Below are 72,089 nucleotides of genomic sequence, written 5' to 3'. Positions count from 1 at the left end.
ACTTGTTGCGGCAGTAGACGAAGAGCTTGTTGAACCAGTTGTTGTGGAACTCGAGGACGTGTTGTCAGCACTTGATGTTGATGTACTAGATGACGCGCTTGTGGCACCGGTAGTAGCGCTATTAGCAGATGTAGTGGCAGCGTTTGATATTGCGGTGCTGGACGTTGAGCTTGTGGCTCCAGTCATGGCGGTATTTGTAGACGATGTACCAGTACTTGTTGCGTCAGTAGAAGAAGAGCTTGTTGAACCAGTTGCTGTGGTACTCGAGGACGTGTTATCAGCGCTTGATGTTGCTGTACTAGATGACGAGCTTGTGGCACTAGCAGTGGCGCTATTAGCAGATGTAGTGGCAGCGCTTGATATTGCGGTGCTGGAAGTTGAGCTTGTGGCTCCAGTCATGGCGGTATTTGTAGAAGAGGTACCACTACTTGAAGTTGCGGCAGTAGACGAAGAGCTTGTTGAACCAGTTGTGGTGCTACTCGTGGACGCGTTGTCAACGCTTGATGTTGCTGTACTAGATGACGAGGTTGTGGCACCGGCATTAGCGCTATTAGCAGATGTAGTGGCAGCGCTTGATGTTGCGGTGCTAGAAGTTGAGCTTGAGGCTCCAGTTATGGCTGTATTTGTAGACGATGTACCAGCATTTGAAGTTGCAGCAGTAGACGAAGTGCTTGTCGCACCAGTTGTGGTGGTACTCGTGGACGTGTTGTCAGCACTTGATGTTGCTGTACTAGATGACGAGTTTGTGGCACCGGCTGTAGCGCTATTAGCAGATGTAGTGGCAGCGCTTGATATTGCGGTGCTGGAAGTTGAGCTTGTGGCTCCAGTTATGGCGGTATTTGTAGATGAGGTACCAGTACTTGTTGCGGCAGTTGACGAAGTGCTTGTTGAACTAGTTGTGGTGGTACTCGTGGACGTGTTGTCAGCACTTGATGTTGCTATACTAGATGACGAGCTTGTGGCACCGGCAGTGGCGCTATTAGCAGATGTAGTTTGATATTGCGGTGCTGGAAGTTGAGCTTGTGGCTCCAGTCATGGTGGTATTTTTAGATGTGGTACCAGTACTTGTTGCTGCAGTAGACGAAGAGCTTGTGACACCTGTTGTCGCAGTATTATTAGTTGAACTGTCTGTGTTTGATGTTGCGGTGCTATACAATGATCCTGTTGTGCCAGACGATGAGGAGGTGTTGCCAAACGTGGCGCTGTTCGATGGATTATAGAGTATCGTATTTGTGGAATTGTATGGCGTTGATAATGTTTCATTGGTCATTGTAAATGATGCTGAAGTTAAATTAGTATTGGAACAGGTACAGTCTTTATCTTGTTCTAGAGCCTTTTGAAATAATCCTGTTATCGTTTCCAGTGCCACATCAAATTGAATTCCATTGTTACACGAATTAATGAGGATTTCTTTAATCGATATTCGCAATTTATCATTGATGGGATATGCCAAACCTGAAACACAAATGAAGCACATTAGCTCTAAGTCATATTAGGGAACTAAACCTTTTATAATGTACCTAGTTATTATGTTGATTCTTTCTACAGGATTTATCTGATATGTTATATCTTAAATGAGAAAATTATACACTTATTTAACAGTGCTTCATTTTAACTGAAACAAAAAGTATTATTGCGCAGTCGGAAAAAGTTTGATTTTATTGCTAGTTATAGGAATATTGAAACTAAAATATTAGTTTCTACCAGATTTTCTTGCTGTGTAATTTATACAACAATAATAATTTAACGACTCTAATGGATATCAGATTAATAAATTCATAAATATTTAGGTATCTCGTAATCAGGAAACCTTACAAGAAAAGTGTTATTATAAGCATATATGGTTCCCTAAAATGTAATTAGTCAAATAATATTACTTATTTATGTATTGATTACAATATTGTTTTGCTCACCAATTATAATGAATGTTCAGTGAAACTCCTGTGAGTCAACACAGGATAGTTTGCCGGGTCAATTTGAAATCTTTTTGCTCCACCAAACCAATGGAGGACTATTAATCAGATTAGTCTGGTTGAAGTTGCACTGGATGATGAAAATATAGATTTTAATGACGAACAAGAATGATTGGAAAATAAACACCCGAGATGACACCATGCAGCACAGAGGCGAGCTTCACTTTGAGGTAGTGTTTTTTCCGCTACAGGAATTAAAACCAGTTGTATTTGTTTTTATCGATTTATAGGTAGTTCCTTTACTCTTTTCATGATTCAAAACTCAACTCAAAACTAACTTTTCATAACAGGTGACACACAAAATATCCAATAGGCATAAATACATTTGGATTCTCGACGGAGTCACTGCAGTTCACTGAGCTAAAAACTATTTTAAGTTGCTTATTACAATTCAAGATATCACGCAAAAATCCAATAATATCAGATGTCTTTTAACATCATCACTGATCTTCTTCCGCCTACATATGAATTTAGTATGTCCCATGTTCACCTAATCATGAAGGACAGCTAAATACATCTTTTTCAGCGAAGCACAGTTTGTCTTCAAAATGTATTCCCGAGCTAAATGCTAAATGCAAATGGCAATAAAAATGTATTTAAAATTTAACCTCTTCAGAAATCTTAGTCCTCTGTTTTAAATTTAACTCATATTTAAAGGTTTACAACTTTTTCTTACATATTCGGTAAGGAATTTGTATTATTATTTACTTCAGTAAAAAGCTTTTTAAGAGACCAACATTTACTATCAATACGATCAAAATTTTTTTATTTTCACCATAGTGATTACCAGATCTTAGTAATACTTACTCTCAATTTTGGCTTAACTTCTTTCGAGTTATAAAGTCGTTCATGGTGGAAAAGTTTTTTATAAATATTTCTAAAATATTCCTTATGGAATTGAAATTCCTGAAGTCACTTAAATTCCGAAAAAATTCTGGACACTCATATTCTCAAAAATTTGCACTGTACAAAGTACCAATGATTGTCATTCAGTCGTAAATCAAAGGTGAATTTCCACAATTTAATTTGCTACTGAATAATCTTAACACTGGAGCTTTTGCCCTGAGGAGCACTTTTAATTTTGTCTAAGGAATCTGTCCCAGTAGGTTATAGTGGCATATTCGAATCAAATCCAAAGCTACAGCATAGTATTCTTAATTTTCTGCAGTGTCTACTTTTTCAATAGGACATTCTGCATCAATAAGAGGATATTAAGTCAGTGATGTTGGGGGCTGGACCAGCGAGAAGACTGCAGAGAGTTCCTCCGCTCAAGGAGCACTCTTGCCATAGTAAGCCTCCAGATTTATCTCGTAGTAATTTTTCTAATTAAATATAGATATATTTTTTCTGTTCTTTGCCACAACTATAACACTAGAAACTGACCCAAAGACGAAAATATAAAAGATGATTTTAAAAATATTGGCTTGTTTAAAATTTTAGTGAACATTTTGAAATAAAACTTTGGTTTACGTTACTTTAAGAAAGTCGTATTAGCAATGATAATAACTTTTTCTTCGAAATCGCTGGAAAATTTTCGGCCGAAAGGACAGTTACTTGCCACTACTAGTCTCATCAATGTGCTGGGAGGTATATTTTAATTTTGCTAAACTTCAACCATATTTAAGCAAAATTTATGTGTTATAGTTTTCTTATTTGTAGACAAACTTTCAATGTTGATATCAAATTCGTAATTAATTAATAGAGTAGTTTACACTACAAGATTTTTGCCTTTGGCTTTCTAAGATTGGTAACTAATTAAATTCTTATGTGTGTTGTCAGTCTTAAAATCAAATTATAATAATCCTAGCGAGTATTTTTGCTCAACACTGCGAAGATCTTTTAAATATTATTTTAGTTATTAAAGTAAAATATTCATGACATATTTTCAAAAAGTTGTAGTTGAGAAATATGGACAAAATCTAGTAAATTTTTAAAAATTAACGCCGCATCCAAAAGTGTATCAAAATGAAAAGTGTTTTTCTTACTTGAAAATTAAACGTGACATTTAGAAGGTAGCACCCTTAACGAAAAGGAAAACATTAAAACTTTGAATAAGCCTACAATTTTGGGCTGAGTTTTGACCCAGTGACAGTCTATAATCGAACGGGCATCTTTAGATTGTTCGTACACCGTTATACCCGTGGGAGTCACCACTATATAACAATTCAGAAGCAAACTTGATTATACCTTTAAACCAGTATATCATATAGAACAGTAAAACAATATCAGCATTTCTACAATTAATTTGTTTTTGATCAAATATCCAATACGTGATTGATTTTTTTGCTAAAATCTTTAGATCAATACAATTATTATTCATCCAAAAGAAGCTTCTTAAGTTATTTAAGAATTTATGGATTTAAAGAACCATGTCAATTGTTAACAAACAGAGGCCTGCAATAAGGCTTAAAGCTTCAGAACACTAACCTGATACGCTACGGCGGAATAAGTAAGCTATTATGACATATCATAACATCTGTCTGATAGCGTACCTGTTTGAAGGAGAGTAACAAGAACCAGAGACAGGATCATCCTCCAGCTCGCACGCCATCCTGACATCCTGACCCTGTCTTTCGACAGGACACTAGCCAACCTTTGGGGTAAAAGCGAATGGCCAATAAACACTTTATAGGAAATTCAAAAGTCTCATCGTCAGATATCAAACAAAATAACCCATTTAGAACCGCCGCAGGCAGAGCTTCCATCTCGTCTGGTATCAAATATGTTAATGAGAGAGAAAGGAATTAATTAGTTGACTGGTATAAAGAAACTCAACCCTAAAATTACGATTATTTCTGGTTATATTTTAAACTTTAGTTTTAAATTGTAGTAATGTCATCTCATTTTTAGTAGATTTTATCATCTCGGCCATTCGCAACCATGCATCTTCACTTTTGCATTTAAAAATGACGGCTAGGTATGAAATATATCTTTTCTTCCGTCTTATCCGGTAGAAGTATTTTAAATGCAAAATTTTTAAAAACTAAATTAAATTATTCAATATAATCAGATATATAATTGGAACGAGAGAAATTTACAATTATCACAATATGACAGTCCAGTCGTTACTATATATCTTCTTAAATATTATAGAAATGGTTTATTATTTCATATTTGACTATTGTTCATACCTATGTCATATCTTTAAGAGGGTTTTTATCATCAATGGGTGGGAATTATAAGATTGTTTGTAAATAATGAATACAATACATATAATTTATTTATAGTAACAGGATTTTGGACATTTGCTATGGTTACAAAAGGTGTAATACAACATTTCGAGGATTTGAAACTATTCTATTCGTCAGGTGGGGGAGGTATTAGTACATACAAAAATAGAGAACAGAAAGAAGAAAAGAAGGCAAAGAAAAGGGTTCAAACATACCCAAAAGCTGCTTGGAGTCTAGTACTGGCGTTTGTCACTGCAGAGAATGCAAGTCCCGAGCACAAGTCACGAGTACAAATCACACATCACACCGGCACGGGTCAAAATAGGATACTAACACAAAAATCGATTTCGGCTCATTCTTTGGCATCGCATCGTGTCATCTGAAACAGTGGGTCAGGAAGACGATGGTCAGGAGGAGGAAGGGGTAAAGGCAAGCCGCTTCCGGCCCTATGTGTGGGTTCTAGACCGTAGTATCATGGTATGTATACGCATTTTGTTGGTTGAGGTTTCTATTGGTGTAATATTATTAGGTTTCCTAGTTAGTTCTTTTTTAAATATTAGTACCCAAAGTGGTCTAACACTAACTGTAGGTTGACCCAGCGGTCTGCTAATTTTATATATCAGGCCTCAATAAATTTTCGTTTAAAACATTCTCCTCGAGGTGTATTATGTTGGCTTCATCCTTTATCATTTGATGAGCTTCAGACCAACAATGTTGAGCAATTTTACATTTTCTACTAGTCCAATTTCGTATTTTCTTTACATTCTTTAATTTCTCACATGGTTTTTTTGTCTCGGCTATGTATTCCCTAATTACAAGAAAACTTTATACTGCAAACACAAATTTTTTAGTCCTGTGTGCCATTTATTGGTTTGGTTTTTATGATATTTTGTCCTAGAGTATTTTGTATTCTAAAAGCGGTTCTGATATTATATTTCCCGGCACATAAGGGATCGACATGTACGTACATTTTTCTTTGCTTTCATTCTTTAACTTTTGGATTTTTCTTATGTTTCTTTTGTAAATGCTCTGCAATACCAACGCCTGGACTATACTTCAAGCAGCTTTTAGGTTTGTTTGAACCCATTTCTTTCCCATCTTCTCTTCTCTCTGTTCTCTATTTTTGTATGTACTAATACCTCCCCCACCTGACGAAGAGGATGGATTCCAATCCTCGAAACGTAGTGTTTACCTTTTGTAACCATAACGATAGCAAATATCCGAAATCCTGTTATCCTGTCAACCCTTGCATCGTCAATAGCAAACTTTAAACAAAGAATTATTTGTAGGGTTATGATTATAAGAACTGTTACAGTCACTTACAAAAGGTCACAGGGGATGATGAAGCACTTGAAAATGCTCCACCGAAATACCCCCAGGGGTCAATCCCGATTCGTTAAGAGGCAACTATTAACCTCATCCTCAAGGTAATATTTATGAAGGGTTAAATCCGGTAGTAGCTCCGGGTTGAATTGAACGTTCACTGAATGAACTACCCTTATAAGAGAGTTCAGTTACACGAGACGGTGCTCCAGCTTCCGCCAGTTATTCCCGGTAGCAGTTCCAGTCTGTGCTGAACTTCCACTGAATGAACCCCGCAATATATTCCAGGTCTAAAGAAGATGTTCCAGATTGTTTTCCGTTGCTGTTCCTATACTCGACATACTGGTAGTTGCCCCTGAAAAATAAAGTAAGCATTATACTTTACAGAACAGTAAAATAATTTTCGTCTATTCAATGTTTTTGTAAAACACACAAACTTTTTCTTAGTACAGCTTGTTTTTGACAACATCTCCAGTAGGTGCTTAACGGTTTCTTTTACTTACAAACATATTAAGAGCAATATAATATTACTGTAAAAGACTATGAGTTAAATTTTTAGCATAATTATTCTTTACGCAAAGGCAATTTTTACGTTATTCAAGAATTTGTGGATTTATAGATCCATGTTAATTTTTAACAAACAGGGGCTTGAAGTAAGGTTTAAAGGTCCTAAAAAATAATTCTGGTATGCTACGGTGGAATAAATAAGATTTTATGACACACTATAACATCTGTCTGATAGCGTACCTGTTTGAAGGAGAGTAACAAGAACCAGAGACAGCATCATCCTCCAGCTCACGCGCCATCCTGACATCCTGACCCTGTCTTTCGACAGGACACTAGCCAGCCTTAACGTAAAAGCGAATGGCCAATAAACACTTTATAGGAAATTCAAAAGTCTCATCGTCAGATATCAAACAAAATAACCCATTTAGAACCGCCGCAGGCAGGGCTTCCGTCCTGCCCGGTATCAAATATGTTAATGAGAGAGAAAGGAATTAATTAGTTGACTGGTAAATATAATAAAAGTAAGGACATACTCACTTTTACAACGATAATAAACTTATCAGAAGTATATACACAGTTATTTGTTCTATATAAAACATTCTAAATTAAACCTTTCTAATTTCTGGTTTAATTCGCAATTTTGAAACTACATTACTTAAAGTTATATATATTATACTTACATGTGGTTGAACATATTCTATCATATTTGGCAACGTGTTGGTGGTAATACAGCATTCCTTCTTATTGCTGTGTACATCAAAACTTCAGTCCAGGAATTCGAAACATTTTGATAATTTGTTTATACTCATTAACCAAAGCCATATTTCAGAAAACATGTTACTTATAACACTTCATTCACAGTTATCTATTTAGTTAGTAAACTTTAATTAGTTATTATCGTTCGCCACGTCACGCTGAATGGGACGAAGGATAATAACTAATTATGATTCAATGTTTGTTTTGTATCGAGACTTTTTCTGATTTTTTGTTTTAAGTACTCTCTACATACAGGGGAGTATAGAGAGAATCTCAAACTCGGAACATATAGTTCCCAATACCAATCAGAGAATATCTTATTTGATATTAAAAAGGAATATACAATTAAACCTTTTCTACGAAGTCTTACTACTAAAACGTCTTACTATATTAAGTGTATGTCTCTTTTTATGATTTTTATAAACCATTTTCAAATTTTAAAACATGGTTGCCCCAATACGTTTTCACTTGATTTGAGTTGAAACATTATATTATTAGGAATTATTTTGAAGTCCGCTCATATAAAATATTATGAGCAATCTACACAGATGAATTTGCAGAAATGCGATTTTCTTAAAAATTACTGTAATTTGGGATGTTTAGCTTCGATATGACGTCCCTGTTGGTGGTGTACTTATGTGGCAAAACTGTTTGATTCGAAAATCGCTAGGACATGTATAATGTAGTTATTTGTTCAACTAAGTGAAATTATATTACCCATGAAATGCAATATATTAGATGGTAAGTGAATACTTTGTTTTCCACAATTGTTTCAATGTTTGTATTCATCTAATATGTTATTAGTAATAAAAAAATTATTGCAATTATTCAGAAAATGTTTTAAATAATTTTAGAAAGATATTCATAAAACTGTTTTTAATTTATTAAAAACCAGTGGTCATAAAGTAGCAACCCAGGAGGGTTCACCGTGCTTTTTATTTGTAGCTGTTTTTTACTTCCTTATAACTTTTGTAACTGGAAAATATTAGAAATTAGTAAATATGTTTTCAGATTTCAACGAAACTTTTAATTGTCTTATATAGTGAAAGAGTATAACGATAAAATTAGCCAAGAAATATAGAATTAACTTTGGTACCCAAAATACTGATAATTGTTTTAGTCGCCAAATTTTTTATGAATAAATTTTAATCTCTCAATAAATAAAACTACATTGAATTGACACATATATGTATGTAAATACCAAGGCGCCAGTAAATGGTAATTGTAAATAATTCTAAGTTACTGATATCTAAGTCAAATGACGAATATCATATTTTTGACGACCTAAAGTGTCGTGGTTAACTGCAGAATACAGCTCATCCAAATTCTCATTTTTGTATGCAAAAGTTTTAAGAAGTAAACTAAATTATTGAATAATTACAGATACTATTAGAACGAATGTAATTTATCATTCGTTGCAATATGACAGTTCAGTCATTAAATTATATGGAACTATATGGAAATAAATACCTACATAGATATTATATACCCATTTTATTATTTCATTTGAAAATGGTTCATATTTATTTCATACCTGCCAGTATTAAAAAAAATTATTAATGGGTGGGAATTATTGGAATTTTGGGGAAATAATGACTAAAACGGATATATTTCATTTTGTGTTATGATTATAGGAAATTTCATGTACTTCCTAAATATTTGGCGGATGATGATGTACTTGATGATGTTTCCCCGAGTATCCCCCAGGGGTTAAATCCGGTTCGTTAAGAAGCCATGATTAACCTAATTTATTTTAAGTGTTGTGATTATACAAAATTTTGCAGTCACCCAGAAAAGGTTTCGGCGGATGATGATGCACTTAGTAGATGCTTCACTGTCATACCACCAGGTTGACCTTGTTACTCAGATAATATTTCTGAAAGGTTAGATTCGGTAGTACCTCCAACATGTATTGAACGTGCCCTTAATGAACCATCCCTATAAAAGAGTCCAGTTTCAGAAGACTATAATTCAGCTCCCGCCAAGTTATTCCCGGTAGTACCTCCAACTTGTATTGAACGTGCCCTTAATGAACCATCCTATAAAAGAGTCCAGTTTCAGAAGACTATAATTCAGCTCCCGCCAAGTTATTCCCGGTAGTACCTCCAACATGTATTGAACGTGCCCTTAATGAACCATCCCTATAAAAGAGTCCAGTTTCAGAAGACTATAATTCAGCTCCCGCCAAGTTATTCCCGGTAGTAGCTCCAGTTTGCTCTGAACTTCCACTGCATTATCCACCCCCTCAATAGAGTCCAGATCCTGAAGACCAATTCCACCAAGTCATTCGCAGTAGTAGTTCTAGCCTGTGCTGAACTTCCACTATATGAACCACCCTACAAGAGAGTCCAGATTCTAGACGACGCTCCATTTTAGTTCCTGCTGCTGTTCCTATACTCGATAAACCGGTAGCTGCCTCTGAAGCAGCACTAGGATCGGTTTAATTGAGTAGACCCCACTGGAAATAGATGAAACAATATTCGTCAGTAAAATATTAGCCTATTTTGACTATAATTATCAGTCACTTTAAATTTCGAAAGAAAATATTATTCAAATATATAAAAAGTGTTCAAAACTAATTAAAATGTAAACTAGTTTGCATCATTTGATAAGCGTAATGATTGTGCCACAGATTATGGACTTGTATATTCCATAAACATACATCCGCACCATTCTTGTTCATGATTCAGATTCATGTTTTATAACTATGTACAATTGTCTCCTTCTTAATAGACCACCGCTTTATCCGGTTCTCTTTTTCCAGAGCCTGACGTCCTTCTAAGCGATTACTTTTGAGTAAGATTAGTTAAACATGCCGTAACTGGCCGGAAATGAACGACGGCGAAGTTTGAACTAAATTCGCATGGACCTGTTGCAACGTGAATGCTTTTGATTTATTCCTGTACTGTCTTTAATTCTTTAGTGGTTTATCCGGCAAAGTGTTATCCAGTCGAGCATCTAGTCTCGAGGTAGTCGGATAAGAGGGAGAGTATTGTATCGGATTGTATACACGGACAAAAAAGAGATTTCATCTTTCTTTTGACAGCTCTATGGACTGGTTTCCTACAGTCTTCGCGTATTCACGTGAGTGAACTTGTCAAGATTCTAACTCGCTGTATATTTTTGTAATATGTAAAATGTCGCAAAATACTTCAGAAAGATTTCATATTTTTAACACTTCTGTAATACATAATTTATTAAAATTGTATTTATTTTTGAGGAGAAATCAGGAAGGAAGTGTAAGAAAAATAGAAATACATTTATTTCCAGCAACATAAGAAATATATGAAAGTTATTTACACAAGTGTTTAGATAAGATCCTCTTATGAGTGCCTAATGAGTTTTGTCATACATGATTTTATTCCAAGTGTAATTATTTCTAGGTGAGTACTACAAAATTTAACAAAAGAAGTTATATATGTAAAATATTATACTGTATATATCTATAACGCTAAAGTATATTTTAGCTGTGTTTCTCACAGTTTCTAAACAGGGTGCTTGTGAAATTTAAATTAATTTATTATTTCATAATTGTTAGCCCCCTTCTAATAGCGCCATACTAAATCTTATAATTCCCAAATTTGTAATCAATAATTTTAGCACCGTAACAGGCATATTTTAACACTTAAATTATATTCGGATTTCAAAAATATTTGTAATAAGTTACTTAAAAATCTTTAGGTAAACATTACAAAGTTAATGCAAGTAGTAATTTGTTTACTCTGATCCTGATTTGAAATGAGTCCATAGCAGCTTTTTAAAAGGTCAATAATATAGGATATATGTAAAGATAATACTCATATACCTCGTGTACTTTTTGGGGTGCAACTTCGGTATGTTTTTCTGAATTCCCATCATTCACATCATTCGTCGTATTATTGATTAATGGATTTTCCGGTTTAACTTTATTGAGACCTCCATAAGAAAATCCATTCCCAGAAGCCCATGCTCCAGCTCCCGCCGAGTTATACCCAGTAGTAGCTCCAGCTTGTGCTGAACTTCCACTGTATGAACCACCCCCATAGGAGAGTCCAGTTCCAGAAGACGATGCTCCAGATCCCGCCGAGTTATACCCATTAGTAGCTCCAGCTTGTGCTGAACTTCCACTGTATGAACCACCCCCATAGGAGAGTCCAGCTCCAGAAGACGATGCTCCAGATCCCGCCGAGTTATACCCATTAGTAGCTCCAGCTTGTGCTGAACTTGCACTGTATGAACCACCCCCATAGGAGAGTCCAGTTCCAGAAGACGATGCTCCAGCTCCTGCCAAGTTATTCCCGGTAGTAGCTCCCGATTGTGCTGAACTTACGCTGTATGAACCACCTCCATGTGAGAATCCAGCTCCAGAAGAAGACGCTCCAGCTCCTGCCAAGTTAAAGCTATTCCCGGTATTTCCTCCGGAAACACCACCAGCTCCAGATGAAGCCCCTGCACTCGCCGAGCTGGCACTTTCTGAAGGGAAGACGATTTCTGAGGTTTGTACTCCTGCTGCTGGTCCTATACTCGATTCACCTGTGGTGGTCCCCGAAGCAGCATTCGAGACTTGGTTGTGTGCTGCATTGAGTCCACTGGAACTAGATGAATCCACATTTCCTACTGAAATAATATTGTGAGTGTAAAATAATTGTATATTTCATAACAATTAAAGATTCAAAAATTAATTATAATTCAAAAATTAAAAGTACTTAAAAGACAAAAAAAAACAAACCAGAATTAGCATTAGTTTGGTAAGCTTCACGTTTGAGCTACATGTTATATACTTACTGTACTCCATAGTCATAATACACATCTTTCTCACCTCTGTTTTAATTTAATGTTTTGGTTTTTTTTTTGTTGGATTGTGTACAGTTTAGCACGGCGTATTAAAGAGGTTTAATATTTATCTTAATAATTCTACTGAATGGTTTTCTGCGTCTTCATTTAATTGAACTGTCCCATGCATGGTTTGGTTTGTACCTGCGGTGTCACTTACATCTGGACAACCTTATGGAAGTCTAGGAGAGCTACGTTACTAACTTAAAATTTCTAGATATTGGGGTAAAAGTGTTGATCGATAGGTCTGTTTACTGCAGAGGATGTATATTAGACTGGGTGGAGCTCCCTTTGTATTAAAGGCTATTGCTAACCTACACAGGACGGAGTATTGTCCTCTGCCTTCCTTGATTGGAAAGGAGCTAGCCTCTCTTTCTTAAATTATTTGGCCCGATATCACTTCTCATGGGATATCGACGTTTGTCAAACATGCAAATGTCACAAAATAATTTGGAAAAAATCCAAATTAACATTAAGACATATTTCGTTTCAATCTGACCTATTTTCTCCAAGATACGTATTGCAAGAATATATGTTTTACACATTATGTATCTATTTTAAGTATAATGATTCTGAGGTGGAATGCTTGCATATTTATTACAAGGAAAATTGTATGTAAAATATTGTGTATTTTTCTAATACTAAAATTTATTTTACCAGTGGTTGTCACAGTTACTGAGAGTGATTATCACAGTTACTGAGATGTTGAGCAAATATGAAGCAATTGATTCGTGATTTTCAGACCCCTCTCAATAGCCTACAGTTTTATACGTTTCTGCAAAAATGTAATGTTTAATAAAATTTTCCTGTTTATTTGTGTTATTTTATCTTTAGTAACAAATTAAATGCATCAAATGTAAAATGTGTAGATTTGCACTGCCTCTATTCGGAACAAAGATAGTTATTGCAATAACAAACGGTCCATCCGGCTCAGTCTGAAAATTAGGTAGATTTGATGACAACTGAAATATTACTAATTTATTGCCAAAGGATTTACATGTACTCAGTATCTTAAAATTTGAGCAGGATACCAAAAGTTTGTTTATTATAAAATGTTTAATAAATCTCTTATGAATTCTAGAAGACTTGTTTTTTTCTCTAAATTCATAAATAACGTAGTTTTGAATTTAAAAAATCTTTAAACGGCCAAATTTTTATAACGGAATGGCGTTAAAAGCTGGCTTATGAATTTTTTAGGCACACGTACAAGGTCAATTCTTTTACCGAGTTTGAACTTGTCTCAGCATGAGTCAGTTCTTGGTGATAGGAAAGTTTTAATGGGGTTTATATAAATTTCATAAAATAAACTGATTTTAAATATTCGACTACGTCATAATTATATTTTTGTAATATCTTTTAAGATGTAAAGAATTAAATTTAGGATCTACTACTAGACAACTCATGCGTTCAAAAACTATGGAGAACAGCAAGTCGAGGAATCCTGCTATGAGGACAGTGAGAATAAAAGGATACTGAGAATTACTTTTAGATTGAGGAAAGCTGGGATGAGCTAAAATCTGAAACCATAAGTTTGCAGGGATATTTTTCTATCTGTATCTAAAGAAGGTGTAAATTATAACAAAATGATTTTACGTTACCAGAACCCGTAGATGTAGTCGGCGCTCCAGTAGTAGTTTCTATTGAAGATCCTACCCATGATCCTGTTGAAGACCCTGATGAAGTGTTTGTTACAGGGTTATTTGAAGACGTTCCCATCAAGTGTCCTGTGCTGCCTCCAGAAATAGTTGTGGATACCCCTCCATCTCCAGTTATGGGTGATGAAACCATGTTGCTTCCTGAAATGGCATTTGATGCAGAGCCTCCTCCTAATGATGCCCCTGTCTGGCTTCCTGATTCAGCTGTAGGTCTATTGCTGTATAATCCTCCTGACAGCCACCAGGGTGCACTCACTGAACCATTAGTACTATTAGTGTCTAAAGTTCCAGGATTGACAACGTTACCTCCTCCGATAAGAGTAGGCATATTGTTGGAACCAGTATTTGAGTCTGTTGAGTGTATTGATCCAGGAATATTGTTCGTTGTGCCTGCTGAACTGCCACTAGAGGATGCATAGTTTGTTCCCAACACTCCTGTATTAATATTTGAAACTCCAACAGTACCTGAAGCCGACCCTGCACTAGCACCTATTCCAGAACCAGACCCTGATCCCGAAGTTGTTCCAGATGAGCCAGTTCCAAATACACCTGATGCCCACCATGGAGCTCCACCTCCTGTCAGATTACTTGCTTGGCTCCCTACATTTGTAAAGGTGCTAGTTGCTGATCCAGAAGTAGTTCCCGAACCTAATTGCGATCCAGAGCCATGTATTCCTGTGTTAGTTGGGATAGTGGTAACTGATGTACTTCCGATTTGATTATTAGAACCTGATGTTAGACCAGACACTATTCCGGATCCAGGAAATACATTCACTGCTCCAACTTGAGATCCAATTCCTGCACCCATACCAGACATACTACCTGCATTTGCGCTACTTGAAATTCCACCCATTTCTCCAGGGCTTGTACCTGCTGTAAAGGGTTTGCCATTAACGTAGACTGTTCCTACCGATGAACTCGTTCCTATGTTGTTCCCTCCGTTAGCCGATGTCATTGGTTTATTGTAGCCACTATAATAGTTTCCAGATCCTGAGGTCACTGCTGATGATCCTGTATTGGCCGAAGTAGGCTTATAGTGTCCAGTGTAATAGTTTCCTGAAGTCGAAGAAGATGATCCTGCACTTCCTGAAACTGTCGGTCGTGGGCGATTATAGTAATTTCCCAATGTAGTAGATGCTCCTATATTATTCCCCACACCGGTCGATATTACTGGTTTATTGTAGGCACTGTAATAGTTTCCTGATCCTGAGGACCCTGCTGAAGCACCTGCATTGGATGAAGTAGGCTTGAAATATCCATTGTAATAATTTCCCGAACTTGAAGAGGCCGTTGACCCTGTACTACCTGAAGCTATAGGCTTATAATTTCCGGTGTTATAGCTTGTTGCGCCTGACCATGATGAAGCTCCTGACGCATTAGGTCTATAATTACCGTAATAACTTCCCGAATTGGATGATGAAGCAGAGCCCACATTCGTTCCTGAGTTCGCTGACGAAGAAGATCCTGCTGATGCTGAAAATCCCCCTGCAGATGCAGAAGCTTGCGCATTTGCAGTACTACTTGATCCTAAGGTGGAAGGTTTGCCTGATCCAGACGACCAGCTAGTAGACCAGCTTGATGCTCCTGCGTAACCTTTGGCTGGATTAACAGCGGAGGTTCCTGGCGCTGACGGGGCTGAGACAACTTGGGAATTTTCATATCCTTGAGGCTTTTGTGGTGACCATTCACCAGCACTGGGATCTAAAAATAAATATTTTAGTAGTTCTAAGATTATTGAAAGATATTTTAATTTTGAAAATAATTTCTTATTTCACCATTATTGTATTTGTATTATTTACTTTTCCAGAACTGTAATCATGAGATACTATGAAATGGAATGATTTTGCCTTTAGCAAAGCAAGACTTACATATACATTATATATAATTTTATATATTCGGGTTTAGAATCTTTTACGGTACTGTATAAATCTGACAGAACAGGTCAAAATTAAATGCCACCAATTTTCATAGCATTTACCACAAGTATCTGCAAGTATAACTAATATATTAGCATAAGACATATGTGTAATTAGTAACATATCTAGACCATTATTTTATTATTAAATAAATTATTCTTGTCAAAATAAAATATATATAACTTCAAATACGATTTTACTAGTATTACACCAGTATTTCTGTTATAAAAGTGGAAATATAAATATATTTTGCGTATGAATTACGATGTTGTAAAAGGTATGAACTACAATAATACTTTTATAAAATGTTAAATCTGATTATTACTTTGTATTAAACATGAATCCACTATAGGGCCATAACAAATTTAAAGAATGCTTCCAAAACGTTGAATATCATTATGGTATAAATATAAGGGCATTACTATACGGACCGAAAACCCGTGACAGTAAGACGGCTGGCACAAAAGCTTGGTTGTCAGGCCACCTTACGATCCATATTATACGATGGGCGATTACAAATGCTTAACAAGAGGAGAGGTATAATTTTACGCCAAGCGTAAACGCCGACGCGCGCCAGTCTTGGCGGTTATTGGATTAAACTATGGACCAAAAGTAACATACCGAAGGTTATGTCTGGTTATGTTTTAGTTTATTTATAGCATATTGAATTGAAAAAGTGGAGTAACGTCTAGATCAATGCGATGCCAAATGTAAGAAATAGAGTAACAAAAAAAAAACGTAAACCTTTGTGCTGATGTTATGCAGATCAAAATTTCACATATCAATTCAGACACAGCAAATGCAATGCAGCAAAACAAAATATTTCTTCCTTGTCCACTTTTATAAAAACGAATAAGTGCTCCATCTGTGAAAAAATCGCTCGAATAGTTTTGACACACATGAATTTGCGCAATATAGGAGATACAATCTGCTCTAATATATTGTCACGTTAGATTCAGCCAGACAGAATCTACTTTATCGGTCGTGCTTTTGGTCCTTATAGTATTTACTAGAGGTCCTAATGTGTGTAAACCTAATTTTTATCTTTATTCAGGTAAAATTTATTACTCTACGTTTGTGTGATGCACATTGTTATACATTTATGATGTGACACTGTATATTCGAATTTTAAATTAAAATAATCGTGTTAATATGATCGTATTACGAAATTTTAAAATACTGGTAAAGATTCTATGCATTATACTAACAATGGCTGTATTGTGTTTAATTAACAGTACGCGCTTTCTTAAAAATATATGTTAAACTCAGCTATGCATAATTTTGTTATTAAGATGGAAACAATGAAATTTAAAAAAAATCATAAATTTATAGTAAAAGTAAAAATGTAAATATTATTAGTATAACTAATTTTCCAGAGTTAGTAATTATAATAGCTTTAACATTAAACCTTTCCAAAAATTTGTTAAAAATGATACTTACAAGCCAACAAAGCTTGAACAGCTAGGAACAGAAGTAGAAGGATCATCTTCCTGTTAGAAAAATGACTGAACGTGGCGTGATATCATTCAGCCAGAACCTTGTTAAGATTAGCGAAAGAATTGATTGTAGCGTATCTTGCTTGGTTCATCGCCCTTCCTGACGGCAAGGTCATTCCAGACTCTTAGGCAGTTCCAAGACTTAATTATGGTCCTAGAATCTATGTCTACAATAAAAGTGTTTTTTTATTTCCTTTGTTTGCAAAGTTTTTTTCCTAAATTTTTGCTTTCAAGAGAAAGTCATTTTAAAATGATGATCGTGTGGGTTGTGCCTTCTTAAAGTTGTGATTATTACGGTCTTAATGATAATAGTTTGGTAAACGTGTAATTAGTTAACGTAATATTGATAATTTTGGCAGAAGTAAGCATGATAATATCGGTATGTATGAAATTACTAGTAATTATAAAACTACCAGTAAGAATTAGATTACCAATAAGTATGATAATAACAATATAGGATATACTATCATCAAAAGGTTTACTTATGCAATGATATCTGAGTAATTCGAAGACCAGGCTGTACTTTAGATTCGATTGGCTATATCCGTGGCATATATCTTGTTCCTGGTTATTGGGTAGGTAGTTAGTTACCATTCGTATCCCATTTTGGGATATAAAGAGACAACATTGAACACCCTCATTAACTCATGCATGCACAAGAGTTCAATATGTTTTTAAATGTATACAAAATAGCATTTGTAAATTAATTGCTTTAAATAAACTTTTTAAATACTACGTCATTAAAATCCAAAAACAAGAAGGTTTGTATAATTTATTACATGAAAAGCACGCTGCTATAACATATTATAGAACATCCGATACTTAGAGCTATATTTTTACTGATAAAACGGGACAATGCAGAAGGCCTACTTTATATAAAAGCAACAAATTCAAGTTGAAAAAGCATGACGACGAAGTTCTTTCTTATCTCTACAACAACCAACTCCAAAAACTTCCAAACAAACCATGCAGGATTTTAAAACATCAAATTAACATTTTTTTAATAAAATACAATACCATTTACAATCCTAATAATATTACAAATGCGAAATTGCCTTTGTTTGTTTGTTTTGCTTTCACGCGTAAACTATTCAATCGATGGGACATAAATTGTATATAGACATTCTTACGACCCCTGGAATGAATAAAGATCTATTCTTATTTCGAAAATCCCTCCGGACCACACCCTTCTCGTCTGTAAGGCTGCAAAAAATCCCATCTTGGTCTCTAAATTTGTGAAATATTAATTAAAGAGCATGTCCAATGTAATCTACTATGCTATGTAAAGATGGCTTATTATTTTCAATTTTTTTACAATTGTAGTGAGTATCTAACGAAAAACAAATATTTTTATCACCGTTTGAGATATAAGTATTAGATAAGTACTCGCAATACAAAAATGATATCTTACAAAATGCCGTAAAACATAAGATGGTCAGAATTGTACACCGAAGACTCTCTTCGCTGAACTGTGCTTTTGAACTAATGTACCAATCCAGCTCTAAATGTTTTCAAACTATTAACAATATTTTTCAGTTTATTCAGAAACAATCGCTTAGTGTCATTGTTAATGTACTTTAACATATATATTTATCAAATATTAAGTATTAGATCTAAAAGACAATGTTACTATATAACTTTTATTATAAATTTAAAAACTGATTTAAATAATCTTAGTTCACTTTTAATAGAAGTAAGCTTCTCTGATCTGTGGTATATATTTTCTTCATCGGGAAACAAGGCAAAAACAAGTATGAAACAAAACATACTAAAAACAAATTAAATTACAATGGCTATAAGTATAAACCTTTTCACGTATTTTCTTCATCGAGGCAACAAGGTAAACTCAACATTGGCGTTGTAAATACAATTCACTCGAACCAGAAGTGCTTAAACAGGTGCTAAACCTACATAATTGCTTGCGATGTAGTAGTTAACTGCTAGTTGTTAAATAAAAGCTTTCATTAAAAATGTTTACGTGCTCAGAAAATATCAAATTGGGTTCTATAAACTCCCTGAGATTCTGTACTTTCTCTTAGCCTTCTGTTACAAATAAAAAAGTTAACTTGTAAGCACAACTTCTACATTATTACACTAGACCATGTTGATTTCCAGCCCACTTATGGGAAAATTAATGGATTATTGTAGATAAAAGTAGTAGTCTTCAATTCTGGTGATCGGTAGGGATCTTAAAAAACCTGGACGTTTCAGTTCAGAGTAAACCACATGTCTTTGAAGAATAACAGACTGAAATATTCTTCGAAACTATTTTTCTAAAGCCTCAAAACTCTACTTTTGAAGCACTTCCCAATTATTGAAAAGACTCAGAATATCAGGTTTTATACCATCAAACTGATGCAAAAAATTATTTCCTAAAACGCAGGAATTAATCAATTGAATGTCAGAAATAATTCATAACTACATGTGTATAACAATGTGATGGGTTGTATATCGTGTTTACCTTTATGGGTATGGAAAACTCTCACAATCACTCTCTGTTGGAGTAACTTCCACTAAAAATAAGTTATATCCCTCATAAAAGAGGAGAAAGGCGCAGTATGATACATAATGTCTCCTTTTCTCGACTTTTGAATGAATGAGTAGAAACGTTTGCATTCAGTATAGTTCTAAAATTATACTGTTTTTTTGGGCAAGGTAAATTCCCCCTTTCTCAAAATGAACGTTCAAAGGAAAATTGGAATTTTTAAGACGTTTTAGCTTACTCCTCGAATGGTACGTTGTTGACTCCCATATCTTAGCTCTCTTTTAAGGTTTCAGAAATTAAAAAGAATGATTAAAATTAGAGTGAATGTTATTTCACATGTAGGGTGACTTTCGGGCAAATTACGTAAGATTTTTTATAAAAATTTAAAGATTTTGTATTTATTTTAACCATATAAAAATAAATAATGCACATAATGTCAGATATTAATAAGATGTTTGAAAATATTCATTAATGAAAGAATTCAAAGGTTAAAAAAGAATTTTTGCACGAGAAATAATAAACCCATTCTTCAGGAAAGCATTATTATCGGCATACAAACACCAAGTGAAGTAAATTTTTGTATATGTATTAATTGAAACGATAATTTCTAGACATTATGGATTAAGTTTACCTTGTATGTCAGTAAACAATAAACATTCTTTTCGTGCATTTACTAAATGGTGACATTATGTAGCAATAATTAAGGTCTTTGGATCCAAACAAATACAGTAGAAGCAAGAGGTTGTCCACGTAAAAGCAATCAGTGATTAAGGAAATGGAATGCCTCCTTTCGTGCGAACTTGAGAGACAAACATGATAGGTTGATGATGTTTTTAACCATCATTAGCAGAGGTTGCGGTATAAATGTATCTGTCTCTCCCGGTCACTTTGGCAAACATGAGTATTCTGGGAGTGTTGGTACTACTGGTCGCTGCGGCTGCAGCTACCTCTGGTAAGTTTTCAGTCTACGTTTCCAGAAAAAAAAATACTTTTAACAGTTAATTTAATCTTCTTCAAATGAAATATTTAGTCATTGTTAGTTCAAAACAAGTAATTGGTGTTTTGGTATCTATGGTGCCACATTATGAAAAAAAGTCATAATTATTGATAAAAACTGAATTTGGAAAACATGGATAAAACATTACAATACATTCAATTTGAAGTATTGAAGGAACAATAATTGCGTAAACATTGAATAGTTCACTTTTAAATGACATGTAGTCGATTTAGTTAAAGATTCTACATATTTTTGTTAGAAAAACAAAATTTACGTGAAAATTAATCACGTAAATTAGGTAATTTTCAATATATTTTAAATTTATTACTTATGAAAGTGAGGTATCATTGAAATTAAAATCAAAGCATCATTTTTAGAACCCATTTATTCACACTAGACTGACTCTAACGTTTTTATTTACTTTTAAAGAGAATACAGGCATAATTCTGTAATTTTTTATCTTTATGATAACAGAGAGATTTCACTGAGAAAAAAAAAAAAAAAAAAAAAAAAAAAACAGTGAAGGAGTTATTTTATTATTATTAGAATATTATTATCACATTTAGTACTGCCAAAATTTATATAAAATACTACATACACTACTTAGTAGTTTAATCTTGAACAGTATGCTAAATATATGAAACAAAATTGTTAACGTATTACTAAGTTAATGAAATCCGCTCTTCTGATGTTCTCCGGCAGATGTCCCTAAGGATGACGATATCCTGTATCGGTGTGTCCTTAACGTGGACCGCACCTTGTACCTGAAGGAGAGGAAATATCCCTTCTACATCTGTGACTCCGATGGAGGGGAACACTTCCTGTTCGCCGCCGAGAACTTTTCTGACGCCTATATCGAGACCCGCGTGGACCGAAAGACCGTCCAGCATCTCAACCAACTGGCCAGTAACCTGCTGCGGCCCAAGCGGCAGTTCGGGTTCGGTGGTTCATCCTCAGGAGCTCAGGCCTCGTCCACTTCCTTCGGGGGAGGTTTCGGAGGAGGCTTCCCAGGAGGCTTCGGCGGAGGCTATCCTGGAAACAATTTTGGAGCCGGCTTCAGCGGCAGCTACTCCCAGGCTAACAGCTTCGCCAATGGTGGTGGTGTCGGATATGGAAAATAATGATTTTTAACTTCCCATCAAAATAATATTATTTTATGTTGATTACAGAACCTGTGATACATACCGTTAAAACATTCCATGAAAATAAAACTATCTTCTGTTTTCCAATGTTTTCCAATGCTGTATTTTGTGCGACACAGTAGCCTATCAGTTAAGCTAGATTTAATAAGATAAAAGAGAGTCAGTAAGAAAGCCATCAGACACTTTAAAATGGTTGAAATGGAACATAGAACTCTTATAAATATTCAAATCGATCTGTTGGAGCCTGATAAATAACATTTTAAAATGGACAAATGGCTGTCTAAGTCAACACTTACGATCAAATCAATATATTCTTTCATCCTATATCTTCTTCAACAACTATTTAATTTCGTCTCTTTAATTCTAAAACATCTGCTGATTATTAGAGAATCTAACTAAGTAACATGATAAACTGCACTTCTTACTTCTTCTTCTTCTTTTTTCATACTAAGTGTTTCGACAAACTAATAAACTTGGTAGTATACTATGTGTCGCGTAGCGGCCTTCGCTAAAGTTACATGCAAAAGTCTATAGCTCAATTGATTTTAGAGGTGTCCTGTGGAGGCAATCATACTGAAAAGAGATTTTTACATCATCCCGATAGACAAATGAAAAATTGTGTCTGCCTGCTGAATGATAGGTTTCAATGACGCTCAGCCTTTCTCGAGGTATTTTGCGTTTATTTATTCTAATATTTTCTCGTTGCCAACAAGGTTACCTACAAGACCAACGTAACAATAATTGCTAACACTCAGCCAAGTTCCATGGAGTGACATGCACAATCAAAGCCAATGTTGCCTGTATAGAAATGAAGCTTTATGCAAACTTTCAAGTCTAAAGGTTAGTTCGGTTTTGAGATATCTTGAAGACAGATAGAGAGATGGACAGACAGACAAACATGAAATAGCCCAGCCCCTCAAATGATAAGCTTTGCTAAAGCTCATAAAAACCATTATGCTTTGTAATGCATAATGGCTATGGATTGAACAATCTCTTTGCAGCACCTAGAAAAAATCTTTTAATTTAAATCTAGTCAGACAAAATCATGGTCAAATCCTTGCTTTTCTATGAAATCATTTATTTAAAGTTTTTATTCGAGGGTTCTATTCAATCTCTTGCAGATATGAATGTCCACAAGAACGATCACCGTGTGTAATTGAGCGAGCCTTACTATAACTTCCAATGATTTGTAAACATTTCAATTTCCAGGTCACCATATTGCACACATCGAAGGATAATGGATGTAAGTTACCTACAGGAATGCATTTAGAATTTAAAATGGTTTGCTTTCCTTGAGTGAATTTCTTTCTTCTATATCTTGTTCTGTATCAATGTAAATAATCCTATACAATGGTCTTATAAATGTACGAGGATTAATTAATTGAGGATAGAAAAGTTTCCTTAAGATAATTATAATGTCACAATGGTTTTAATTAGCTTAGTTTCACGTTTCTAATTGAAGGCATTCAGTGTTGAAAACTGTATTTAATTCATTGTAGACAATGTATAAATAAATATTACCAGGAAAACCGAGCCTTTATGATGATTAAAACTAATAATCTTTGGTATAAACACTCAAAGACTTGCAGTACCAGGTTATGCAACATTATTGATGAAGGTAAGACGTTTTTTCATCAAATTTTTTATGTCGGTGATTGTGTAAAAGCACGAAGATAAAGAAAAAAATAGGAGTTTCGAAATATAATGTAGAAAGAAGGAGTTGAGAACTACTATATTGCAATGGACAGCAGAAAGGTATATAAACGTGGCAATCTAATATTTTCCATGAAAATCGAAGAGAAATTATTTATTTTTTCATACCAACGCTTTGTAATTCCATTAGTTAAGTTCATTGCTAGCTAACTAGAAATAAAGATTATAATGATAGACAAGAAACGTGTATGCTTTAATGGAACAACCAGAAACCATAAAAATCAGTAACAGCGCCGACTTGAGTTTTTCAAAGTGCAGAGATGGGTTTCTTTTTAGAATTTTTTAAATTCAGAAGGGAGTAAGACGAAAAGGCAGGATTCAGTTGGTACGAGAAATATGGCTAAACCTCTTGTTTGAAATCAGTTTAATGTAACAAATATGAAAGGAAAGCTCATCACTTGACCTGGTGTTTTAAAAGTTTAAAGATTTAGAGATTCATAGCCCAAAATACTGCTGTTTCAGAGATTATTGAACGATGCACAAGTGCTCTTACATGTAAAAACTTAAGATATCACAAATCAGTAACACATTACCAGGAAAATATAATACTTAGAGAAAACCACATGTGAACAACTGAGCTCTCTGATAACTGGGACTTCTAGAATTCAAAGTGCTTTGACGTCGTGAAAACTAAAAAAAGGGGGCTCAAGGACCTCAACGACTTACCTACTATTATTGGGCACTTATTAGTGAAAAAACTACTTAAGTTGAGCCCCCATTGACTGAGAGGAGAAGGATCAGCTCCGCGTACGGCCCTGAGAGCTTCCGATAGGAACGAAGTAACTTGTTACTGACAAGATTAGTTCTATACCATACAGTGCTAGATTTCTCATTCAACATTACCTAGCAGTTACCCATGGCTTCGCATGCAATTTCATTTTGAGAAACAGGGACACCATGAGCATATTTTTTTAAACAGCACTCCAAACAAGCAGATTTAAGATTAAGTCTGTTGAAGAGATTCCAATCTCTTGGTCCATTTTAGATTTAAGTTTTAAAGATCCCTCAATATTTCATGGTATTTTATTGAATATCTGAAACGATATCAGTAACAATTGAACTATTTTTAACAAGTATGGAGAAATCCCAAGTCTAATGGAAACTAAAGTAGAAGTCCTTTGCGTTTCAGTTAAGACACTTACGATGTAATAAATTACTGTGGAATTTTACCGTAGTTGATTAAAATCCCAAAACAAAAACACCCTTACAAATAAAAGCTTCTGCGCGTAACATGGCATTTGTAAAGTGTAATTGACTGACGAACAGCAACGATAATTTACTACCACCTGTTTAAATGTGTATAAATTATGCTTATTATTCTTGGCCTTGACACCTGATTAAAATACATTTATTGTCTGCTGACCAAGCCAAGTCCGCAAATATAGTGGATAATGCAGTGTTTAGGTATTTTTCAAGACTAGTGCGGTGTAGCCCGAAGGGATATTCGAAATAGGAATAGGCCTATATGTTCGTCAAGTACCCTAATAATGTCCATGTACAATCTCGATACAATTGGTCCATTAATATTAACGTGATTGAGTAACAGACATACAGACAACATCATATTTTGACATAATAGTGTAGATGTAAAGTAGCAGTTGAAGGAATCAATTAGTTTTCTTAAGGATTTATTATTTATCACTAGTATGTTCAAATATACTAGTGTCCTTATCCTGTAATTAGTGTAATATTTATTCCTATAAATAATTCCTAACATAACAAATTATAAATTTTTCAGAAAGTATATTAATTTATTATATCAGGTCACTTATTATTATTACACTTCCGTGCAGTTTTGTTTGATTATACTTGCAGTATCCATTTAATGCAATAATTAAAATTATTTACCCTCTGGTTATTCCACTAATACGTGGTAGCTGAGTGGTTAGTTTCTAATACCTCAGGGAATCAAGTTTGAAATTTAGTTCGATAATGCATTTCTGGACGTAAATAAAAACACTTATCTGCGTCTGGTCTTTAGTTTTAAGTGATGTTTTAAGCGGTTTTTGGGTTCCATCGTTGTTTCACTATAAAAAAGCTCTGATGAAGTTATATTTTAATTCTGACGTGCCAGTATCCACACGATATCGTTACAATTATCCAGATCGTTCATGTCTAGACTAATACTAATCATGAATATAAATCATTTATGTTATTTTTCATAATCATAAAAATACTGTATATATAGTTTTTGGAAATATATTCACAAACTAAATTAAGTTTAATTTATCATCGTTTCGGTTAGTGTTAAGACCTTGAATAGCAGGATGCTAATTGGCTGACTGTCAAAACGTTAAACATACATTTTAGTGACAATATTTTTGTCCGTAAACTTTGTAAAGTTATTCAAATAAAAAAGATATCTAAGATTAATTCTAAATGATCTTATTAATTGTCAAAGAAAGCTAAGACAACCATATAGTTGCCATAATGTACAATCCAGAATAAAACCCCATAGAATTAATGTGGGTAAATATGACAGTTTCTTATTTATATCTAAAATACGCAATAGGCATTAAAATGTAATCACTTTGAAATCATGACGAAGAATATAAAACAAAGGCCTGTGAATCACAGCACTGTGAAATCATTAAAGATTTTTTAGAGTATTCAGAAAGATTGTATTTGGAGAATCGTTTTCGTGTGTTTTTTTATTTGGGAACCAATTATAGGGCAGTATTTATTCATAAACGGAAATATGAAATTACTATAACTTATTTTAAAATAATAGTTGTAGTTAGTTATAGTAAGTGTAGACTAAAACGTTGGCAGGTAGTAGTAATATTATTGTTTCATAAGGGAATCAATCACTTGCATGAAATTGCAAGTTATCGTAATAAAAGATCACGTAATAAAGTATTATAGAATCATTTTCTTACTATACTAACAAAATCTCCTTTAAACATCTAAGTGTACAATTATTTACTTCAATATCGTGTTGCAATAAATGTTAAAGCGCTGTATGTCTTCATAAATTTGACCGGTGAAAACAGCTTTATAGCATATTACATGATATATTAGTACACCAAGGCCACGCGAACAAAGCCCTGTCCTCGACTGTACAAAGGCTCTGTGTCAGAATGGTAAAAATTGGTTTATAAAATCTGTATTTTAAAAACTTCAAGCGTTGGTTATCAGGTTAGTTTATTAGTGAAACTGTCAGAATAGCACATACAAAATAATATAAAAATAAATAAGTCAAATTAAATATCTCGAAAATTCGTCTCTTATAAATAGGTTTCCGTCAAAGCCAAAACTTTATTTACAGAATCGTTCAAATTAAAATGAAATTTCAACTCGGGAAATAGGTAATATTGTATCACTTATCTTCAAAATGAACACGACTGGCTTAGAGGCAAACAATTGATTGCATTAAATTGTGAACCGTGATCTGGTTCAACAACCCTAAAAAAATGAAGAGCATTGTACCAAAATCTTTGAAACTGATCTTTTGTTATGAGAGTAGATATTTTTGGTTTCGGAATCATATATAGACAATTAAGAAAATTTAAAAAGACCCTAACGATATAAATATAAGATATAATGAACTTTGGAACCAAAATAATAGTTTATAATCTATCAATTTATAAAAGTGTCACTGCTCATTACCATGGAGTTGAATTGGTTTTAGAAGCATGATTGGCATCTTAAAATTCTCATGAGGATGAGCCCATTCTTGTTATTTGTATGATATACCATGCTCTAAAAATCTCCGTAAAAATCGTTTGAATTGAGACAGGTATTTTAGATGTTGATGATTTTTTATAATATATTGCAATTTTGTCTATTTAATTTGAATTAAGATTGGTTGCAAGCACACATTGAGTTACGTAAGTACAACTCGGATCAGCTTGGATTTATACCCTCCAAATGGGTATTGCTACAGAAATATTTAGGAAGCTCTGAGGATGAGGAATGGGAGGCTCATGTCTGTATACAATGTTTTGATCACTATACAATGTTTTGATTATCGCGATTTCGTCGACTTTAGAAATTTCATACAAGTTACAAGTAGTTCTCCACTAGATAGAAAGATATCTGGCTATTATACGAGTTCATGACGGAGAATTTCAATCACCTTTTACAACTATTTATCCACGAATAAATGCTCTCTATCTCAGTAAATAACTACCGAAATTTCCACTCCATTTCTATATTCGACGAATAGGTGCAAACTAATGGTGAATATGGCCATTGAAATGTCGACGATCTTGAAATTAGGGTACTTATTAAGCAATTTATAGGGTATAGGGTAAGCAATTTATTTCAAGCAAACTTTCATTAAAATGTAAATATGCACTTGGTTGTGACTATGGAAAAAACAATGTGAAATACGAGAAATTAAAAAACGAAATTACAAAAAAAATCGAAAGCTAACAGGCCCTCTCACTTTATGGTCAACAGCATAACAACTAAAGAATCATAGAAATGATTATAAATAATAATAAAGAGATGGTTGCAAACTTGACTCTAAATTTCAGGAGACACTGCACCAAACGGAAGGTGAATTGGAACTTAGCTCAACATTCAAATTTGTCTGTTGATGTCACGGGACAGAGAAACAAGTATAAACAATAAAGTAGATAAATTACAATACAGTTACTAAAAACACTACTTTATTCTTTGTTATAAACTCACTGAAACATTTTATACTTTTGTAATATCAATATTGCTAACATATTGCCAAACATTTATAATACATAATTTGTGTACTGCTGCATAATTAACTATTCGTGTTTTGATCAATGTTTTTTTTCTTCTGAACTCATTCTTTTGTTATTAAATTATAAAAACCTGAGGAGTAACTGATAAACACTCGGTATTTCACAAAATCACTCAAAGGAAAATAGTGTAATGTATAAGCCATATAATATTTTAAAATATATCAACTATGTGGTGTTATTTGGGTGTTGGTACAATATACTAGACCTCATCTTCGGTATCTTCTCGGAATAACTTTTTAACATCTTCTGGGATGTCGTCTGCTGTGCTAAGATATTATTATAACATGGTCGTTAACTAATAGCTTATATCCTGCGGCCATAGCTGTGACAGTTGGTGTCGTGGTCATCATGCTGACGTGGGAACTTCTGCTGGTGGTTGCTGTGGTAACCGTTGCCTCGGGCCAACCTGCTATTGGTACGTCTTTGGTTACATTACTGTCACTAGTGTCAGTGATTTAGGACGGTAATCCTGTGATATTGTACACACAAAGATATTATTAAATGATGCAATTTTACGGCTAAATTTACACTTCAACATTGGAACTGTCAGGGTTTTAAGCAAATAACTGCTCTTATTTTATTAATGAAAAATACAAAGAATATATATTAAGTCTTAAGATCCAGCAATTTTCAAGAATAGGTATACTAGCATAATCTTAAAATAACTAAGTATTCATTTAGACTATTCAGAATGACGGCACAAGGTTTGCTTAAATTTCTAACTATCCAGATTTTGGATAGTGAGAAGATTAAAATCCTAAACTGTAGTCTTATAATAACTGCATTAATAATTCCCAAAATCATCAAACACCAAAACTACCAGGGTTTCAATCTTATGAATTATTATAATTTTAAGTTCTAGAGGATCAAAATGTGTTCTCCTGCACCCCGCATCAAGATCTGGCAGTCTTGTCGATCAAGAATCTGCCACTGTTCCTCTGCAAGTCTGGCCTGGGGTCCTTTGTTCTGGCAGCACCCTTGGCGTTCCCTCAGGACGTCTCTCCCATCAGGGTCGTCGTGGACCCTGAGTTGTTCAACAGACTGAGTACGGCCTACGTTAACAGACCGCAAGTGTCGCCTAGCAGCACGAGTAATTGAGTATAATTTATTTTTATTATGGTTACTTTTGAGGTTTTTAAATATGACTTGTGTCAGGTGTTATATGACAACATTGGGCTTTATAGTAGCCTACAAGGATAATGTTCAAATTCGAATCCTTTTTACCTTTTTGGCATAGAATTGTGAAAAACGGTTCTTTATAAAGATATTATTAATTCAAACGCTTTTCGCGTAAAGAGTAAATGTTTATTAACAATGTAGCCCCAAAAAGAGTTTCAAACAATAAGAATAATGCACATTTTAACACGCTAGTAGTTTTTAATTTTACTATTTACATTTCAGATTCTAAGAATTCATCCTCAGGTAGGTACAGTGCCTGATTGAGGAAGCCGTTTTTGTATTGATCTGAGACTTTTTTCTGAATGAATTCACTCTGAATGAGTCCACACAACTATGTACGTGCAAGCAGGTTATGTTCATAGCAATGTATCTTGTAAATATTATCATTGATAGCCAGCTGTTTAGCAGTTGTGCCAATCAAAACCAAACGTTCAGGTTTACCAAAATATCAACAGATTGTGAAGAATAATAAGACTTTTTGTTCGCATACATGACAGCAAAAATGTTTTGTCAAAAGACACTTTGGAATTGGAGTGGCCTGCAGGTAAGTTAGAATAAACGTCATTTTGTTTTTGAAGATTAAATACGACGCCACATTGGATCGGGTTTGTAGTAAAAGAGGCATTTTGGAACTGAAGTACCTTTAAATTACATTTTAACACAAAACGAACGTTTATGAACTAAAAATATGTCGTTTCAAATAGAGAAATTTGCTAGGAGACACTGAGAATAAAATAATCTCAGTTTATAAAAAAGTGGATAAAGGAAACTTTGGTTCTAGGCGCCTCAATTAGAAATGCTCACATTGTTTAACTCTTAAATTTTAATATTTTTGTGGCTCATATGCCTAACATTATAATAAAAAGCCTACTCTTGAGACTGACGTGGATGTCGAAGACCACTTGGAATCAGAAGAATACAATTGTATAAAAATCCTGGTTTACATTCTTGTCGACCTTCTTGCCTAATATCACGTATTGTTTTCTTTGGAAACCCATTGCCTCATAGCTTTAAGATGAATTTCAACTCGCCTTACGTAGTTACCTGTTTACTTCCAATACATCCTTGTTTTCTTCTGACTGTCCCTCCACCTGAGCCTCTGACTAAGCACTCATCACATCTATCCTCCGGCTAATCTTACCTTTCATCGGACTCATTAACGGTACATCACTAGTTTCTTGCCCATTTTCCCGTTGGTGATCCAACTGTCACCATGCTGTCTGTCCTCGTTTCGCTGACTGTTTGTGTAACCCTCATTCAAACCCAGGATGCAGGTTCGTTTTAACAAATTAATTTTAATAATTTTACTTTTATGGGCGCGTTATTACAAAAGTTTGATTGCTTCAGTTGGCTGTTTGTTGAGTTAAAAGTTTTGTTGATAGTTTGATGTTTTATTGCTTGTTGTTAAATCTAAATTTAGTATTTAAAAAAGATGAAGAATTAAAGTTCAATGTAATTCTGTAAAATTTGCCTAAAATATGAGGCATTTTTGACATTATTTTGGTTTTTACACCTTATATTTTTAAAATTTCACCAGATACCTAAAAAATCGTAATTAATTTACATTTATAGGTTATGTTATTGCTAATATGTGTTTATTTCATTTCAGGAATGAATACAGTTTCAAAAATAAATTACTGCATATAAAAATTGTATTCTTTCTAGGTTTAAGGCTTACTATAACTTTTCTTTAACTGTACAGTCTTAAAAACAGCTGTTTAATGATAGAACTATGAATGATGACATGCAAGATAACAAATTAACAAGCAATGTTAAAAAAATCTACTTTGTATTCAACTAATATAGTAAAGTAATATTAATATTTTATTTTGTATAATTTCGTAACATTTATAGTTAATTTTAACGCGTGATGATTATCACAACATATGATGGCAAAATAGAAAAAGATTCTATTCCTTCAATTTAAAATTTCTTTTTAAAATTGCTAGTCAAGAGCTATTATATGAATTGTATAGACGTAAAGTAAAACTTAGATAATTCCAATATTATTTAATTCCAAATTTGGGATAGGATAAAATTTTATCCAAGTCTCTTGAAACTCTAGTTCAACAAGGTAGGAATAGTTGAACACGTTATGAGTTTATATGCAAAATTGCAGCTCACTCGAATAATGAAAAGTGGTTCAATTTAAGCAATGTATTTTTGCGTCTTTTCGATATACACTAAGAGAGAATTTGCAAGTGAATAGTATCAATTGAATAAAAAAGCAGTAATATAAAACCTGTTCTAACTTGATATGGTGTTGTGTATTGATTATATTAGAAAAACAACACATATTTATAACCAAAATAAATTAATGGAGTTTTTGTGTTACAAAATTTAGTCTTAGGCGATGTATCACAAAAATTGTCGTCGATAAAAATATAATTTGTCAACAATACTAATTTTTAAAAATATCAAAATAATAAACTGTTCAACAAACTTTATGAAAACATTAATTCCGAAGATGTGGATTTAATTTCAATACCAAAGAAGTTCGAGGAGAAAAATTCTTTATTTTTACCGTCTATAATATTTATATGTAGGTCCATAACTATTTAGTTCTCAGACATTACGTAAACACAAATAATGAAAAGTTAAAGGATGTCTTATTTTACCAGGCGAGGTTAGGGCTAATGAGCCCTCTTAGACACGTAACCTGGAGACCAACAGCAGTTGACTCACCACTTGAAATCCGTAGATTACGTGTAGTCTTGTTTGTTAATCATACCTTTATATTGTTTAAATATAAATCACATGTAAACATATCATATGAAATAATATGGAAATTTATAGTGCTAAATCTATTAGGTTTTACAATTTCTACATCAATGGGACTAAAATTTGTGTATAATTTCAACACACGTTATCATAGAATAGTCTCGTATCACGTTTTTCAAAATGTCAGATCCAAAAGTTTACAGTATAAGAATATTACTTCCCAGGCTTTCGTGGTTTGTATCATTATAATTTTCAGTTTCACAGAGCTTAGAATGATTGCCAACATAAATGATTAAAATCTTGAGATATTTTGGTCTCTCTGTTAACAGATGTTAGACCTAAACTTGGAGAACTTATACTCACTAAGTTTTTACTGATCTAATCACATATTTTTGAAGATTATAACTTTTTTTATGATGAGTATATAACTTTATACTCACAAAAAACTTATACTCACCTGCACACATGTTTATGAAGATGAATGGAGGTAGCCTAAACTGTATCGTAATTTTTCGAAACTCAACTAATCAGCAACAATTATGACCAGCACAATTATTAAATAAAAAATGGTATGCTACTGAAAATACATAGTATTGAAATGGCAAGAAACCGGCTTACAAATGTTATAACAGTTTTCGACTCCAATAAAGAATACGTACAAAACCACTGTGTAAGCCTGGACGTAGGTCAAATTATTGTATAGATTTAAAAAAAGATTCATGGTTTCATTTAATATCCTTCTCTGGCATTGATAACAGGTACAATTTATTATTATTATTATATATATATATATATATATATATATATATATATATATATATTTCTGCTAAAAGACTTTTTACCAGATCTATATCTGATGATTGTAAAATATGATATGTATGAGTAATTGTAAAACAAGATATGTATGAGTAATCCATGTAAGTGACTAAAAAGAGAAAAAAAAATCAAATCTGTAGCTTAATATACCGTTCGAGCCAAGAAATTTTCTATATTAGTATGTTATTTAAATTTACATTTCTGTCTCAATTTCCTTTATTACCCATGTGTGGCATTATTATTATTGATGCTATTGCAAAACACCATACGTCGTAAAATACATTAATAAGTACATTATGTTAGTCGGAAAGATTCACTAACTTCACTTTAGCTTTAGAATTTCTTCAGCATCGATGTAAAAGGAGTCGGGTTTACAAAATCAACAAAAATATACAACAAAGAATTTTAAAAATAGTTATTGTTGAAATGTAATGTTATTCTTTGAAAACTAGAAAAAGTGAGTTATTCGAGTTTTAGATATAGTTTAAAAAAACTTAATTACTGTATTATTTATTTACATTTTTAGATAACATTTATGACGTAGTAATACATAGACTTTTGCAGGTTTTCTGGTACGCCATCGAAGACGGCCTCAGGGTTTCGGTTTCGGAGGAAGTAACTCATTCAGTGTATCGACCAATTTTGGAGGAAATTTCGGTAATAACTGGCCCGGCTACTCAGGAGGATTTGGAGGCTCTGCATCTACTGCGTCTGCCGGGTCAACATCAGGAAGTGGGGGAGTTGGAGGAAGTGGAGTAGGAGGTGCAGGATCTACAGCGTCCGCAGGATCCATTGCTGGAGCTGGGAGCGGAGTGGGAGCCGGTTTGGGGGGAGGAGCAGCAGGTGCTGCTTCAGGAGCTTCATCTTTTGGAGGAGGGTTTTCTAACTATCCTACAGTTCCTGGAGTACCAGGTTATAACGGAATTTATAATGGATTTGGCGGAGCTGGTGCTACATCTAATGCAGCTAGTGGAACATTTGGAGGTTCTGGAACAGGAGGAGTTGGAATATCTGGATCCGGAGCATCAGCGAATGCTGGTTCTGGAAGTCTAGGAGCATCTGGAACAGGAGGGTTTGGAATTTCGGGTGCTTCCGCTACAGCAGGAACATCGGCAATTGGTTCCACTGGAAATGTTGGTGGATCTGGAAGTTTTGGAGCGTCTGGATCATTGGCTTCATCAGGAGCTAACTCTTTGGGAACTGGTGGAGCTGGTTTTGGCGGAGCGGGAGCTACTTCGTCTGCAGGATCCTTTGGGGGAGCCGTTGGTGGAGGAAATTCAGGTGGAAGTTTTGGAGGGTCATCTGCCAACGCTGGATCTGGGTCATTTGGAGTCGGAAGTCGTCCTGGCTGGGGAGGTGGATTCGGGGGAGGTTACTCCTCAGCATCGTCATATAGTGGGTCTGGGGGATATTACGGGTAGAGGAAACATGACTGAATAATGCTAGACTTTCTTGATAAACAAACAAAAGTATTTTACGAGTAATATACTATTTAGTTGTAATAGTGTATTATTTACCTTCCGTCAAGTTCTTGGTCTTATGACACGTATAGATCAAAATTTTAAAATTATTATATACATTTAACTATTATAATGAGGTTGATACTTTCAAAAACTTATTTAAGACATTCACAGACTGCCTTGCTTAACGTATTTGTAAAATAAAACGGATTTTAACTAAAACAATGATCTATTCTTTCATAATACTTTTAATTTTTCTCAGTATTAACTCAAACCAAACATCAAATTAAGATCTTTCACCTCAACACTAAATTTAATATTTAAATTTACTATAATGGTTACCTTTTAGTGTAAAAAATAACAAAATAGATAGAATAGTTTTTTAACACACACTATTTTAATGATAGTTAAAACATACAGTAAAACATTATTCAGTATATTTACACTACCTGGCAGAAGTATTTCATACCACGTGGTGTGTTGAGGTTGTATGCACAAATTCAAAGATATAGTTCATATCCTCCTCGAGATGTTTTGCGAACAGATAGATAGACAAACAATAATATAAAAGATATATAGAAATTTTACATAATAGAACTCTATCCAAAAAATGAAATTTCATGCAAAATTTAGTTTATGGATTATTTCTTAACATATTTTGTCACACGACACATTCACAATTGTATATATTAATTTGAGTTTCATATCCGTGTTTGAATAAAAACAGTCACTTTAAAATCATGTTGTTTGTTTTTGGATAGTAAGGCTACATGTGTTAATATCTTGTATTGAGTTTGTTTAAAAATAAATTATTTCTGCTATTTTCTCATTGCTATTTATAAGACCATTGTCAAAATATGACGCTCAGCCAAATCCTATGGAATGATATACACTCTAATTGGACTCAGTAATCATAAATGATCCTTCATGCACAGTTTCAAGTTTGTAAGTCAGTTCGTTTTCGAGATATCATGCGAACAGACAAAATGAAAATATTTCAGCCCTACAAGTGAGTGGTAGTGGATAAAAAGTTCAGCCAGTATTTTTACTATTTCTTTAAACAATTTATAAGTTATAAGTATTCTAATAAAAACATAAACAAACATGAAATATTTATAGAAGTAATATTTACTATATGATGTATATCTCTGGTATATAGTAGACTGCAATACATTTTTGTTATAGCTTTAAGTATTTTTATTCACAAAATTATATGGATATTATAAATACAGTTACAAAACCTAAAAAAATTAACTAACTGACATCCTCTAAAATAAAATAAAAACATGTTTAAGGCACAAAAATAAAGTTCGTTTTTTTAAAAGCAAATATTTCGATTTCGAGAGGTATTACGGGAATGTTTGAAATATAAAAAAAAAACTGAAAAGTACAAAATAATACGGTTCATTCACATTTTAGAGTACCTCTCTGTGATCATTGCTATACACCATACCATTGTTTGTAAGTAAATTTTTGTTTTCTAGACAGTGACATAATTGCAACTCTAATCAAAATTCATACGAAGTCTGCTGTAAATAGGAAGTGCGCAGTGATCTGCAAGTGGTTTTGAAAGGGATTTCTATATAATTAATTTTAATCTTTAATCTCTAAATGGAAAGCCTACTAAAAATTCGACATAACCTAAACATTTGACAAAATATGCATTTGGTAGACAAACATACAGGAAGATTTAAATATAAAATTTTATGTAACACGTTGTTGTATTCATGTAAATGTACATGTACATTTTGCACCATAATTTTTTTAATGCGTTCTTTTCTTTTAAATCATAGTTTTGAGTTAAAATTACGTTTTCTAAATACGTTTTAGCCTAATTCGATGTTTTGAAATATTATGAGAACATTTTTAATTTAGCTATTTTTACATAAATTAATTCTTTAAAAATCCCATTTGTTATAAAACTCTTAAACAATCAATTTTGAATCAAAGTTGTGAGTGAAGCATTTGGTGACTATGATGTCCGAGCAGACTCCCTGTTAGTAGACTATTGGGCCGGCGCATTACTATCTGATATGTAGATGTTTTTGCAAGGCTTTTCTTCACTATTTATACTGTTTCCGGAAGGCATATGTGCGAGTCATGTAGCTCAATATTCCCAATACGAATATTATTAGATGCAGTTGACCAGTTTCTCCCGGAGTTCGTTCACCGTGGCGGATGACTGAGCAGGCCATTGGGATTCTGGTGAGGTTTCTTGCATTCTCGCCAGCGTCGCGGTTCATCGGACACCGAGGTCCCTTGACCGGTCTGACACTGTGGTGTTTTCACTAAACTGATTAGCAATTCAACCGGGCAGGAAGCTGGGTCGTCTTCAATGAAGAGTATTTCAACAACTCCCGTCCAAATTTCGTGCATTGTCTGGCAGGGCTCTCTTGAGGAACTGTGAGTTCGAAGAGGGACTTTATGATTATAGACCGAGTATGGGCAGTCTTTCATGCGTGGTGGTAGGAAAAAATTAAGTAAATTTTTTTCTTTCATTGCGTTCATTAATTATTATCATTAAAAATTAAAGGACTTCATTATCCAGGAGTCCAGGACCAACATTCTCTGTATAAACACGCAATCCCCTGTACAGTAGAAGAATTTCTCCTAAGATCGAAATCGTTCGTCAGTCGTGCCAATTTTTGTCGATGTAGAATTGGAAGGATGTTAAAAGTGTTAAAAATGTAAAATTATAATAAATTTAGCAACTTACCATAATAGTAACTCTTTATCAAAAGTCAAATGATGATAAAATTATCTAAAAATGTTATGAAACGTGTATACTGTTAAATCAGTAGCTCCCATACGGAAAGTGTGGTACCACAGCAGAGAGGATGAAAAGATTATCAGGGAATAATATCCAACCATAAATTAGATGAGTAACTTTGAAAGGTAATTAGTAACCACGGATAAAATAAGTAACCCTAGATGATATGAGAAAAAATAACGAGACGAGTGACAGTGGGTGAAAAAGTAAACATGGATAGACGAGTATTACTGAAAAATGAGAACAGAAATAACGTGACCACGCTGATTGGTAGTTCGTTGTTCATCTTACTTAAGTATATTCAAGTGGAAATAGTTAGCTTATAAGGAGTAGGTTAATTTTATCGCGTCTTCATTAGTTTTAACTCTAAATAATTTAACTTGAATTACTTAAACCACTTTATAAAATTGTAAGTTTTCAAACAGCAAGTATATTGCTCACATCTGTTAGGGTCTTGGGCGAAATCCATAAGAATTATTCATTTTCTATCTCAGGAACATGATTATGACTTGGAATATTATATTCAGTTCAATGTTTTAATTTTTAAAATTAAAATGCATGCTGTTGAAAAGCTTTCTAATTCGTATTTATGATCAGACTCTTCATGTTTGCTTAAATTAAATGTAAAAAGGTAGGCAATATTTGGATTTTTGCAGATTGGAGTGCTTTGATCTAATATTTATTTTCCTGTAGGCTACGTATATTTATAACTAGTGCATACATAATTTACAAAAAGTAATGCAAGTTGCAGCGAGTAACAGACGATACCCGAGTAACTGATGACGTAGAACATGGTTAGACTCAATTTATAACATCGAGTAATAATAATAATAGCTTTGCAAACTCCGCTAGTAATTTAAGCATATCAAGAGGAACTGGAAGGATTTATGGGAGCCGGTAGTCACGGACTGTCAAGGTCACGTAGCCGCTATACCTCCAGCAGCTTCTGAGGGTCTCTGGTTGAGCTGGAGTCTCTGAGTACTTCTTCATGAAGCAACGTGTTAAATACAGAGTAGCGTGAACATCGGCATTGTGCATATAATCAAAACCTATACTGTTTAGCTTGCTATGAAAATAAAATTGAATGTTAAGCTAAAATGTTCAAGCTTTGTATGAAACCAAAAAACCAAAAGAGTACATTGATGTTAATGTTTGATATGTTACTAGAAAGTGTCATGTGATTAACTTTCACAATATACCTTGATTACTCACTTGTTTATTCTTTGTTTTTCTTGTTTCTAACATAAGAACAAAGTAACCAGAGTCACTTTTTGTCTTACAGAATTGAGAATCGCAGTGGAAGTTTTGTACTTTTGGAAGATGCAGTTGAGTTTCATCCTAAATTTCAATCTTTTAGGTGTCCTAGTTCGACAGTCATTGTGCTTACAGATACACGTTCAAATTTCCTCCATCAGAAACTGGGAGTAGGGCTTCTCTGATCGCTCAGCTAAAAATCCAAGTATGAATAAAAAGGAACTATAAAATAAATGACCGTAAATTTGTCATCTCGAAATGAGTATAACAATATTCTGAAGAATTCGTAGCCCAATGTATCTGATATTTTTCAATTTCTATTTTATGCACAATTTCGGTGTTCTTTCTCATTGTACAACCCTGAAAGTACAAATGGAACTAAAAAAAATATTTAAATTTTCTTTGAAGATGTAATACTATTAGTAGTCCTTGTAAAAAGACGGAATGGATCAAATTTCTTTCTTCAGTAACCCAGTAACATTTTCAAGGCCTATTTGGACATACAATAATTTTGTCTTATTCAAACGGTGTATCTGATGTATGATTGGTATTGTGGATTATACAAAAAAATACAGAATATGGTGACAATTAACCAATTTTTAAGTATTATTTTGAAGGCTGGAAAAATTTCATTTCTATCTGATTGTACGCACGATATCTTGAGAACTAACTAGTCTATAAACTTGGAAATTTTTCATTAAGCTTCTTTTCCATAAGATAAGTATCGAGTTCTGTGATAATATAATTTGACTGAGCGTTAACAAATCATGTAACTCATGATGATATCGAAAGAATGAATTGAGCTACAAACTTGAAACTTTTATACTTTACTTAGCTATTTACTACGGTTTATGAAATTTCCTCATCTGACTGCGTGCCTTTATTCCGCTGGATTCTACATTCTGGAACTTTATTTCTACATATTCAATAGTGAGTTTGATGAACATCTTTGGATATCCATGAGATTTGATTGAGCGTCAAGCTTATATCATCCAGTAGGCTGTCATATTTTTCTTCTCTGTACGTCGATGCTTGAAACATTTCTTTTCTGTTGGTAACATGTCTGTAGCCTAAATATTTAAATGAAAGTAACTATAGACTTCAAATTTTGCACGCAACTTCAGTGATGCCTGGTACGTCACATGTGTTGTGGTCTACTCCTGCCCTGTTCTACATTGTAATAACATTCTGGTACGATTTCTTGTCTGTACCTTATTGTGAAGGGGTTTAATAAATAATTAATTTGACATTAAAATTCAACAGTGAATCCCCTCTATGAATACATATAGGAGAATCTTCAGCCTAAAAATCCCTTTCCGAAATTTTATAACGTTACCACTGGGAAAATCTTCAGCTTAAGGGGATGGATGTTTTGGGGTAAACTATTTTTGCATTCTGTTTTTGTTTTTTATTATTAGAAACATTTTTATCATTTCACGGAAAAATTGCAAGCATTTAACATAGGAAATTTACGCATTTTGCAAAAGTGAGAGACAATTAATTTATAAATAGTAATCCCTTAGTTAAAACTGTTCGAAAACACAAATTTGAAATTTTTACAGTATATTTTACAGTTATATACTACACATGAGTTATAGCTTCCGGGAATGACACATTTTTATTTATTTCTGACTCAAGAAAAATATATACTTTTAATTACATATATTTGAAGAAAATTGCAAATAAAACATTCTATAAATAAAAAATCTGTCACTCACTTCAATCGTGAAAAATAAAGCTCATTGCCTTATATTGCCTACATTGCCTAAACATGATTATGGATCGAACCTTTTCTTTAAATCTTACAAATCCTTGTAGAATGATCAAATTCTATTTATGCTGTCATTAGAAATGGTATCTTAAAAGGCTATAGCTAAAATTGTTTTAAGCCAAAAATTATTTCAAGAGAAAATAATTTGCTCCACTTAAAATCGTATAAAGGGAGTAATAATGTGGAAGAGAGAGAGAGAGAGATAGAGAAGGAAAACGTGTGTGGACAGACATGGCAAGGCCGTGGCCATGGCAGGAGCCGCCGCACCGTCTTCTCTCCCGTTCGTTGAACTCTTCGGTACTCAGATGAAGAAAGAGCTTTCTTCTGTTATACGTACACCAACCTAGTCTACACATCTCCGCAGCAGCGTTTTTCGCCACCAGTACTCGTGCCGCTTCCAAGGCGTTACAACTGCATCTGCTAGACATTCACACTTTATTGGCCTGAACGTCAGCGAAGCCTATCACTTGAAGGGTTGGAAAATGTATGTCTGTCTGTCTGTCTGAACGAGTTGGCTGAGCGCTACTGAATAGTTTTACTTGGGTCTTAAGAGTAACAATAAATGCAACGAGTAAATCGCAGAGTGAATACAGTTTCAGGCAAACTGACGTTTTAAAACGCATACTGATATTCGTAGCTATAGACTTCAAGTTCCATGCAACCTCAGCGAAGCCTGTAGTGGCCCAATGTGTGGCTCTTCCTAATAAAGGATAATATCCATTATACGAGCTAATTCTTTGAGATGTTTTTAAAACCACACTGTCTATGTTACAATGTGGATGCTGAATTTAGGTTTGCTTTTTCCATTTAAGGTTTACTTGAGCGGCCTTATTTCAATTGTGATTATTCCAATAATGTTGAGTTAATTTTGGTTGACGTTAGTTTTGAAGTCAAAATAAATTTAGAGGATTTATTGGAGTTTCAATATTATTTTTACATTAATAAATTATTTGTTAATCACATTTTTAAATACATTTCTGAAACTTTGTTTTGGAAATTATCAATTTGCACGAAAGATTATAAGTTTAAACGTTTGGAATGTGTTCATTCCGTAGCATATTTTATTCTGAAATGAAACTTCCAGGGATTGATATTAGTTTCCTTAATATCCTGTCCTATATATATGGCATGCACGAAAAGATTTTTGGAGAAGATCTGCAATGTTTTGTAAACAAAGTTATCTTCAATACATTCTATTTTTGGTACCATGGAAAATTTAATTCTTCAATTGATAACGAATTTGGAAACGACGCTCATTGGCAAAACGTTTTTAACTTGTGATGAACTACAAGATAGAAGCTCGCCACACGTTTCGTAACGGGCTTCGTTGATGTTGCATGCACAATTTCAAATCTGAAGCTAATTCCATTCTTTAGATGTTCTGCGGACAGGTAGACAGACAAACAATCATACAAACAAGAAGTTGGCACGGGAAATTGCGCATAATAGAAATTATTCTTGTAGAAATGAAGTTTTAGTCAACGTGTGAAATCTTTCTTGGCATACCTTGCGAGATGTTGCAGTCATAGTTTTATTTATGAAATTGGGTGTTATATCACTGCTAATAATACAAATCTACACAGCAAGTCACTCTTGAATGATCTATTTGTTGGGATAGTTAGGCTTCATATATGTTACATGTTTGAATCTCTTGTAGGTGTATTGGGTTTGTTTAAAAAATTATTTATTCTGATCTTTTCTCGTTGCCATCAAAGTTACTCAATATGTCACTAGAGGCTTCGCAGAGGCTTCATGCAATTTCAAGTTTATAGGCACATGTATCAATATGTCAAATTTTAAAATGTATTTTTATACTCAGTTTGATTACATATATATTTTTTTCTATTTTATAGTTGCCATCGTAGTTTAGCAATGTAAAAGTTACCAATCTAAAAATAGTGGGTAACGCTCAGTCATATTACATGGAGTGACATCATATAACAGTGTTCCTTATATATAAATGAAGCTTCATGAAAAACTTTGTCTATAGGTCACGTCATTTTCGAGATATCGTGCGGACAGACAGACATAAGACAGGTACACTGAGAGAAATTAAAATGTTCAAGCCCATCGAGTGATAAACTCGCAAAAACTCATTCAATAACACAAAATAAAATGTTTACAGGAAAACAGTTGATAGAAAGTATAATTTTAAAATAAACTAAATGCGCGACCTTGAGTTACTTGTAGACGTACATTCACATATAAATAACAACATTCTGATGTACTTATTCAGTCTATGGTAATGGAAAATGGAAAAATACCAATTCGCAATGAATCTTTATAGATCCAGAATATAACTTTATATTAATCTATGAAATCTAAATAAAACCATGTCAATGAAAATTGCTTATTAGATTATATTACCGTATGCTTGATTGATTGAAAATAATAAAACGTAAATAAATATCAAAATACAATAAAAAGAAGAAAAATGCACCTACTTAAAATTTAAAAAAGTGTATAACACAGTCAATGATATGTATAAACAATTTATAGGTGATAACTAAAGACTAATCACAATAACTGAGAAATACACGGTCTTCTAAATAATACTAGAAGGTGTTAACAAAGTAGAAAGTAATAAGTAAGAGATTATAATGAACGGGATAAATTCGCAGTGCACTATTATTTTATTAAAATGAAGAGCTGCAGTTGCAAGTCGAAAGGACCAAGGATTGTGAACCTCGATCTGGCCCAGGACCCGGCTTGTTCGTGCACTGTTGAGCCGCTGGTATATAACCCGGGAACCGTCTGGACTCCGCCACTCCACTATGGCGCCTCGACTGGTCCTGCTCCTGCCTTGCTCTCTCTTCGCCTTTCTCTTCTTCTTCCCACCCACCTCCGGTAAGACTGTTTGCTACTGTGCATTACGATATAAATAGAAGCAAATTCAACGAGGGCTTTAGGAACATTTAATTTACTAATCTACTATAATCAAATCCAAATTTATTTACTTTCAAAAGTTTCCTTGTAAAATATCAGAAACCTACTAAATTTTTGAACTTTTCAAGGACAGAAGGTCGGCAAGATTGCGAGAATATGTAGAGAGTAATGTGTATTTTGTATGAGTTGGTTAATCACCTGACGCATTTGTTTTTTCTTATTTTAATTTTAACATAATGTTTTGTGATAATATTCTTTTTGTTATTTGAATGGAACACTAAAAAATACTTGCTACTATTTTTTTTAGAATGTTGGAAGTTACGGACCAAAATGTGTGGATGTACATCTGGATAAATATGTTGAAATAAATCATAGAATTTATTTCACTACGTTCTAAGTCACTTAGTTTATTTATATTGTAGACATACAACATAAACGGTCTAATAGTTTTAAAGGCCATATCTCCCATAATTAGCTTTTAACGTCAAAGATACCGTAAGATGTGCATCCAAAAATTTAATTAATATAAATGTTTCTATAAAGGAGTTGAAATAAAACACTTGTATTAGTAGATCTATAATATTCGCATGTGGAGTTGTGGATCAATGGACTGTTTATTATTTTGCTCAAATCAAAGTTGCATATCGGATTTGTTCTAAATCATTATTAACTCTTTTATTTAGCTTAATTAATTTAATAGTTTTTATTTAGTTAATTAATGCTTTTTATAGGCGTCAGTCGGTCCTTCTTCATTATAAATTGATCTTTTGAATTTTCATTATTTGAAATATTGTCCTATATTCCTTAATTCTCATTTTAAAAGTCTTTATTTGATTGTTTATATTTCAAATATTTGCGCAGACTAAACAAACTTTTAAGTTCTATGTCATTTGTGTCTGATGGAAAGTTTTTACAAATTTATATTCGAGCAACATTTTTTGAATCAATTATATTAAATTCTAGATTGCTTAAATATAGGAAAGAAGGGAGATTAAATAATTGGGAAATTAACGGTTTATGAAGAATTACTTCATTACGTTAGTACAAGTACTTGGTTGTTTAGCTACCCATTGATTTTTGTGGAAGGGTAGAAAACTTGGGTAAATTGAATTAAAACATAATTTAATTGACAAATTAATAATAAATTATTAGACAACACTCATGGAATTATGGTAATTCGTAGTTCTGTCACTAGCTGAGATAGTTACGTGCAATATGGACAAAAGATTCGTGAGCTGTAGGAGTTATTTTTCTATCAAAAGGTGCGAAATTAGCAAAAGCTTTAATATAGAGGTGAACATGTTTTTTTAGAGCAATAACTAATATTAAATATATGTAAGAAACTATGTGGAAACAAACTTAATCGATACATGATAATAATGTGTACATATACTCATATTTATTATTAGTTTCCTAAAAGATAGTAGAATATGGATATAAATGTTGTTAGACAATATAGGCTATCGTCAGTGTTAAACAACTGCTGAGGTGGATAATAAAATATTGATTACTTTTTTTAAAATTTTTGATACTGCTTTTAAACAGTTTAATGTTGGTAATATTACATGAATTATGTTCTGATTATCAATATAACCACACTGAACATTTATTAACTTATGCCAAAAGTGGGCGTATAACCCCTTTATAGCATATATTTTATACCAATAGTTTCGCTTATTTGCCAACTTTTCACGTGCTCAGAAATGAGTTTATTTTCTATCATGTGTACTATGATTAGTCACCACCTATTTATATGTTGAATGAATATACGTTAGGATCGCTATGTTAAATCTTCCACCGGATGTATTTTCTGCAGGCGCACTCTTTGTATCCATTTGTGGCCATTGCGCCGTAAGGCGTTTCATTCTTGCGGAGAAACTCCGCAGCAGCGCTCAATGTTATAACATTATCTGAATAACACGAATCCTTTTTTTAATTGTGGTGCTGGCGATAGTCGATTTGTAAGGAAAACAGGATTTCGGGTATTTTCTTTTGTTAATTGTTACAAAGGCTAGAACACTGCGTTTCGAAGATTTTTATTCTATTATCTTCTACACATGTAAAGGTACATAAATAGGGTTAACACTGAATCACTCCTGAACATACACTTGAATATATAACGAAATAACTGTATGACGTCTCAGTAATCAAAATAATAAAGTCATTATAAGATGAAAGGAGATAATAATACTAAAACCACTATCATAAAACACAATATACTAGATTAAAAAACTTTATAATAAATATACGGAACATATTATTTATTGTTATACCCGGGTATCATCTTGGATAGAATACTGATTAGTGCGCTGGTAAAGTTCAATCTCGAACGAACATAATTTGTAAGCTGGCAGGAACAAGTTGGGGAGCATTTGTGGAGATTTTAAGAACATCTTCAATTGCCCTTATTTTTAGGTGGCTGAAGAGACCACACCAAAGTCGTGGATTCAAAATTGAACAGTGTGATGTGTGTGATATACGGCGCTATAAGGACCAAATGCCAAAGGACCAAGTGGTGGTTGCCTGCACTCAGCGGACTCTCTCTAGCACGTAGAAGACTATCACCCGAGTCTTTATTAAATGAGGCAATTCGATTAATCCCGGGCTTACCCATCAACAGACATGCCACTGACCTTGGACGGATGCTTAAATCTAGGAAGCCGTCCTATTATATTACTTTCAGGAATCTAGCAACAGCATCAGTATAAGTTAGGACTCGGTCAACCCAATAGTTCAGTACTTCTGCCACAAAGGAGCAGGAGCAGGTACATTAAGCACAAGTGGAGCTGGATTAAATGTCCTGGATGCGAGAGGGGAACGCCATTACCTACAACCGATCATATTCTTTTAAAAATCTCTTAAAAAGCCCCTATCATGAGTACAACTTAGATTTCAGACTTAAATTCTTTTTAATGACGTGGTAGATTGGTTTCTGATCTTTCTATTGAAAAAAATGCCCGAAACGTAGTGCACGGTTCAGTGACACGCTATACAATATGAACAAATTTGATATGAATATGATTTACTGGTATATTTTTCCTTTTTATTGTGTAATAAATTCTCCCACTCGTTTGCGCTAGTGGAAAATTTCCGTGATGTTAAAGTCAAGAACTGAAATTTCTTTTCAATAACTACAATTAAGATAACAATTGCCTTCCCTCAGGATATTCGGGTGTGCTACAGGTTGTGACCTTGATCCTCACAATCATACCCCACGCTAAGTATGATCTTTGTTAAAATGTACCCTCCACAACTGCTAGTACATTTTGTATTGTCTTATGCTCTATTCTAAATAGTTTTCTATATTTTATTGTTAATTAAAATTAATTTACAGAAACGAATATTTATTATTCCCAAAATTACAAGATTTGGAGTGTTAAAAATGATATTATAACTAATATAATCAATGTATTTATGTACATTTTTTTAACCTTCCGCAGTAACATAATTAGTTAAAATAGTGTTTGGGTCAGGTTCATAATTTTCTACCAATTGTTAAAAACATTTTTTAGTATTATTTTGAATTAATACATTCTTATTATTTTTTAATGTGTCGACAAAATAAAGTTAAGCGATGACATTAAAACTACAATCGACGAGATAGAGCAGAATACTGTGCCATTGGCGAGACCTAACTTGTAGGTTATTTATATCGTGTTTGTCTGGAGATTTCCGTTCCTGTTATTCTGTAACAGCGATTCCCGGAAGATTGGCTACGTGCCCATCTTTACGAACGTGATGACCGAATCTCGCAGGTCCCGCTGCGTCATGGGCCGTTATGTGGCCCGCCAACCATTGGAGCCAGGTCGCGCGTGACGGGAATTTTCTGGAGCAGTCCCGTGCTCCGACCCTGGAGTTTCTCTGTGTGATCAAGTCAAACAGGCTTTCCTAACTCTGTTTATATAATTATATGCCCTAATCCAATGCATATAAGCAAAAATATTTTAATTATAGCAAAGATATCTCTTGCCTAATGGAAATTATATATTGGACAGTGAGCTCTTTGCAAAGACTGCAACTACTACCCAGCGCGATGATGTCTGGTGGTTCCCGGGTTCTAACGAGCAAGTGCTAATCGCGATAAATCAATAAACATACTCAATTAAAACGGTGTTAAAAATGAAACTTGTAGATAGTGGTTTACAAAAAGACAATAAATGGCTTAAAACCCCATAATGAAACCATGACGAATCTTTCAATCTGTCCAAGAATAAAAGGCATGATGTTAATTTCATAAAAACAGTTTTTTATATTTCAAAAATTACAAACTTTTATACTCATAAGCAGTATACTTAAAAATTTTGTATCAAAGTTTACAGTGACAAGTTGTCTGATTCGAATGACAAGTTTCCGAGTTATGAATGTTCAAAGTTATAGTTTGGTTACAGAGCGTCGAAACAACGTAAAACCTTTTCGGTACCTTTTTCGTTGTTATCGAAATCAAAACTGGAAGTGATTATTCATATATAATTTACCTTACATTTCCAAATACAAAACTAAACAATCTAAGTTCTATTGTAACTCCCATTATTGTAGCGCAACTGCTTAGTTTGTGGTTAACTCTCAAACTCGAGTATCTTAACTTACTAATCCGAGTGTAGAGTGGTTTTAGTCTAGGATGACTTTCAGCTCCAAAAGCTTGTTAATGTTGATTATGTAACACCTTCACTGTGCCACGAGCCATGAACCGGGTTTAGGTTAGCCGGGATAATAATACTGAATTGTGTCTACCACAGACGATGTAGTAATGTTTCTTATTAAGTAATACCTAATTATTAAGTTTGATCTACGTGTCGGTGAATAAGTAGTCACTAACACGTACGATCGCAGTCACTAACACGTACGATCACAGTCACTAACAGGTACGATCACAGTCACTAACATGTACGATCACAGTCACTAACACGTACGATCACAGTCACTAACATGTACGATCACAGTCACTAACACGTACGATCACAGTCACTAACATGTACGATCACAGTCACTAACACGTACGATCACAGTCACTAACATGTACGATCACAGTCACTAACAGGTACGATCACAGTCAATAACATGTACGATCACAGTCACTAACACGTACGATCACAGTCACTAATACGTACGATCACAGTCACTAACAGGTACGATCACAGTCACTAACATGTACGATCACAGTCACTAACAGGTACGATCACAGTCAATAACATGTACGATCACAGTCACTAACACGTACGATCGCAGTCACTAACACGTACGATCGCAGTCACTAACACGTACGATCACAGTCACTAACATGTACGATCACAGTCACTAACACGTACGATCACAGTCACTAACATGTACGATCACAGTCACTAACAGGTACGATCACAGTCAATAACATGTACGATGACAGTCACTAACACGTACGATCACAGTCACTAATACGTACGATCACAGTCACTAACAGGTACGATCACAGTCACTAACATGTACGATCACAGTCACTAACAGGTACGATCACAGTCAATAACATGTACGATCACAGTCACTAACACGTACGATCGCAGTCACTAACACGTACGATCACAGTCACTAACAGGTACGATCACAGTCACTAACATGTACGATCACAGTCACTAACAGGTACGATCACAGTCACTAACATGTACGATCACAGTCACTAACACGTACGATCACAGTCACTAATACGTATAAAGCAGACGTGAAGGGGTGCGACTATGCTAATTTTGATAATACCATCATGATAATACTTGTTATATCTCTATGTATGGACCATTGTACTTATTCCAACAGTTTTATAATTTTTTGCGCATTTATTGTATTAACGAAAATATCCTGTCACTGTAAATATAATTGTATTAGTTAAATTCAATACGCGTGCTTATTTCTAGTCCCAACAGTTTTGGCTACTATGTAAACTATTTAAGTATGTCCTTCGTACGTATTTACAAAAAATTCTGGTCAAATATTTATTTCATACAACAGATATTCTTTGAGTTTAGTTTGAGTGACTTCAATGTACACAAAGAAACATTATTATTGTTATAATTTTACACTAATACGTAAAAATATTTTATGTTTTTTTTTAACTATTAACATTGGGTCAAGAATAGTTCATGATTTTTTTCAAAAGTAACAGATGGCTCTCATTACAAAGCTTTTTACTCAGTTATATCCAGAAAATAAACTGAATATTTCAAATAAATGTTCAAATATTGTTCCTTTGGGAAGTTAAAGAAGAAATGTTTTATGTTTAGGTTTAAAAATTACTAGAAAATGAAATATTTAACAGACAAGAAGAGAATTGCCCAACTTTTGTGTGCGTCTATAGTTTCAACATATTAGAACAATTTTACCGCATTCTTGAAACCTTTAAAACCTTTACACTTGAGGAATTAGCAAATATTGACTTCAAGAAAGAACGTAGTTGTTTCTCAACATTACCTTTTAAACGTTTACCAAAAGTTTCGTTCTTCATTGTTTCAACACATTAGCTTTGAACTTAAAATGTTTCGGAAGTGAATCAAGAGATGGACATACATTTCGATTATCACCATTTACCTAGTAATACTTGGTGAGACATTTAAAGAGAGCACTGATCCAAGGCGGGAATTGTTTGAGGAGTTGCAGTAACAAACAGCTAATCAATTTATAAAAAATTTATTTTTCATATTTTCATTACTCTTTTGGTGTCTGAGTTCTTCGACTCCATTTCAAAAACTAATTATTATAAGAGTAGGCTAATGTCCAGAGCTTAAATTCTTCTTATAGCTTTATGCAAGCTGATCAAATTTCCTCCATTTACTGAGCTGGAAATAAAGAGATTATACGTTAAAAACCAAAGGTTTGTACGTTAGCAATATCGTATTGTCGGGATATGTTTCAATGTCAGTGATAATGTCAAAGGAAATGTCAAATTCCTACAATATGATGTATTCTTTTGTGCACAGTTGAAAACACTTCCTAATTCTTAAATTAAAAAAAATCCAATAATAAATAAGGATAATAAGTGGCAGCTATTCTACTTTTACAACTATAGGGAAAAGTAACATTTAAAATAATCTTCCAAACCCAAAATACTCGTAGTTCGCAACACCTTAACAATAAGCTATGGTGAAGTTGATTTTAAGTATTTAAAACAAAAACAATTCTTCCTTTTCGAACGTCATTTGTAAACTTCGTGGATTGTTGATGATTCATTACTAATACACTCTAAGGATAGTCAGATAACGTACGACCTGCGGAAGAAAATTCCCACCACAGAAAGTTCTCAACTAAAGAACTCGGGGGTCAAGCTCCTGCGGATGAGGGTCATTTGCTTTTGTTTTTGCCCGGTTTTGTGACCGAGAACAGGTCGGTCGGGTTGTTAAATTATTCTAAATTACTCTTTGATTGCCGGACGACTTTAATGGCAGCTCTTGAGAGTGAATGCTCCAGTGACCGCCGGTGACTGGACCGTTGGTCCGTCCTGGTCATCACCCAGACAGAGGTCACCGGAACCACTTATAACTCCACATTAAGAAATCTCCCAAACATTTGAAAAACTACATAAACTTCGATTATGAGATGTATTGTATTCAGTTTCATCATCCTCATGGTCACTTAAAATTTCTGATGCAGAGGTGTAGTGAATTAATATTTCTGAGCTGAATAATTTAAGAGGTAATACCATGCTTTGCTTTGGATTTGGTTTGTCTATACCAAAAAGTGTTTCTGACGCCTTACCGCGTATGCATTACCGCATATGATAAATTCAGTAATTATTGAGTTAAATCAGCCGGTCTTCTATTTCATTGAGGATTTTCTTTGACTGGCAGGTCAAATTTGAATAGGATAGTAGTTGTTTTTGCAGGGATATCTGCTGTATTGGAGCTAATATTTGAAATTTGTTGTGTTCCACGCAGTATAAATAATAAATATGTTTCCAATTTTATATGATAAATTTAATTTTTAATACTGTATAGACTATATCTAAAATCCTTTCAGTGAGAAAGTACTCAATTCAAGGTACTCTTTTTTTCTTGTTTTTTTTTAAAAAAAAGGGGAGGCCGATCCCCTTTTAAGCCTTATTCTGTCCGCCCTCATTGGCCACTGGCCTGTGCGAGGATCTTATCAAACAGAATAAGGGGGAGAGTCGATACAATACAAGGTCAATGGTACTGATAAAAAGTGCAATGGTCACAGACAGGATTTGAACCTGCGTTATCTCTAACTCAGACCCAAAGTCCAACGACTTAGACCGCTCGGCCATCGGCACTCCCACGCCATAAATACACACGCGGTCTTTCGTCATAAACTGAACGTTAATACTTAATCTAGCAATAATATGGTTAGAATTATCATCCTTCTACGAGTATTTTAGATAACTTTAATTGATTTTATTAATAACATTTGAAGGGAGACTGTGTATATTGGAGTTTATTTTACAAAACCCAACCGCAGGTTTGTTAAAAATAAAAAAATGCGATTTGCGTGTTCCAAAACAGATTCAAGACCTTCTGTAACTTAATGACTTATGTTTCAGAAGCCATGCCAGTAAAATTGCCTCGCCAGTACTTGCCGCCTCAGCCGGGATACATCCCCGTGTACATCCAGGATGGCGACACCCCGCCTGACGTAGAGTCCATCTACGAGGTGCTGGACGGGCGCGGTCCCGCGGTGTCCGACGTGCAGGAGGTGCCCCAGAGGACCGACCTGGACCAGGGGCAGGAGCAGGAGCAGGAGTTGGGGTTGGAGTTGGAGGACAACGGGATGGACACTCTGAGGGAGAGCAAGGAAGTGCTGGTCAGGCAGTTGACCGACTCCACCAGGGAGAACGAAGTACCGGGAGTGGGAGAGGCGGAGGAACTTCCCAAGTAGAAGTTCTCGTCTCCGATCTAGCCACCTCTACCCACCGACCAAGAACAAAGAGAAGGCGTTGGGAACTTGTAACACCCTGAAACCTCTCTCTTCCGTCTAGCTAACATTCGTGTTCTGCATCTAGAACATCTTTAGAAGATTTGTTATAAAACTCGTCACTTGTGATTTATTTATTAATGTAACCGTTATCGTGTCGTCAGAAAAGCAATGGTTGTGATTATTTATTTAGTTTAATCTAAATTTAATAAATTATTAATAAAATGAATTATTTTATATTTATTCCCTGTTCTAGTCCAATAAGAAACTATGGTATGTAAATAAAAGAAATTTTATTACTTTTCGAAATTTTGTTGAAATTTATGCTCTTTGGTCAATTTCTTTTTTCGTGAATGGCTTCATTTGTAAATTAGTTTGGATCTTACTCATGATCTGCTTCTAAGACGTACTGATCAGTGAGTAATCGTACTGATGAAAAAATATTATTGATAGGTTTAGGTTGTGGTTACAGAGGCTACACTGTGTCAGTAGTTTAATTCGTTCAACTATCCTGTATGTGTGTGTGAATTAGGTAGGTTTGATACAAAGTTATGAAGTGTAAATTTTCTTCTATTTTCCACCATTTATACAGCTGGCAATTTAGTAAAACTATTAGTAACAAAAGGATATCTCGTTTAATATACTCATTCGTATACAGAGTGTAAAATCAAGCCTGAAAACCACATCTTTATTATATTTGTATGTATTATAGATAGAAATATTTTATTGTATTTAAAGTAATTTTTAAACTATATGAACAAATTATGAGCTATTTAGTTATCTAGAAGTATTTACATAGTCGTATTTTAAGATAAGCAATAGTTTACAACGTTAAATTAAGTTATTACCAGAATCCTTTAAGAAATTTACCATTGCATGTGATGCTCATTTCCAGTTTTCATTATCTTGAAGTTTATGAGCATATTTGACAAGTTAGTTTACTTTTGCAGTAAATATAACGATGCAAAAGTTCGTTTTATAATTCGGTGTTGAAGTTATTAGTTACTAAGTACGAGCATTCGCTTCATTAGATATATGGTTAACAAAGGGGAATGTAGCCAATATTTTGTCTCAGAAAAAGGTTGCCTGAAAATATCCTGAAACATCGAAACAATTTAAACGAAGGTGTTCCTACTATTTACAGACGAATGGTACGTCTTTAAACTCTTTTTACAGTTTTCAAATCTCCGACTACAAGATGACAGTGCAATCGCAGGCGTAGATTGGATTATTCTCCAGGATTTCACTGCTCCAAGTCCAGGACTCCAGAAGAAGCTCCAGACCGTACGACGGTGGAAGGAGGACGCACGGTCACCCGTAAATTGAGACACCGCTATTCGACCTGCCTCGCCGCCTCTCTCGCGCTCCAGGCCTTCAATACCTCCCGGCTCGGCCCCTTACTGGCTGGCCCTGCAATTCTATTATACGTTTAGCTGTTTTATAGTCATGTACTGTTAGTCCACCCGTATCATCCGAGTTCATGGAACACGTGCTTACATTAGTGTGGCTTTCTCCTTGGATATTCATCCTTTAATATTTTATATTCTGGACTAATGCAGAGGACTGGTGCTTAAAACCCCCACTAAAGGTGCATGACAGTTCTAGGAGATTTCAGAAAAATGTATCTTGAGATCCTGTTTTATTTTCTTTATAATTTATGAAGACTTAATAAATTACAAAGTTTTAAAGTGTGTACAGCGATACTCTGATTGTACATGCTATGTCGCGCAACAGCATTGTTAGAGTCATCTTTCCATGGGATCCTGCTTCGGTAGCTCGACGTGTTAACTTTCACATAACAAAAGGTATATAAGAGCAACTATGAAGTAGAGAAAGTCTTCCGACCGATCGCCGCGTATTGGTGATTGTCATGGGTGTTGACATTATTGATGATTCGTAAGGAACACTTCGGTGGGCCACAATTTGTGTCCTTTAAAAATGCTGAAGTTCATAAGAAACATGATGTGCTTTGTGGGAAGTAATGTACATCGATAAAAATACACTGTACTACATTAAAAAACTCTTCTACACTAATATCGTTGCTCGGTTCTCAAATAAGTGTAGATTTGTGGCAATCCAATTTTAAAACGTCAATGACTGTTACGTAATTTAGATTAATGAACTATACGCTATTAAACTGAAATAACAATATGTTATGTGAGTTTCGAAGGTATATTTTTGGGAGTGCTGGTCACTAGCTCACAAATGTAGACTATACTTGACAACTTATATAATAAATAAAAACACATTTATATGAAGTCAATAACAAAGACTTTTGATTCACTAAATACACAAATTCATACAAAACATGTTAAACCATTTTATTATGGGTTGTTGATTTCGCACCAAGCTGTGTGCTTTTAAAGTATCCAAGCGGAAAGCTCACAGTAAGACAAATTTGGAGCAAATAGAGCGGAATAGGATGTAAAAATTATGAGTTGATTTTAGTGTTATACAACAACATAAAATGTAATCTTAATTCATAAAATGCTTTGTAAGAAGAATTGCAGTACTTGACCTTGTTCAACAATTCTCCTAAGTGTACTCTTCTAAATATTCACCACACCACCCACTTTGACAGTCTCATTATTGTTAATGATAGTTTAATGGCACATCTGCACTCTTGGGACAGCCACAATTAATGATGCAGTGGATGCATCTTGTACTCGTACAGCTGCTTCTGTTATGCAATGGTACAATGTGCTTTAGTAATTATCATTAATTGAAAATAATGATATATTGCAATGACTCGCCATGATGTTCTTTTTAGTTATTATTAGCACGTTAATAGTGAAACTGATTTCGCTGGTCGCGGCAAACAAACATGTTGTGGATACTGATTGAAAAGAAATAGAATACTACACATGAGAAAACATTAAAATCCTTTCACATATTCAATTCCATCTCGCAAGTGAACAAAGTCCTCTACATCCTGTCATTGGAAAAAGTATATTTGTGTGTCTGTCCGGACGACGAATTGATTGAGTATTCAATTTTAGTTTAACATGCATACCTTTATAATACACTGCTAGATGTATTACAGCATTCATCCTTTAAAACTTCACGAAGATAACTTGACTTTTAAAACTTAATATATGGAATCATTACTTAAATTATGTTTATGTACTTATTTTATAAATAAATATTAGGTTATGCCTATTAAATAGAGACATCATTTCAAATATTTCAACGTAGATTAAGTTTTATATTATAAAAATTCATAATTGGAAAAATAATGTATGATAATTTAATTTGTACGGTCCTAACAACATTGGAAACTATTTAAATTTTATAAAGCACGTTCATTCTGATTCCAAAACAAATAAAAGGGTTAACAATTAAAAAATCACACAAGAATTATTATTCTTAAATAACTAACAGATAAAGTAATATTGGAAAATTACAACTATATGTCTTAAACTAATAAGAGTACACGCATTCTTTTCGTAACAGATTGAGTGAAGACATTGCAAATAACAAAATAAATCTAACAAAAATTAAATGTACTGCTCAGTTATTGCAAAAACTATGACGTACGTAAATAATTTTAGATAAATTCGTCATTAATTCGAGTAATTAATTGTACGAGATTTGAAATTTAAGTGGTATACACAGTTGGTCATAGTAATGCAAAATTCATTAATTTTGGTTTGTTTCATTTTAGTTCGATAAAAAAGTGAAAGTATATTATTTCAAGGCGAAGGACCTATTATTAATATTTAATATAAAAAAACCTAATACTCGTTTAAAACTGAATTGATTAAATAAGGTAAATATTACGTATCCACAGCAAATTTACTAATTGTTACCAAAGTTGGAAAATTAAACATTTCATTGCGTACTTCTAAACTTTACTTTAAACACGATTGTTAACATTTATCGCAGTATTATTGAGATATTTCATGGTTATTTGTAGAAATATTATTTCTGCATTACACAATGCCTCAAAGCTCCAGATACAGCTGAAGATTGTTCTTCATACAATTCGGAATATTCTACAGCGTCCCCGGGTAAGCGACAGACAGTAGAAAACACTACTGTTCAAGGACAATTGTTGACTGATCGAAAAGAGTGTAACCTGAAACCATAACATAAACAGCAAAATTTTTTTCTAGCATGCATAAGGTAAGAGCTTTAGAAAAATATCAACGACATTCTGATAGGATTTGGCTCAACTTACTGGCCGAAATACTGTCTTGAAGTAACTAACGCCAAAAAGTATTACAAGCAGCTCTGAAATCTTGTCAAGGAATGTCCTGCTTCCCCACCCCTGGTCTACCCGCTATATTTTCGAGTTCATGGACGTATCCCTGATGGCATCCTGTCTTGGCGAGGGGCATTGTATTCAATCTGGACTATATAGAAATTAAGTTACTTGGAAAATATTAACTCAATATCTGAATTTATTCTCGAGATATCCTCCTGAGTTATAGGCTTCGCTAACGCTCAGCAAAATCCCAAAAGCAGACATGCACCAACAGTGAATTTGCTTAAGCAGAAATGGAAAAGTATGCAACATTTGAAGTCGGTGGCTCAATTTGTTCTCGAAATATCTCCCGATTGATAGACCGGTCAAATCCTACGGTTGGAAATCCACAATCATGAAATCATTCTCGTCTTTGTGGAAACGAGTGTTCCCGAGATATCTTCCTAAGTTATAAGCTTTGACAACGCTCAGCCGAATGCTATTATGGATGTTTCACCGTTATCTTATATATCTTATATAACTTGATCATGCTTACGTAGAAATGAACGTAAAATTTAGTCTTACGTAAAACCGATTTCGATTCGTTTTCCTACCTGTTGGGTGTACGAGGAATTTTATTGATTGATCTAGACATAATAGTGGATTGGGATTGGAGATTTTTCCGAATAGCTTTTGAAATCAACAATATTACGAATTTGTTTGCCTTTAAAACAAAATTCCAATATATCGTGTTCTTGAAGGCCTTCTTGAACTCTCTCTTGAGACGGGACGTCATCAAAGGAGTACCAGAGGACTGTAAGATCTCAATTCATTGAAGTACATGCAATTCAAGGCAATTTTTAGTTTTATTTCCCTTGTACACGTAACATGTAAGTGTAAATGTACGTTGTACATGTAAGTGAGAGACATGCAAAGGAAATTCGCAATATAAGACAAATATATTATTGTTACCTTATCGGTATCCACAAATGAATTCATAAGAAAAAATCAAGGGATTAGACTGTGAGACTTTTTGGGTGCATTTAATTTCGTAATATAAAAACTGATAATAAAAAAATCTAAATTCAGTTAATTTGAACTAAAATTAATTATTCAACATGTGTTTGGAAAATAGTATATTTACATATTTAACTAACGTCGTTATTAACCTCCACCAAAACCTTTCTGGATTTCAAGAAAACCTTATAAAATGTAAATTGGCTCTCGGGATTTTTAAACATTCCATATTATTGGCCCTAATGAATAATATACAGAAACTGCAGTGTAGTATGCCTGTTACAGTAGTGGATCTTTTCACATATCCTACTCGCTTCTCAGTAATGACTATCTGTTTCACGCGGTTGAAAGCACTCTATCTCCTGATGGCATATGCGGATATCCTGGCGCGTAAATTATTAATGTGGACCCGCTATGTTTAACGAACCGGACTGTAGTTAAGTGAAGAGTTCTGTTGTAGAAGTGTCATGCCACCCTCCGCCACCCCCGAGCCGCCCCCGAACCACCCCTGGTGCACTGCAACGATAGCAGAGAACCCGGAAACTGGCAGTGACTCACGCACGCACGCACACATCCCGGCATCAGTGCTGATGAGGCGTACAGAGAATATCAGAGGGCAAAACAAATTCCCAAGTGTTTTATGCGACTGTTAAACTTTATATCGGGCACACACGGCATGCATGTGACAGCGTTTTGGAGCAATATCGCTCCCTTTATGGTACCATTTTTTACCGACTAAATACGTTTTGCGGTTATTGCATACTTCTTCGCCTGCCTCACGTATTATAAACTAGAGATATGTGAATGTGTAGAGACGTATTGTTATGATGGAATTATACTAAAGCTTGTTTCATGCAAATATGTAATCGCCAAGTAACTTGATATAATTCTATTATACCAGTAGAAATGTACCCATCATTTTATTAGTATGGATACATTAAATTATTTTCTCAGTATAACGAGCTAGGATCCTCACTCCAAGTTTAATTTTGAAATGTAAATTATTATTAAACGTAATTTTTAGTTCTACATTTAAGTTTAAATATTGTGATAGAAACGATTAAATTTTATTTTTATTTATCTCTGTTAAGAAGTCAAGTTGAAGAGAGAACTTTTAAGCCCTAACTTCGTCTCTATAAATATATATATTTTTAAATTTAATGAAATTTCAGTTTAAGGGAACTTTATTGATTTCTCTTCCACTGCAACTTGTCTTGGAGGTTGTTAAAATCATTTAGATTTCATATAACACGTATAATAAAATATGTCTAAGCTGCTCTATGTACAAGTGTTTCGCTACGGAATACAAGTGTTTCAATTACAATTACTCCGGTTTTTTAGTGCCCCTTCGGGATACAGACTGCTTCAAAATACTTATCAGTACCAAACGGGTATCCAGACTTTGCAGGCGCACCCTATACGTGTTAATCGCCTTCCATTGTTTCATTCTCACTACAAAATTTAATAATATATTATTAATAATAGTTTCGCAATAAATGTCACGTAATTAGATGAATTTGATCTTCATCAGTTTATTTAGATGCAGTTTACCCAACTTCTTCAAATCGTAGTGTATTGTATTCCATCATTCTAATCTGCTACAAAAAATTTGTTTCTAACAAAATCATAGCTTAAGTAAAGTTAATAACTAAAATTTAAGAATAAATTAGGTACATACAAAAATAAATCAATAGCATTTGTTTTAAAAGGTTAATTGCAAAATTTCAATTAAGCTTTATTTTTAGCGACACTGATACAATCACTGATAAAATTATTGTTTTTATCATTGAAACACCGATCCGTGCGCGGTTTTCAATTCACATCTCATAGATGGTCGAGATAAAACGCCGGAAAGCTAAATTATTCAATGGTGCAGGCTATTTATTGCATTCATGAATAGCCTCGATAATTGCTCTCTTGTGCATATTTCAACGATCGGAAAATATTGACAAACTATAGATCAATATAAATTCTCCCTTTTATTTCTGAAACATTGAAAACTTCAACAAATACTGTATGGACTTTTCAAGCAAAATATCTATTTATATATACTTAGAATGCATTTAAAGAGGTAGAATGGATCGATCAACGAGACAGACGGGTTTGTTATATACTATAGATAAGGTAAATACGATGAAGCTTCTTACAGTGCGATGTAACATTCTTGAACCATACTATTCAATGAGGCGTTTGATTGCGTGAGTTACAAGATCCAATCAGATCGCACAATATCAGTGCTTATTATCTTTATCACCGACAAGACTATTATTATACTTCACTGAACTATCTTCCTATGGCGTTTATGGACTAGGTTTCTCACAATTTTCAATTGAATGGTACAATTTTATTCATCAAGGAAAATCCCACAATATTAAATAGTGAGGAGTGCATACTTTAACTATATACGACAATATATAGTTAAAGTATATTTGTACACTTGGAATAGTGACCTTTGTTTTATTGTAATTTTACCTCGTTGTTGGAGATGTATTATCTTTTATATCTATTTAAGTTCATTTATCTAAATGATCTCCATTTTTAAAGATGACTATTACCCTTATAAAAATATTCAAGCATTTTCCCGTTATTGTAAAGAGGGGTTTCAATACTTTTATGGGTTGTTCATAAAGAAATTCTTAAACCTTGTTGTACTGTATCGATTAAATATTTAAAACGAATACATTTTTAAATTAAAAACTAAAAAGCATTTTAATGCAGATTAATTATATGTTTAAAAAGAGACATCTTCCATCATACGTCACCGATTGTATTTTGGTTTGGATCTAACAAAGTTGTTTTGTAGAAAATGTTACTAAATTTTCACTAAAGTTTTAATTTTATGTTAACAAAGACAGTGGTTTACGTTAAATAATAAACCTACATATTACCTTTCCTATACTGAGTATACTGTTTTTATTTAAGATAAAAACATCCTTTTTGGTACAATAGGGAGAGCGATGGATTTCAAGTGCAATTTTTGCATTGAATTATACGGCTGGATGAAAATTTAAAAAAAAACTTTTATATTACGTCATACTCGTTGGTATAGCTACTATTTAGTGGCTAAAATTACGCAATTAATAGTGATTATTGTTACATACTGATGATAATTATCAACTCTGTCATAACCATTTACCCATTTAATCACTGAATACTCAATCATCTGAATGTGTTTTAAGCGCATCTGGTAGCTGCTGGGGCAATATTTGGATAGTAGTAAAATTTTTATATGAACATACGATTGTGTAATGCACGATCAATATGCGTAGTCGATTCAGAGTTTGGCTAAGGGAATCACGACTAGGGGTCCTTACCAAGGGTCCTTGCAAGGGTCATACCAACTGTACGAACTTCAATTCAGTACATTGAATAACTACGAGTAATGACCACCGGAGTTGCAGGGACAGATGTCACTGCTGTGAATACCATTCACCCACTTCTTTCTTACCTTTTCTATTTGCATCCCGATTCAACCATGTTCCTGGGAATAATAACTAAAAAGGAATCAGATTTTCAAATTAATGTGCTCGAATGTCTTGGGGAACATTCAATTGTATGTTTTATTTACAGAATGAGTATGTTAAAAAAGACTTTGCTACCAAGCGACAGAGGGTCATATATTGGGAGTGTTACCAATCGTTATAACTGTAACCTCTGGTAGCTAATGTGTAACACACTAGTACTACTTTAGCTATAGTGAACAATGTTTAACACATTGGCTACTAAGCGGCAGTGGGTCATATATTGGAATTGTCACCAATCATTATAACTGTGACCTCTGGTAGCTAATGTGTAACACACTAGTACTACTTTAGCTATAGTGAACATTGTTTAACACATTGGCTACTAAGCGGCAGTGGGTCATATATTGGAATTGTCACCAATCATTATAACTGTGAACTCTGGTAGCTAATGTGTAACACACTAGTACTACTTTAGCTTTGGTGAACATTGTTTAACACATTGGCTACTAAGCGGCAGTGGGTCATATATTGGAAGTGTTACCAATCGTTATAACTGTGAACTCTGGTAGCTAATGTGTAACACACTAGTACTACTTTAGCTATAGTGAACATTGTTTAACACATTGGCTACTAAGCGGCAGTGGGTCATATATTGGAATTGTCACCAATCGTTATAACTGTGAACTCTGGTAGCTAATGTGTAACACACTAGTACTACTTTAGCTATAGTGAACATTGTTTAACACATTGGCTACTAAGCGGCAGTGGGTCATATATTGGGAGTGTTACCAATCGTTATAACTGTGAACTCTGGTAGCTAATGTGTAACACACTAGTACTACTTTAGCTATAGTGAACATTGTTTAACACATTGGCTACTAAGCGACAGTGGGTCATATATTGGAATTGTCACCAATCGTTATAACTGTGAACTCTGGTAGCTAATGTGTAACACACTAGTACTACTTTAGCTTTGGTGAACATTGTTTAACACATTGGCTACTAAGCGGCAGTGAGTCATATATTGGAATTGTCACCAATCGTTATAACTGTGAACCTCTGGTAGCTAATGTGTAACACACTAGTACTACTTTAGCTATAGTGAACAATGTTTAACACATTGGCTACTAAGCGGCAGTGGGTCATATATTGGGAGTGTTACCAATCGTTATAACTGTGAACTCTGGTAGCTAATGTGTAACACACTAGTACTACTTTAGCTTTGGTGAACATTGTTTAACACATTGGCTACTAAGCGGCAGTGGGTCATATATTGGAATTGTCACCAATCGTTATAACTGTGACCTCTGGTAGCTAATGTGTAACACACTAGTACTACTTTAGCTATAGTGAACAATGTTTAAACACATTGGCTACTAAGCGGCAGTGGGTCATATATTGGGAGTGTTACCAATCGTTATAACTGTGAACTCTGGTAGCTAATGTGTAACACACTAGTACTACTTTAGCTATAGTGAACAATGTTTAACACATTGGCTACTAAGCGGCAGTGGGTCATATATTGGGAATTGTTACCAATCGTTATAACTGTGAACTCTGGTAGCTAATGTGTAACACACTAGTACTACTTTAGCTATAGTGAACATTGTTTAACACATTGGCTACTAAGCGGCAGTGGGTCATATATTGGGAATTGTTACCAATCGTTATAACTGTGAACTCTGGTAGCTAATGTGTAACACACTAGTACTACTTTAGCTATAGTGAACAATGTTTAACACATTGGCTACTAAGCGGCAGTGGGTCATATATTGGAATTGTTACCAATCGTTATAACTGTGAACTCTGGTAGCTAATGTGTAACACACTAGTACTACTTTAGCTATGGTGAACAATGTTTAACACATTGGCTACTAAGCGGCAGTGGGTCATATATTGGAATTGTCACCAATCGTTATAACTGTGAACTCTGGTAGCTAATGTGTAACACACTAGTACTACTTTAGCTATAGTGAACAATGTTTAACACATTGGCTACTAAGCGGCAGTGGGTCATATATTGGAATTGTCACCAATCATTATAACTGTGACCTTTGGTAGCGAATGTGTTACACACTAGTACTACTTTAGCTTTGGTGAACATTGTTTAGCACATTGGCTACTAAGCGACAGTGAGTCATATATTGGAATTGTCACCAATCATTATAACTGTGACCTCTGGTAGCGAATGTTAACACACTAGTACTACTTTAGCTTTGGTGAAACATTGTTTAGCACATTGGCTACTAAGCGACAGGTGAGTCATATATTGGAATTGTCACCAATCATTATAACTGTGACCTCTGGTAGCGAATGTTAACACACTAGTACTACTTTAGCTTTGGTGAACAATGTTTAACACATTGGCTACTAAGCGACAGTGGGTCATATATTGGAATTGTCACCAATCATTATAAACTGTGATCTCTGGTAGCGAATGTGTAACACGCTAGTACTACTTTAGCTATGGTGAACAATGTTTAACACATTGGCTACTAAGCGGCAGTGGGTCATATATTGGAATTGTCACTAATCATTATAACTGTGATCTCTGGTAGCGAATGTGTAACACGCTAGTACTACTTTAGCTATGGTGAACAATGTTTAACACATTGGCTACTAAGCGGCAGTGGGTCATATATTGGAATTGTCACCAATCATTATAACTGTGACCTTTGGTAGCGAATGTGTTACACACTAGTACTACTTTAGCTTTGGTGAAACATTGTTTTTAGCACATTGGCTACTAAGCGACAGTGAGTCATATATTGGAATTGTCACCAATCATTATAACTGTGACCTTTGGTAGCGAATGTGTTACACACTAGTACTACTTTAGCTTTGGTGAACATTGTTTAGCACATTGGCTACTAAGCGACAGTGAGTCATATATTGGAATTGTCACCAATCATTATAACTGTGACCTCTGGTAGCGAATGTTAACACACTAGTACTACTTTAGCTTTTGGTGAACATTGTTTAGCACATTGGCTACTAAGCGACAGTGAGTCATATATTGGAATTGTCACCAATCATTATAACTGTGACCTCTGGTAGCGAATGTTAACACACTAGTACTACTTTAGCTATGGTGAACAATGTTTAACACATTGGCTACTAAGCGGCAGTGGGTCATATATTGGAATTGTCACAATCATTATAACTGTGACCTCTGGTAGCGAATGTTAACACACTAGTACTACTTTAGCTTTGGTGAACATTGTTTAAGCACATTGGCTACTAAGCGACAGTGAGTCATATATTGGAATTGTCACCAATCATTATAACTGTGACCTCTGGTAGCGAATGTGTAACACGCTAGAACTACTTTAGCTATGGTGAACAATGTTTAACACATTGGCTACTAAGCGACAGTGGGTCATATATTTGAATTGTGACTAATCATTATAGCTGCGACCTCTGGTAGCGAATTGTGTAACACGCTAGTACTACTTTAGCTATGGTGTACAATGTTTAACACATTGGCTACTAAGCGACAGTGGGTCATATATTGGAAGTGTCACCAATCATTATAACTGTGACCTCTGGTAGCGAATGTGTAACACGCTAGTACTACTTTAGCTATGGTGAACATTGTTTAACACATTGGCTACTAAGCGGCAGTGAAGTCATATATTGGAATTGTCACCAATCATTATAACTGTGACCTCTGGTAGCGAATGTTAACACACTAGTACTACTTTAGCTTTGGTGAACAATGTTTAACACATTGGCTACTAAGCGACAGTGGGTCATATATTGGAAGTGTCACCAATCATTATAAACTGTGACCTCTGGTAGCGAATGTGTAACACGCTAGTACTACTTTAGCTATGGTGAACATTGTTTAACACATTGGCTACTAAGCGGCAGTGAGTCATATATTGGAATTGTCACCAATCATTATAACTGTTGACCTCTGGTAGCGAATGTTAACACACTAGTACTACTTTAGCTTTGGTGAACAATGTTTAACACATTGGCTACTAAGCGACAGTGGGTCATATATTGGAATTGTCACCAATCATTATAACTGTGACCTCTGGTAGCGAATGTTAACACACTAGTACTACTTTAGCTTTGGTGAACATTGTTTAGCACATTGGCTACTAAGCGACAGTGAGTCATATATTGGAATTGTCACCAATCATTATAACTGTGACCTCTGGTAGCGAATGTGTAAACACGCTAGAAACTACTTTAGCTATGGTGAAACAATGTTTAACACATTGGCTACTAAGCGACAGTGGGTCATATATTTGAATTGTGACTAATCATTATAGCTGCGACCTCTGGTAGCGAATGTGTAACACGCTAGTACTACTTTAGCTATGGTGAAACAATGTTTAACACATTGGCTACTAAGCGACAGTGGGTCATATATTGGAAGTGTCACCAATCATTATAACTGTGACCTCTGGTAGCGAATGTGTAAACACGCTAGTACTACTTTAGCTATGGTGAACATTGTTTAACACATTGGCTACTAAGCGGCAGTGAGTCATATATTGGAATTGTCACCAATCATTATAACTGTGACCTCTGGTAGCGAATGTTAACACACTAGTACTATTTTAGCTTTGGTGAACAATGTTTAACACATTGGCTACTAAGCGACAGTGGGTCATATATTGGAAGTGTCACCAATCATTATAACTGTGACCTCTGGTAGCGAATGTGTAACACGCTAGTACTACTTTAGCTATGGTGAACAATGTTTAAACACATTGGCTACTAAGCGGCAGTGGGTCATATATTGGGAGTGTTACCAATCGTTATAACTGTGAACTCTGGTAGCTAATGTGTAACACACTAGTACTACTTTAGCTATAGTGAACATTGTTTAACACATTGGCTACTAAGCGGCAGTGGGTCATATATTGGGAGTGTTACCAATCGTTATAACTGTAACCTCTGGTAGCTAATGTGTAACACACTAGTACTACTTTAGCTATAGTGAACAATGTTTAACACATTGGCTACTAAGCGGCAGTGGGTCATATATTGGGAGTGTTACCAATCATTATAACTGTGACTTCTGGTAGCGAATGTTAACACACTAGTACTACTTTAGCTTTGGTGAATAACACATTGGCTACTAAGCGACAGTGAGTCATATATTGGGAATTGTCACCAATCATTATAACTGTGACCTCTGGTAGCGAATGTGTAACACGCTAGAACTACTTTAGCTATGGTGAACAATGTTTAACACATTGGCTACTAAGCGACAGTGGGTCATATATTTGAATTGTGACTAATCATTATAACTGCGAACCTCTGGTAGCGAATGTGTAACACGCTAGTACTACTTTAGCTATGGTGAACAATGTTTAACACATTGGCTACTAAGCGACAGTGGGTCATATATTGGAAGTTGTCACCAATCATTATAACTGTGACCTCTGGTAGCGAATGTGTAACACGCTAGTACTACTTTAGCTATGGTGAACAATGTTTTAACACATTGGCTACTAAGCGGCAGTGGGTCATATATTGGAAGTGTCACCAATAATGTTAACAGTGACCTCTGGTAGTGAATGTGTTATATCTAGTACTACCCTAGCTGTAGTGTACAATGTTATCACTTTGGCTATTAAACGGCAGAAGGGTCATATATTTAAATTGTCAACAATAATTACAACTGTGACCTCAGATAGCGAATGTGTTACACATTAGTGCTACTCTAGCTATAGTTTACAACTTTAAACCATCATTCTTATTTTTAAATTATATAATAAATTGTATTATACAATTTAATTATTGTAAATAATTTACATTAGGCATACAGATTTAAATTGCTTTTTACGTAGACAAAAATGAGTGAATTATTATCGTATACGATCACTCGGTGTGGAATTCGGTGTTCATAGACCGCCTGGTTCTTAAAAACCTGACATTTCTGGTTTAGACTGGTAATATGAATTACTAAAGGGATTTTCCTTATCAGCGATAGAAATTTCCTGTATGTAATATAAAGTCCTAATTGTGGGCCATTCATGTCGGATCTAACTTGTGGGTTCTTCATACCAACGTATGTAGGCTACCAACTCCTATTTTTATGGATCAACATTTATGTCCTACTTGTGGGTTCTTCATATACCAACGTCCTTCATCTCTTCTTCTCTTCTTTCATGTAGGCTACCAACTCCTATGTTTATGGATCTTCCAGTTCAGTTCTAACATTTATGTTGATGGAGTGTTAATATAAAGTCCTACTTGTGGGTTCTTCATATACCAACGTCCTTCTTCTCTTCTTTCATGTAGGCTACCAACTCCTATTTTTATGGATCTTCCAGTTCTAACATTTATGTTGATGGAGTGTTAATATAAAGTCCTACTTGTGGGTTCTTCATATACCAACGTCCTTCGTCTTCTTCTCTTCTTTCATGTAGGCTACCAACTCCTATTTTTATGGATCTTCCAGTTCAGTTCTAACATTTATGTTGATGGAGTGTTAATATAAAGTCCTACTTGTGGGTTCTTCATATACCAACGTCCTTCGTCTCTCTTCTTCTCTTCTTTCATGTAGGCTACCAACTCCTATGTTTATGGATCTTCCAGTTCTAACATTTATGTTGATAGAGTGTTAATATAAAGTCCTACTTGTGGGTTCTTCATATACCAACGTCCTTCGTCTCTTCTTCTCTTCTTTCATGTAGGCTACCAACTCCTATGTTTATGGATCTTCCAGTTCAGTTCTAACATTTATGTTGATGGAGTGTTAATATAAAGTCCTACTTGTGGGTTCTTCATATACCAACGTCCTTCGTCTCTTCTTCTCTTCTTTCATGTAGGCTACCAACTCCTATTTTTATGGATCTTCCTGTTCTAACATTTATGTTGATGGAGTGTTAATATAAAGTCCTACTTGTGGGTTCTTCATATACCAACGTCCTTCGTCTCTTCTTCTCTTCTTTCATGTAGGCTACCAACTCCTATTTTTATGGATCTTCCAGTTCAGTTCTAACATTTATGTTGATGGAGTGTTAATATAAAGTCCTACTTGTGGGTTCTTCATATACCAACGTCCTTCGTCTCTTCTTCTCTTCTTTCATGTAGGGTACCAACTCCTATTTTTATGGATCTTCCAGTTCTAACATTTATGTTGATGGAGTGTTAATATAAAGTCCTACTTGTGGGTTCTTCATATACCAACGTCCTTCGTCTCTTCTTCTCTTCTTTCATGTAGGCTACCAACTCCTATGTTTATGGATCTTCCAGTTCAGTTCTAACATTTATGTTGATGGAGTGTTAATATAAAGTCCTACTTGTGGGTTCTTCATATACCAACGTCCTTCGTCTCTTCTTCTCTTCTTTCATGTAGGCTACCAACTCCTATTTTTATGGATCTTCCAGTTCAGTTCTAACATTTATGTTGATGAGTGTTAATATAAAGTCCTACTTGTGGGTTCTTCATATACCAACGTCCTTCGCCTCTTCTTCTCTTCTTTCATGTAGGCTACCAACTCCTATTTTTATGGATCTTCCAGTTCAGTTCTAACATTTATGTTGATGGAGTGTTGATAAAGTCCTACTTGTGGGTTCTTCATATACCAACGTCCTTCGTCTCTATTTCTCTTCTTTCATGTAGGGTACCAACTCCTATTTTTATGGATCTTCCAGTTCAGTTCTAACATTTATGTTGATGGAGTGTTGATAAAGTCCTACTTGTGGGTTCTTCATATACCAACGTCCTTCGTCTCTATCTTCTCTTCTTTCATGTAGGGTACCAACTCCTATTTTTATGGATCTTCCAGTTCAGTTCTAACATTTATGTTGATGGAGTGTTGATAAAGTCCTACTTGTGGGTTCTTCATATACCAACGTCCTTCGTCTCTTCTTCTCTTCTTTCATGTAGGCTACCAACTCCTATTTTTATGGATCTTCCAGTTCAGTTCTAACATTTACGTTGATGGAGTGTTGATAAAGTCCTACTTGTGGGTTCTTCATATACCAACGTCCTTCGTCTCTATTTCTCTTCTTTCATGTAGGCAACCAACTCCTATTTTTATGGATCTTCCAGTTCAGTTCTAACATTTATGTTGATGGAGTGTTACAAAACGAATGTGTCCATTACGTTTTGAAAAAACCAAATAATGTTCCAACGGCACTGTCTTATGCGTTTAACAGTTGTCTTATAGCAATCAAGTCAGACAAATTCGAGCATGGTTCTTCCAAGGGTAGGTGGCCGCTAAGTCAGACCGCCTGCTCGGCCATTGGTGACGTTTTGGAAGTTACCTTTAAGCCGTTGGTTTCCAAGTTAAGTGTTAAAGAGGTCTTCTTCTGGTGAAATTAGACACCTCTTAAGTTTTAATAATAATAATAATATAGTTCTATCAAAACTATTAATAAAATTATTGTATTCGTTTGCATAAGGTAATATACAGTAATACTATCTCTGTCTTAAGATTCACCTGTCCCACCGACGATAATCTAATGAATATCTAATAAAAAAATCATTGTTAAATGATATACCACAAGCGTCCAGTTTGATCCGCAGTTGGAGACAATACCAACAACAATAACTATTTCGGTCAATAAGTAATTCAACTCAATAGAGATTGAAAGTACTTCTTCTCATATGTCAAGTTATGTTGGATCATTCACACTTGCAAGTGAATTTCAACACATATTATTATTAACTTCTTCTAATGCAGTTCTCTCTAACTCAAGATCGGATATTTGTAGTACACCCATCTCTACGTTTTGCAAGTCACTCAATGTCATGCCAACGCTACTGCATCCAGATTTAGTCTACTTACACTACGCCAACTACAAGTATACCCCCACTTAAATCGATCATTTTGCTGGTACTACCAGATTTTCGTCCAATACAACGTTAGTCACTCTGGCCTTTGTGAATGTAACGTCTACTATTACATCTAATACTTCAGGTTCAACTATAATATTTCATTTCTGAACGAAGTCTTCTCTATTACTAAAAGCCCTTAGTCCAACACCTCAGTCATAAGCTAGTAATCGTTCATATCAACAACTGCTCCTCCACAACAGTCATATAAGCGTCAATCCCTAACAATTATAACATATTTTTTATACCACCCATGTAGAAAATTCAGCACTTTCCAAAGATGCAGTCACTTAAACGGCTCCATCCTAAGACCTCCCATTTAAAATACTTCAAATAATATGTTTCTCTATCTCTGTAAATCCTAACATAATTACATAACTTCTTCTTTATTGCCAGCTGTTACATGCAACTTGTGGTTTGATTATCATAAAACGATGTGAATTTGGTGGTTTGAGCCATTAAAGCTCCCTTAGCAATAACTACTGGCATTGTCCTAGGCAGAAATAAGAACTTTACTAAGAGGGTTAAAATAACCACCAAAGCTGCAGGGGCTGCGCGGGAACCCGACTAACTCTCTCACATTATGGGGATTAAGCCATAACTTGAGATATGGTTGCGTCTACGCAATTTTTCTTTTTGCTGTTTATATCTCCATTCGTCTTCGTTTTCGTTTATGTTAATAGCAACGTAATTATTATACATTTTATATCTAAAATAAACATGCGTGTCATTAATTTGGACCAAAACATTTAATTTCGTAATTTTGTATATTGAGAACTGCCAAAATTTAATTAAAATTTTGTTTTAAAACACTTATAATAGGGAAAAAATCGATTTGTCTTAAAACGTCAAGATAAAACAACGCACTGTCTCTTGATTACTTGTTAATATTTCACCCTTTGTTCACTTTGAAATAGAAAAATTCGCCATGATCTAATAGTAAAAGCTTTATATAGAAAGGATTATAAAATGGATCATTTTAATAAGTCCAGCCATTGTAAATAAGGATCGCTTGGTCTTTAATATAACTGTTATTAGTTGATTTAATATAATATTGACCTGAAATACTCTGTATGTCAATAAATTGAACTAGTTACATTATAGGAATAATGACCCTCTTACTGTTTATACAGTAGAGTAAACCACTTATAGCCAAGCTTCAGCGTTATCCCGGGATTTAACCCTGTCACATCGTCTATATAATGCTTGCTTCATATTCGTCGCCATGGCCCCTTGTGTATTGTTCCCCCCTCATTCTCCCGCCTAACAAGCTCTCAGTTTGATTTAGTTCTAAACTCCATCTGCACTCTATGTCCTGTCTCCTCACTCACTCGTATGTGGGGCTGACTGGTTTTAATCTCTGACATACCCAAACAACAAGGTAAATAGCGTCCTCAATATTTATATTATTTTCAATATTCCCTCTCTAATCGTTTCTAATTGCCAACTGAAATAATAGCTTACACTACGATACACCTATTTAAAAAATAACAGCGAGTAATAAAGGAAATACCAGAATTGTTTCTAGAGTTAAGTAACAATAGACTCAGTATTGACAAATCTGGTCTTACTGAAAATATATTTCCTTCCATTTGTTATAATAAAGCGTGTTTATTAAACAAAAGATACACGATATAGTGAGTGAATTTAATTATCATCCTGAACTAATGCAATATAGCTAGAAAGTTATTGTACATTTAATATTAATAGATATGTATTTTACAGTTGTTTAACTACTTGTAGTATTGCTAGACAGGTATTGTGCAGTAGTTTAACTACGAGTAATATTCTTAGTTCTTAGACTTTCGTGGCCGGAGTCGTAACTGATAAATAAAAATGTTTCAAGAAGAAGATGATTGTGTAAGCAATGTTTCCACGTGGTTCACACACTAGGAAATTTTGATGTTACATGTGATATTTCTAGACAAATATTGTACAGTAGTCTACATTTATCTTGCTAGATGTATTGTACAACAGTCTACACGCAATATTGCTAGACAGGTACTATACAAGTAGTTCCACAACTATACAGTAGTTGTACAGTTGTTTAACTTCATGTAATGTTTAGCGACCAACGACGGTCAGTCTAGACGTGTTATTTCACGAATGTTGACTTCAGTACGCTTGTTCTACGCAGTTACATAGTTGGTGCGCTGGCTAAGGTTGAAGGTTTTAAACACAAGCGTCAGCGGAACCAACTT

The 72,089-nt window shown here is 34.4% G+C and overlaps 4 protein-coding genes across 5 annotated transcripts in view; 2 read left to right on the top strand and 2 right to left on the bottom strand.

The window, feature by feature from the left end:
• Positions 1-4,524, bottom strand: part of LOC124363512 (serine-rich adhesin for platelets-like) — a 10,462-nt gene extending 5,938 nt beyond the window's left edge. Inside the window, exons 1-2 of the mRNA XM_046818759.1 lie at positions 4,466-4,524; positions 1-976 (exon numbers count right to left, since the gene is read on the bottom strand). The exon at positions 1-976 is cut by the window's left edge and continues 371 nt beyond it. Coding sequence (XP_046674715.1) covers positions 1-976; positions 4,466-4,524 — 1,035 coding nt within the window. The remainder of the gene's footprint in view (positions 977-4,465) is intronic.
• Positions 4,525-9,856: 5,332 nt separating this feature from the next.
• On the bottom strand, positions 9,857-17,598 carry LOC124363511 (uncharacterized transmembrane protein DDB_G0289901-like). Its single transcript, XM_046818758.1, has 5 exons — positions 17,553-17,598; positions 14,140-15,897; positions 12,039-12,322; positions 11,645-11,992; positions 9,857-9,991 (listed from the first exon to the last, which is right to left on the bottom strand). Exons 1-5 carry the CDS (start codon positions 17,596-17,598, stop codon positions 9,857-9,859), a joined length of 2,571 nt encoding a protein of 856 aa, XP_046674714.1.
• A 13,325-nt stretch (positions 17,599-30,923) lies between these two features.
• Positions 30,924-34,887, top strand: LOC124363865 (glycine-rich cell wall structural protein-like). Its single transcript, XM_046819130.1, has 2 exons — positions 30,924-31,122; positions 33,950-34,887. Exons 1-2 carry the CDS (start codon positions 31,062-31,064, stop codon positions 34,804-34,806), a joined length of 918 nt encoding a protein of 305 aa, XP_046675086.1. The 5' UTR covers positions 30,924-31,061; the 3' UTR covers positions 34,807-34,887.
• Positions 34,888-43,380: 8,493 nt separating this feature from the next.
• Positions 43,381-52,638, top strand: LOC124362343. 2 transcript variants are annotated; one of them, XM_046816770.1, is made up of 2 exons: positions 43,381-43,487; positions 52,039-52,638. In XM_046816770.1, exons 1-2 carry the CDS (start codon positions 43,415-43,417, stop codon positions 52,371-52,373), a joined length of 408 nt encoding a protein of 135 aa, XP_046672726.1. In that variant the 5' UTR covers positions 43,381-43,414; the 3' UTR covers positions 52,374-52,638. The 2 variants fall into 2 exon arrangements, with proteins under 2 accessions (XP_046672726.1, XP_046672727.1); XM_046816771.1 differs by having other exon boundaries at positions 43,390-43,487; positions 52,042-52,638.
• The last annotated feature ends 19,451 nt before the right edge of the window (positions 52,639-72,089 follow it).

Source organism: Homalodisca vitripennis, chromosome 5, assembly GCF_021130785.1.
Source record: "Homalodisca vitripennis isolate AUS2020 chromosome 5, UT_GWSS_2.1, whole genome shotgun sequence".
Lineage (NCBI taxonomy): Eukaryota > Metazoa > Arthropoda > Insecta > Hemiptera > Cicadellidae > Homalodisca > Homalodisca vitripennis.
Note: the sequence above shows the minus strand (reverse complement) of the source record. Positions and strands in the feature narration are given on the sequence as shown.

Excerpts from the sequence above, each read along its gene's own strand:
- LOC124363511 (XM_046818758.1), bottom strand. The coding sequence starts at position 17,598 with ATGATCCTTCTACTTCTGTTCCTAGCTGTTCAAGCTTTGTTGGCTT. Across the intron at positions 15,898-17,552 it reads TGTTCAAGCTTTGTTGGCTT|ATCCCAGTGCTGGTGAATGG; the intron begins GTAAGTATCATT and ends ATTTATTTTTAG. Across the intron at positions 11,993-12,038 it reads ATGGAGGTGGTTCATACAGC|GAGCTGGAGCATCGTCTTCT; the intron begins GTAAGTTCAGCA and ends ATAACTTGGCAG.
- LOC124363865 (XM_046819130.1), top strand. The coding sequence starts at position 31,062 with ATGCTGTCTGTCCTCGTTTCGCTGACTGTTTGTGTAACCCTCATTCAA. Across the intron at positions 31,123-33,949 it reads CATTCAAACCCAGGATGCAG|GTTTTCTGGTACGCCATCGA; the intron begins GTTCGTTTTAAC and ends AGACTTTTGCAG.
- LOC124362343 (XM_046816770.1), top strand. The coding sequence starts at position 43,415 with ATGGCGCCTCGACTGGTCCTGCTCCTGCCTTGCTCTCTCTTCGCCTTT. Across the intron at positions 43,488-52,038 it reads CTTCTTCCCACCCACCTCCG|AAGCCATGCCAGTAAAATTG; the intron begins GTAAGACTGTTT and ends CTTATGTTTCAG.